The sequence below is a fragment of the Arvicola amphibius genome, chromosome 10, assembly GCF_903992535.2.
Source record: "Arvicola amphibius chromosome 10, mArvAmp1.2, whole genome shotgun sequence".
NCBI classification, from domain to species: Eukaryota; Metazoa; Chordata; class Mammalia; order Rodentia; family Cricetidae; genus Arvicola; species Arvicola amphibius.
Window position 1 is genome coordinate 110,043,666 of NC_052056.1, and position 71,516 is coordinate 110,115,181.

Consider the following 71,516-nt stretch of genomic DNA (forward strand, 5'->3'; position numbering starts at 1 on the left):
TCCCAGGGTGACCACCAGGATACAGGCACACAGCTCTGGCACCATCTTGTTGACTGGGACATCTTCATTACTCACTGTGGTGGTGAACTCAGCCATCAGAAATATCTGGCAGAAGATGTGGTGTCACCCATGGAAGTATCTAGACAACGTATCCTGGACCCTGTTGTGAAATTGCTGCTCTAGTCTGGATAGCACTTCGCAGCCAGCTGCTTCTCTATTTTGCTCAGCATGACTGGAGTGGAAGTGAGGTGTAAGGAGGGGTGCAGGGTGAGATGTGTGTGTGGTGAGGGGTATGCATTGTTTCTGAGCTCAGGGAAGGACCGTCAGGGATGAGAAAGCAATGCCTGCCAAACACCAGGACTCAGCCAAGGAGCTCTTACCCTAGTGTCTGTGACAGACACCTGATATAATCTCAATATATATACAATGAATTTTAAAATATTTATTTATTATGTATACAATATTCTGTCTGTGTGTATGCCTGCACGCCAGAAGAGGGCACCAGACCCCATTACAGATGGTTGTGAGCCACCATGTGGTTGCTGGGAATTGAACTCAGGACCTTTGGAAGAGCAGGCAATGCTCTTAACCACTGAGCCATCTCTCCAGCCCCCATGTTTCAGTTTTAAGTAGAGGCTGATAACCTTCTTCTTTTAGTTAAGTTACATATTCCTAATTTTGACACTGGGGACTGACCCGTGTCAGTCTTGACCTGGCCTACACCTTACTCTCCCCGCCCCTTTCTTTAAATCTGAATTTAAATACCGACATGATTTTAGACCTACAGGTTTGATGTCATTTTGAGGAGCCTACATAAGACCTACGCCCATAGTATAGATGACTCAACGTTATCTGCTGGGTTAGAAGGAAGCCTTGAAAAGTCACTGCAGCAGAGGTGTAACTCAGTGGTCTGACGTTTGCCTAGCCTTAAGAAGGTCTTGGGTTCCGTTCCCCACACTGATTTCAGACTACCACTATTTTAATTGACACCTACTAGCAGCTGTACACTCAGACTATATTAATAAATTAATAAATCAACTAACGAGGTTGATTCATTCGGCTGTCAAGAGGTAGAGATGGCGCGGGGTGGGGGGGGGGGAAGGGAGGGATGCACAGGCTGCAGAGACCAAGCCTATGCAAGAGCAGTTTCTGTACCCAGCACCCACGTGATGACTCACAACCACCCATAACTCCAGTTCTATGGGATCTGATGCCGCCTTCTACCTCCAAGGGTACTGCATGCATATGGGTAGGCAAGCCGCTCATACATATCAAATAGAAATAAATTAAGTCTTAAAAAAGAAAATGCATCCAACAGACCACCTGGCATATGACGGGGATTCTGAAGTGGCAAACTAAGCTTGAGGATTTTATTTGCTTACCATTTTAATTAATTGTTGATTTTTTTTTACTAATTCGTTTTTGACAATTTCATACGTGTATTATTTATTATTCTTTATATTTTTGATGCTGGGTCTCCCTATGTAGTTCTGGTTGGTCTGTAGACTTGCTGTGTAGACCAGGCTAGCCTTGAACTCACAGAGACCCACTTTTCTCTGTCTTTCGCGCTGGGGGGGGGGCGGCTATTACAGGTGTGTGCCACTACACCCAGCAACTGATCATTTATTTTTTTGAGACAAGGACTCAAGTGGTCCAGGAAGGCCTTGCTTGAACTCACTACATAGCTGAGGATGACCTTACAATACCAGGGTTTATGAAGTGCTGGGATGGAACCCAGGACCGCCTACACACTACAGAAGCATGTTGCCAACTAAGCCATATGTCCAGCCCCCACCCTGACCTTTAAAAACATAGACGGTGTAGGCCCGTGCTCTATGCTCGATGGAGACTAGAGAGCCAAGTACACAGACAAACACTGCATAGTCTTGACTGGCGTAAACCGGAGTTCAAGCTCCTGGCATGGTATCTACAGTAAAGAGGGAGACCCGGGCTCTATACAGGTAGGCACCTGGAGAAGAGGCAGCAGCCAGAGGAATTTAGCTGTACTCAGTGGTGTCCCCCTCCCCCAACGCTTACAATGGAATTGCTATGGAAACAGCATTCATGTACCAGAATCTGTTTCTTGACTAAATTTTGTTCGAATTCTTTGTTTCTTGAATGCTTTGTATGAAGTGAGGCTTACCCGATTTTAGAGCTTTGCCCAAAATTCCATAGACGGGGTGGGGGTGGGGTGGGGTGGGGCGGTAGGCAGAAAAGGTTCCTAGCCTTAGACCGCCAATCAAAACAAATTACAGGCTTTCTAATGTAGCAATTTATAAAGTTATCTCATTAATTTTCTGCCGGTATAAGATAGGAAGGGGCCGTCCACTGCTAACACTACGCAGGTGCTCCTCACATGCTGGCTGCTGCTTCTCTCTTCGGACATCACCCACCCACCCCTTAAAAAATTCCCACTGTTGATATCCCACTGTCAAGCAGGATTGGCTCCCCTTCCTCTCATCGTCCCTCACCCGCCACTACTATTCATTCAAAGAGTTAAGAAATTTATATCTTTTTATCTAGTCTTTTCTTAGGGAGTTTGGCCCAGATGATTTCACCCCAGAAAAACATCAAGTTGCTTGGGGGTTGCCTTCCAACCCATCCATACACAGTTTCCCAGACGTAGCCTCCGTTTTCTATTTCAGCAGTGGGGCTGGTTGTCCTTTAGAGCTGTGGGTCAGTCGCTCGGAAGGATGCTTGAGGTCACTGATGCCGCAGGGCAAAAGCATCGCGCTTTTCCCTCAAGACACGCTCCTCAGCTAGGGCAGTGGCTGCGTACCCGCGCTAGGACCCAGCAGCAGGCGGGACGCGGCTCCCGTCTCGCTCCGCCCCCGACGCGCACTGGGTGGAGCCGTCGGCCTCGAAGCCCGCTCCCTCGAGGGAGGGCGGGGCAGCATGGGCGTGGCACAGCGGCGGTGGGCGTGACGGCGCCGGAGTGGGCGGGGCTGCACGACGCCGGCAGGTCGGCCGGGCGGAAGGGCCTTGCGCGGTGCTAGCTCCCCAGCGCGCTGGGCGGGGTGTGCGGCGAGCAGCTTCCCGGGCAGGCGCGGGCCCCGAGGCGGCGGCTGCGCCGTGCGCCGGGGCGGAGCCGGGGGCGGGCGGGCCGGCGGGCGGGGGCTGGGCCGGAGGAAGCCTGAGCGCCCGCGGCGACGACGGCAGCGGCGGCCCAGCAGCCTAGAAGCGTGGGTCCACGGCGGCTCCGGGTGCGGCCGCGGGCTGCGGAGCGAGCGGGTGGCCCGGCTCCCCGCGTCCCCCGCCCGCCGCTACTGTCTGGAAGATGGCGCCGGGCGGATGGAAATCCTAATGACAGTCTCCAAATTCGCCTCCATCTGTACCATGGTAGGTGCGGCGGCAGCGCGGCCCGGGCGGCGGGTCCCCGCCTTCGAGGCGCCGCCCGCGGGCCTGCTCCTGAGCGAGCAGAGGGCCGCGGGGCCGAGCGGCCGCGGGAAGGGCGTGCTGGACGCAGCAGGCGGGGCCGGGACCGACCGGGACTCGGAGCTGGGGACGGGGAACTCGGAGTCTGAGGACCGGGGATTTGGGAGCTGTGGCTGGGTGCTAGGGCCTGGGGACTTAGGGACGGGGGTTGGGATAAGGGCTGCGGACTGGCTCTAGGGATTTGGGGATTAGGGGTGGGGACTGGGGATTGGGGGCTGGAACCGGGGACTTTAACTGGGGACTGGAGATGGGGACCAAGGGCTGGGGACTGGGTCCGAGGACTGCAGACTGTGGGTAGGGTCGGGAACTGAGTACTGGGATCTGGTACCGGGAAGCCAGGGGACTGGGCCAGGAGACGGGACACTGCAGCCGCTGCGTTTCCGTGGGGCCGAGCGCGGGGTAGGGCGGGGGTCTGCGGCAGGAAGGAAGGGTCTCGGTCCTGCGGGAGGACGGAAGTCCTGGCAGAGTTACTCCTCCGGCTAGGTGGAGTCCCGGGGCCCCGGCTCGGGAAGGGGGCGTGTGACGGTGGAAACTTTTAAGAGTGCTGTTGAAATGTTCTCTATTTTCTACTCGCCGGGGAAAAACGAACTCTTGCGGTTTCCAACCTGTGTTCGTCCAGATGGCAGCCTTGTCGCTGAGATTCCGAGTTCATCTTGAAAAGCTGCATTCCCTTTCCTGTCATTTGTTTACTTTAATAGAGCAGACGCCGCTGTGTAGGGTTGAAGTACACAGACCCCCGAATAAAGCGAAACGTGGGTGGGGTCCAAACGTTTTTGTGCATTGCCAAAAGCACCACGGTTTCCCACATGATGTGACAAATTTATTAGCTTCTTTCTGAACTTCTACGTAGAAGTGGCGATTTATATATAAATCACCAAAAAAGTTATTTGCAATGTGGACCTGGAGTTACATTACCAAAGATTTGAACCATTCAGTTCCGTTTTTATGTCCTGGATTTCATCTAGGAGATCCCCAGACTTTCCACTTGAAAGTGATCTGTGTTTTTCTTTAAGGACTAGAGAATCAGGTAGGAAAAGTGGATTCGCTACTGTATTTTGTGGAAGAGTATTAAAAAATGGATGGAATCCGTGGCCTTAAAAATCCACAGCATCAAAAAAGTCATAGCAAGGTGGACTCATTGAAGAATCCATTTTCCCCCATGGGTAATTGTTTTTTCCTGGTCTTCAGAAGGGTACTAAATCAACAATTTCTGGGATTGGTTGTACTAATTACTTTTCGACCTGCCACATGGGATGATCGAATCTTTACAGTGATAAATTTTTACCAGATTGCTGAGCTACAACACACCTTTTGGGGTCATAGTTCATTGTCAAAGTCTAGGGCTTCAGGAGTGGTGTGATTCCAGTAGACTGCTCATTCACATAGCTGTGTCAGGTATACATCTAGCCCCTGCTGACTAGCACTGAGGTACAGATATGATCCTGACAGCCCCTGGCAGGATTTCATAGACATGCTTCTACGTCCAGGACTCTGGATACAGAAAGATCACAGGTTCCAGGCAGGTGGAGTTATACACAGTGAGACCCTGTCTCGAAAGAAAACACAACACAAGACAGCCCCTAGTTTCATGGTGTTTACATTCTATTTGAGGAAGACAATTCTCGTTTATATAATAATATAGTGTAGCTGGGCAGTGATGGTGCACACCTTTAGTCCCAGCACTGGGAAGGCAGAGGCAGGTGATGAGTTCAAGGCTAGCCTGGTCTACAGAGGGAGTTCCAGGACAGCCAGAGAAACCCTGTCTTGGAAAAAACACAATAAATAAGTAAATAAATAAACAATAAATAAAATAAAAATAGTGTAATCAAATAAGAGCAACAAAGGACAGACCTGCCAGGGTTCTGTAGCGAGCGAGATTGATGTCAGGGATGTCCACTCCAAGCTCACTTAGGGCTTCTGCCCAGGGGCACTAATTGCACGTGGTGTGTGTATGTGTTTCGGCAAATATATAGACATCCATTTCTGGCCTGAGTGGGATTGTTCCAAAGGTGCTATTAAGATAGGGCGTGTCTTGTTCGTACTTGAACAAATTCTACTTCTCTCCCTGAGTAGGTCCTGGGTGTGTCAGAGTGATTTGCACTCTTGAGTGTGGGGGGTGGGTTGCTGTCCATCTTCTGAGAATTATGAAAGTGAAAATCAGGAATGGCAAAGGCCCTGTAGGTTCTATTTTGCTTGGAATGAGAACTGTCTGTCATCCATCGAGTATGTTAACTGTCTCTTACGTAGTTGTCTGACCTGAGCACCACTCTGCCCAATTGCCTCATACAGTTAGTTGTACAGCGTTTTTGTGATCTCAGAAGTACTGTGCTGTATATGTCCCTTGCCCCCCAATCTTTTATTAGATTATGAATTTGTTTATTTATTTATTTTCCTTCTTTGCTGGTGTTTTGAAACAGGGTCTTCCATAGGTCATACTGTGTTTGAATTTGGTGCGTAGTGATATCTAGTCTTGAACTCCTGATTCTCCTGCCTCTACCTCCTAGCCCCTGAGTGCTTGAAAGTTAAGACCTTACCTGCCATTTGATCAGGAGCATTAGCTTCTGTGTATAATGGAAAATGTCCTTCATTTACTCACAGGAAGAGAGTTTGAAGTAGAGGTAAGGCTGGGTGTGGAACAGCGGAGAGAAGGGGCCTGGATTTAGGATTGGATGCCTCAGAGAGTCAGCAGCTCTGAAAACATTTAGAGAAACACTTAGGGTGAATTGAAATTTTATTCTGTAAATATGGAAGTTTACATAATTTATTCACTTGTCAAAATAAGGTGCAGAATAAAACTGCAGTAGCTTAATTGGGTGAAGTAAATTAAAAATAAGTCTCTTCAGCTATGTCACAGTTTAGATCCCTGCATTTCTGCCTTCATGTGAAAATGGGTTTCTCTTGGTGCTGTAGCCTGGCTCAGAGAGTGCCTTTAGACACACTGAAGGTGCTCTGGAGAGACCCGCTTATCTGTCCACTGTTAGTGCTCCTGCAGGTTCATGTGGTGCTCTTAATGCAATTTCTGTTTCACTGCCTGGTACAGCTCATGAGATGGCTTTAGTTCTATACTTACTAATTGGCAAACAATAGGGAAAGTGGCTGGACATACGCGGAGGGGCTCTGGGTGGAAGTCAGCAGCATCTTGTGGCTAATCCTGGTGTTTGGGCATGTCTGCTGGAGATCCGTGCTGCCCACTGGGAGTTCATAGAGAGAGCGCTGCCGCTGGCCACAGTCTGGTTGTGAGTCCCAGTTGGGAAAGATTCGGGAGGGGAATTGGTTATAGCAGAAGTGAGGAGGTGAATGGTTTCTCATGAGATGGCACTGGTTTGGCTGCTTGCCTAGCTCAGTCACCAGGGAGGTGTGTGTGACTGTGTGTGTGTCTGTATGTTAGACCATTAGAACATGGTGTGAAGGAAGTCAAAGCCACAAAGTAGGTGCTAGGTCAGTTTGTTAGGTTGTGCTTCTCTGAAAATACCCGTGCCTAGAACTGGATTCTGAAGTGAAAACTTTAAGCCCCTTCCTGGTGCAGTCTCAGATAAAGCTGACTAATTTGCTGCCTTTGGACTGCCAGGTAAGTGTGTGAGTATGTGGGCATGCAGCTTACCACCCTTTCAGAAAAGGAGGAGGCATGGAGCTCAAAGCCTATGCTTTCTTTAAAGGAATGTGGAGAGAGAAAGGGATCCTTGCTTTGCCTTCCAGTCCTCTCCTTTCCCCCTCTCTCCCAGTCTCCCCTCCCTTCTGTGTTTGGAGACAGATTTTCATATGGCTCAGACTAACCTCTTGTTTGCTACACAGCAGAGGGTAACCTTGAACTCTGTTTTTCTGCCTCCTTCCCCCCATTGCTGAGATTATATGGGTGCACTGTCATTCTCGCCTTTAATTCCTGCTTGAGGTCAGCAAGATTGATGCTTTGATTTTATAAGTATGGTGAGAAGTGGATCACATAAACATGTAGTGTGAAATGGCAGAAGTATGTTTAGGGCCGTGTAAGAAACTCTTAAATGCTCTGCCCTGATCCCAAGTCAAAATTCACTTAATGGTGTGTCTGTGTGCGTCTTGGCATGTGGAGCAGAGGATAGAACTTGGGTGCTACATCTACTTGTTTTTGAGAGTGTGTCTTCATTAGCCGGGAGCTTTCTAATGAAGTAGGTGTTTGATTTTGGAATTAATTTTGGGTGATTGTTTATTCATAAACCCTTGACTCTTGCCCAGTTTGTCACAGCTGTCCCAGATTCAGTTGTAGGATCATAGACTGGAGACCCAGGTGAAAAAGCCGAGCCTGCTGCCCCTTGCTGTAGTCTCAGTAAACCTGTTTTCTGCCCTCTTCCCCAAGCTAGGCTCTAGGTAGCAGTTCAGTTGTCCCATCAGTGGCCGTCATGTTGGTTTCAGAATTTGCTCAATAAGCATGGAGGGTTGAATGCTCTAATAGAATAATTTGACGAGGTTGACTGAGCTATGGGGGCAGATAATTAGGTGGCAGATAATCATATGTTTATGATAGAGCAGTGGTTCTCAGCCTTCCTAGTAGTGCTGTGACCCTTTAATACAGTTCCTCGTGTGGTGACCCCCAACCATAAAATTATCTCGTTGCTACTTCATAACTGTAATTTTGCTGCTGTTATAAATTGTATTGTAAATGTCTGATAGCCCCGTGTGGTCACCACTCAGGTTGAGAACTGCTGTGTTAGAGGGTTAAGTGATACAGTTACTAGACATGAAGTTGAGTATAAGATACCAGCTTTTGCTAATCTTGCACACTTACGTAGATAGAGGTTCCATGTGAACCTGCAGTACAACAGTGCAGTGTCGGATACATAAGGGGGTACATAAGGTGGCCCGGCCGCACACCCTGTGGCCTTCTGGTGGGCTCCTTTCACCCAGCTCTCGCTAACACTTTTGTAGGAGATCCTGAGTTGGTTATCACTGCCCTGTCTTGATCCACTGGCTAACTTCTGCAACTCAATCACTGCACGCCAACTTTTACTCTAGCCTTCTCTCTCTCTCTCTCTCTCTCTCTCTCTCTCTCTCTCTCATCCTCATCCTCCTCCGATCCTCTCTCATTCTCTCACTACCTCGCTACATGCGATCTCGGTTCTGATCCTTCTCTGCTCCTCTCCTCTCTCTCTCTCTTTCTTTTTCTTTCTTTCTATTCTAGGCTTTCAACCATACTACTGCAGATCCTGGTCCCTGACCACATTCCTTTTTCCCTGCCTGTAAAGTCATGTTACTCTCCCTCTTCTGCACATTACCGCCTCAGGAAAGACTGCACGTCATGTAATTCCAGAAACCTTGACTCCCCCCCACCCCAGATTTAAACACTTGTTTTGAGGGTGGTGGTGTCTTTCAGTAGTCACTTCAGAAACCTCTTTTTCATTTTTCCAGGTAGGGTTTCTCTGTGTACCACTGACTGTCCTAAATTGACCCTGTAGACCAGGCTGTTCTCGGACTCATAGAGATCTGTCTGCCTCTGCCTCTGGAGGGCTGGGATTAATTGTGTGTGCCACCACCCAGGCCACTTCCAGAAACTTATAGACTGTTTTATTATGTATTCTGCAGCATGCTCTAGTAAAAGAGACCTGTTGAGCCAGAAGGTAAATTCTAGATTTTGACATTTAGATGTTTGTGAGAGAGTGTTCTTACAACTCTGAGCTGCTTTTTTGTTGTTGTTGTTGTTTGTTTTTGTATTTATCATCTGTGGATGTAAGGATTGAGTCAGACATTTATTTATTTAGGTTTTGTTTTTCGAGACAGGGTTTCTCTGTGTCCGGGCTGTCCTGGAACTCACTCTGTAGACCAGGCTGGCCTCGAACTCACTGAGATCTACTTGCCTCTGCCTTCTTAGTGCTGGGATTAAAGGCATGTGCCACAACCACCCAACTCAGACATTTCTTTTAATTAAAGAAAATGACTATTAGTGTGTGTACATGATGAGTAAGTAAGCATGTATGCCCTGGTGAGCATGTAGCTGTCAAAAGGACAGCATTGTGGAGTTGATTCTCCCTCCCATATATAGGTGGGTTCTGGAAATTGAATTTAAGATTGTCAGGCCAGGTGACAGGCACCTTCACTTAGGGTGCCATCTTGCTACCCAGATTAGACAATTTTTGGTAACCGTTGTATTGTTACTTTTAGATCTGAAATTGAGGGCTCTGGTCCCTTGGGAATTTGTAAAAGGCTCGTAATGCTCACTTTGGGAGCTCATAATAATTTTACTTACTTATCTATTTATTTATCTATCTATCTATTTATCTATTTATTTATTTATACTTCCTAGTGTTGTAAAATTTATGCAAAATCACAGTCCAGAGTAAACATGTTTTTTCTTTCTTTCAAAGTCTTCACTGTAGATTGGTGATCACAGTACTTCAGTCACCCACAGACAAATCCATATAGCTGCTTACTGCCCCCCCCCCATTTTGGGATTTGAACTCAGGACCTCGTATGTGATAGGCATGCACTCTACCACTAAATTACATCCTTGACACTTTGTTCTGGTTTTGGTTTGAGATAGGGTCTTGGTGTGTAGCCTACGGTGGCTTCTAGCTTGTGATCACTGTGTCGGCTCCTGAGAGCTGGAAGTAGGGGTGCACAGTTGTGTGCCCTCACACTTGGTTCACTCAATTTGGACACCCTTTGCCTATACTATTGGAAAGAAAAGCTTGCATTTGAACTGGTTCCCTTAGTTGAGGGTCTGCATCTATTTCCTGACTGTGAGTGTGTCTTTAGACAGTGACTTCTCGGGCTAAGACAAACTGCCGCTCAGAGGGCTCTGCACAGTACCTGGCGCACTGCTCATACTGTTCCTGCCACTTCTCCTGTTGCCCTGGTGAACCCTGTAGCCCAGCGAGCACTTGGCCAGAGTCGGAATTAATCAGTCCATCATTTGTTTATTAGCAGAGGTGCCTTTGAGGAAACACTTACCTATATCTAAATTAAATCGTAACATTAAAGCTAAGAATGAAATTGATCATCTTCTGCTTTGAATAGTTTATAGCAACTACTCTGTCTCATCTGGCCACAGCAGTGACTATCCAATTTGTGAGGAGACAGACCGATGCTTGCTTCTCACCATGTTGAGGGTTGAACCCAGTGTTTTGTACATGCTAAGCTCATGCTAAACATATGTTCTACCTCCCAGCAACAGCCAGCCCTACTTATTGAACACCACCCTTGTCATTATCAGAAGAGGCATGTGTGCTGCAGTCAGCCTTGGACTTCCTCCGGCATGTTCTGTTACTAGATGCAGGCCATGGCTTATACTGAGCTGCCTCATTACCTATCCTTGTCTTCCTCGAGCCCTGTTCTGCTGGTTTGTGTTGCACCTGTTCTTAGGCACGTCTTGGGTTGAAGAGTATTTAAATACCTATATGTTACCTTGAGGTATTGGGAGAAACATAGTTAAGTACTAGATGTGAGTATGGGCCACTCATTTAAGCACTCAGAATCAATGTTATGTGAAATCCTTGAAAGATCTCATTGTTTAATATGCATAGAAATGAAAATGAAATTTATGCCCTGGCCATGCTGAAGCATGCATCGGCAGCCTGTGTGTGTGTGTGTGTGTGTGTGTGTGTATGGCAATTCTGTTGAACTTGTCTGTATTGGGTTTCATGGTCTAAGTTGATGAGAATGACTGACCTTGAGAGGGCACCAGATCTCATTACAGATGGTTGTGAGCCACCATGTGGTTGCTGGGAATTGAACTCAGGACCTTTGAAAGAGAGTAAGCAGTGCTCTTAACCGCTGAGCCATCTCTCCAGCCCTTAACATATATAGAATTTGTGTAAATGAAGGTAGGAGTGATCTAAAGTGTTTGTTTTGGAAGAAAATCATCAAGGCGTGGCTTCACATAGAACCCTGGCGAGAAGAACGAAATGGGATGTGATGTCTTAGGCCTGAGACTGAGGCAGGAGAATCATGAGCTTTACCAAGAGGCCAACTTGGGCCACGTATTGAGACCCTGTCTTAGGGGAAAAACCAGACTGCTGATGGTGCAGTGTGAGACAGAGAGCCGTGTGTCTGAGGAGGTGCAAAACACTTTATTTTAAATGTGGAGTTGGTACTTTGACTTGGTTCTTTGGCTAATACAATGAGCAGTTAATCTCTCTCTCTCTCTCTCTCTCTCTCTCTCTCTCTCTCTCTCTCGCTCTCGCTCTCGCTCTCGCTCTCTCTCTCGCTCTCGCTCTCCCTCCCTCCCTCCCTCCCTCCTTCCCTCCCTCCTTCCCTCCCTCCTTTGGAGCCTTTCCTGGAACTCACTCTGTATACCAGGCTGGCCTTGAACTCAACAGAGATCCACTAGCCTCTGCCTGCCTCCTGAGTGCTGGGATTAAAGGCATTGGCCATCACTGCCTAGCAACCTCTTTTTTTTTTTCCCCAAGTGTGTTCTCAAGTGTTCCTGGCTGACCTAGAATTTAGTATGGTAGCTGAGGATGATCTTTGGACGACAACTTCTTCTTCTTCTTCTTCTTCTTCTTCTTCTTCTTCTTCTTCTTCTTCTTCTTCTTCTTCTTCTTCTTCTTCTTCTTCTTCTTCCTCGTCCTCCTCCTCCTCCTCCTCCTTTTTTTCTTTCCTCCTCCTCCTCCCTCCTCCTCCTCTTTTTTTTTTTTTTTTTTTTAAAAGTTTGTGCTTTTGGCGGGCGGTGGTGGCGCACGCCTTTAATCCCAGAACTCGGAAGGTAGAGGCAGGCGGATCTCTGAGTTCGAGGCCATCCTGGTCTACAAGAGCTAGTTCCAGGACAGGCTCTACAAACTACAGGGAAACCCTGTCTCGAAAAAACAACAAAAAAGTTTGTTCTTTTGTGTGCATAGACACACACATGTCAAAGTGCACATATGTGACACAGTGGAGGTCCAAGGGCAGCCTTTCAAATTTTTTCTCATGGGATCTGGGGATTGAAGTTAGGTTGTCAGACTTGGTGGCAAGTGTCTTAACTCATTGAGTCATGTTGCTGGTGTTTTTCTGAACTTCTGATCCTCTTATGTATATCTTGAGTGCTAGAACTACAGGCTCGGACACCTTGCTGGCTTTATGTGGTACTAGGAATTGAACCCAAGACTTCGTGAATGCGAGGCAAGCATTTTAGTAATTGAACTGCGTCTCCAGCCCAGGAATAGTTAATCTCTGATGTCAGCAGATTCCCTATACCGGTAACTTTTGTTTTATTTTTCGAGGCAGGGTTTCTCTGTATAACAGCCCTGGCTGTACTGGAACTCGTTCTGTAGACCAGGCTGGCCTGGAACTCACAGAGATCTGCCAGTCTTTGCCTCTGGAGTGCTGGGATTAAAGGAGTGTGCCACTCACCCAGACTACTAATATGTACAGTATTGGTCTACCCGGGCCTTCCATGGAATGATTCTTGAATAATTCTTCTGAGTTAGAAAGTGCCTGTGTGTGTTAGGAATGCGGTGAGGAGTCCAGGGGCAAGGAGAGGATGGAGCGATGGCTTGTGTGGAGCAGAAGTCTGCTGAGAACTGGAGACTTTAGAATGAGCATCCTTCTGCTTTGTGGGTGATGATCTTAGCCCATCATCTCTGTTATGACTTGGAAGACATTTCTTTTTTCTAGAATTTTAAAATGTTTTACACACACACACACACACACACACACACACACACACACACACTGTTTGTCTGTGCACCACATGTGTGCAGCACAGATGGGGACCAGAAGAAAACATCAGATCCCCCTGGAACTAGAGTTACAAAAGACTGTGGTCTGTATGGGCACCAGGAACGGAACAGGTCCTTTAGAAGAGCAACAAGTGCTCATAGCCATTGAGCTGTTTCTCCAGCCCCAACGCTTTGCTTTTGTGTTTTCCTTTGCTGACATTGCAAGGATTTGTTGTTGTTTTATTTGCTTTATGAAGATGAGCATGGTCCCTGGGCAAAGCTGCTACACAAGTTTGTGATGTGCTCATATATCATAGATGGAATAATGTGAAGTAGAGTTGAGTACTTTCCATGCTAGACTGGCGTGTGATATGTTAGTGGATGAGCACGGGGGCCTCAGACAGATTACAGTGAACTGACGACCGTCAGACCATGCACCCTGCAGTTGTTCGTTTCTTTCTTTAATTTTATTTTTTAGATAAGGTCTCTCTACATAGTCCTCACTGTCCTTCCTCTCACTCATTATGTAGACCAGACTAGCCTCATCAGTGATCCGACTGCCTCTGCCTCTCGAGTGCTGGAATTAAAGATGTTGTGCCACCACATCCAGCAATTTCTATTTTTTAAAACAAAAATTTTGAGGTTATATATTTCTTAAGCCTGTTTAAAAAGGCAACCAAATTCTTAAATATGTAATTCAGAAAGGTGAGCTAACTGTATACTTTTAAGTTTTTAAGACTATTAGGGAGCATTTGTTTCTATATGTGATGTCTACAATAAACTGAAACATGGTGTGCACATTAATCTCCACTGGCTCCTGTAACAGAGCACAGTAGGAGCTCACAACAGCATGTCCATCCATGTGCTCACTGCAGCCCATTTCTGACTCTGATGTGGAGACCAGAAGTTTGAAGTGGGTCAGTACCCAGGTTCTTTGTGAGGGTCTGGGGATTGCATGTTTTCTCTGCCTTCTGTTCTCATAGGCTGCCCTTGTTCCTTGGCCTCAGCCTCCCCCCGTGTCTTTTTTTTTTTTTAAATATTTATTTATTTATTTATTTATTTATTATGTATACAACACTCTGTCTGTGCGTATGTCTGAAGGCCAGAAGAGGGCACCAGACCTCACCAAAGATGGTTATGAGCCACCATGTGGTTGCTGGGAACCGAACCCAGGACCTTTGGAAGAGCAGGCAGTGCTCTTAACCGCTGAGCCATCTCTCCAGCCCCTCCCCCCGTGTCTTAAGGTCAGCAGTGTTTGGTCGCTTTTACATCCCTCAGATACCAACTTCCTGTCACTCACTTAGACTTTACCAGGCCCTGTACTACACTTTGGGGGTGGGGGGAGCACTGGGGATGGTGTTCATCTGGACAATCCAGGATAATCTCCAAACCAAGGCCGTTTGATTTTAGCAACCTTAAGCCCTTATGTAACCTTAATTTCCCCTTGCCCTGTAACATATCTTGTTTGCATGTTAGAGGGGATTAGAGCATGGACACGGGTGGGGGAGTCTTTTCTGCTACCATAGTCTGTGTACCGAGGACTTTAGAACGGCCTAGCGCCTGCTTGCCTTTATAAGCAGAGCAGAGGAGATTACTTGAGTCCTGATAGCACACTTAGTCACAGCAGAGCAGTCTTTAACTGAAGGGAGCCGTCAGGAAATCAGAAGCTCAGATTTTTTTTCCTTCTTCTTCTTTGAAATAGGGTTTCACTCTGAAGCCCTGGCTGTCCTGGAACTCAGAGATCACCTATCTCTGCCTCCTGAGTCCAGGAATTAAAGGTGTGTGTCAGCACTGCCCAGCTGAAGTTGGGATATTTTTTTAATTAAAGATTTTATTTTTTTGTGTATGTATTTGAATGTGTGCAGATACCCACAGAGAGCCAAAGAGGGTGTTACATTCCCTGGGATCGGAGGTATCCTATGTGGGTGATGAACCACTTAGCCATCTCCTAGCCCTCAATAAAAGAATTATAGGACAAATCAGTGTGAACAGAGAGTTGGAAATTATTAAGAAAATGTTTCGGGGCTGGAGAGATGGCTCAGTGGTTAAGAGCATTGCCTGCTCTTCCAAAGGTCCTGAGTTCAATTCCCAGCAACCACATGGTGGCTCACAAACATCTGTAATGAGGTCTGGTGCCCTCTTCTGGCCTGCAGGCATACACACAAACAGAATATTGCATACATAATAAATAAATAAATAAATAAATAAATAAATAAATAATTTTTTTAAAAAAAGAAAATGTTTCGATACAGACTGAATATATGTCTTAAGGGAAGAGAAAATCTCATTTAAATGTTTTAGCCATAGGTGTATATATGAAGTTGGCGCCTTTCACTGTTCCAAGCAAGGTGTCCACTCTTGTCAGCCCCACTTTTAGAATTTATGCAACTTTCTCTTTTTTTATAATTGTGTACTTATGTGCATCTGTACCTTGTTGTGTACACAATTAAATATATATTGAAGACTAAAGCTGGATTTGAGTTTGGACACAATAAACTTTAAACACATTGGATGTAGGACCTTGGGGAACGTTGGATTAGTTGGTGTCCATATTCTTAAAACAGCTCCTCTCTGCTAATGGGGTGTTGAACCCTATAAACCCAGGTCCTTCCTCCTTCACCGTACAGGTGCTCTCCCACCACGTTACGCCTCCTACCTTCTTTGGGGGCAGGGATTATTTATTTTATATTAAGGACAGGATCTTGTATGTAGCCCATGTTGGCGTAGAAGTATATATGCCGCTGAGGAGGGGCCTTGAATGCCTGATCCTTCTGTGTCGCCTCCCAAGTTAGGATCACAAATGTAAGTGCCAAGGCCCGCTCCAGCCCTCTTCTGCCTGGTTTATTTTGAGAAGGGTCTGACTGAGTTAGCAAGGCTGACCTTGAATTTGCCATTCTTCTCCCTCAGCCTCCACTAGCTGGGGTTACAAGCCTTTGTCACCAGGCTCAACCCTGAAAACATTCAAGTACCTTTACGCACCATACAGTTGTCTTACAGGATACAGTCCAAGGACTTAGCATAGTGACAGTCGTGCAGTTATTGTCAGCTGTAGAGCATTTCTTCATCTCAGAAGACTTCCTACCCATGAGCAGCAGTCCTTCCACACTGTCCTTCCCCACTCTTCCCTTCCAGCCTCAGGCAATTGTCCTTTGCATATTTTTTATATGCATGCTGTTGCTGGCTCTTTGCACTTACATAATTTTCAGGACTCATCTATGTTATAAAGTGTACCAATATTTTATCACTTTAAAATTTATTTATTTTTATGTGCATTAGTGTTTGGCCTACATTTGTGTCTATATCAGGGTATGAGGGTGTCAGATCAATTATAAGCTGCCATGGGGGTGCTGGGAATTGAACCTAGGTCCTCTGAGAGAACAGCTAGTGTTCTTAACCGCCAAGCCATTTCTGCAGCCCCAGTTTTTACTGTCTCTTATCTGTTGCTCATTGATGGACATTGATGGGTTTGAGTTGTTTGTGCCTTTTGGTGGATAAATGCTGCTATGAAGTAAGGAGAGCAAGTTTTTGTGTGGCTAAGCATTTTCCCTTCTCTTGGGCATCTGCTTAAAATTGCTGGGTCAGGGACCATGAGAAGGTTCAGCGCACGTGCACGCACGTATGCATACACACACACACACACACACACACACACACACACACACACACAAACACAGAGTGGGATGGAGAAGGCAGGCTATTTCCTACCTAATAGCTTTAGCACTCTCGCTGAAAACAAGTTAACCAGAGATGTATGAATATGGGGGTTTATTTCTGGGACCTTGGCTTTTGTTTCGGGTGTTTTTTGTTTTTGTTTTTCGAGACAGGGTTTCTCTGTATAACCCTGGCTGTCCTAGAACTAGTTCTTGTAGACCAGGATGGCCTTGAACTCACAGAGATCTGCCTGCCTCTTACTTTCTCTGTATAACCCTGGCTGTCCTAGAACTAGTTCTTGTAGACCAGGATGGCCTTGAACTCACAGAGATCTGCCTGCCTCTTACTTCCTAGTGCTGGGAGTAGAGGCGTGCACCACCACCACCCAACTTGTTTTGTGTTTTTGAGGTAGTGTCAACCTGTCCTCAAACTTGTTATATAGAGGATGACCTCACAAATGCTGGGTGCCAGGTATGCACCTCCACTCCAGCCGAAACCTCAGCTCTCATGCGTTGAACTGTCCTGACCTGTCCGTGGGACCTTCCTCTAGTGCCACACTGTTTGGATTATGGGTGCTTAGTAGTGAGTTTGAAATCAGGAAGTAAGAGTTCTCAAACTTTGTTCTTTCCATGATCCTTTTAACTATTCTGGGTCTCATAATTCTGCATGAGTTTTAGAACCAGCTCATCAGTGTCTAAACAGCTGGAATTCTGGTAAGAATTATATGGAATCTGTTAATTTGTAGAGTACTGTCATTTTAACAGGGTCTTTCAGGCAGTAAGTGGGGTAGTTTTCTTCTGTTCCCCTCAATAGCCTTTCATTGCTTTTGAGTAACTTTGAGAGTTTGGAGAGTACAGGTCACTTTTTTTTTGTAGTCATCTAATGTTTTTTATTGCTTCTCTGTCTATTATAACAAACATCTAGTGTTATAAAATAGTTGTTAGAAAGGACTTTGGGGCAGCTAGCCCTTTGTGACAAATAAGTATTGAACATGCTTCACAGTGATGAGCAGTTTCTAAGTGAACCCAGCCTTGTATGTAATTTAGAGTAAGTTCTGTGGGAGCTGGTCTGTGCTAGGTTATTAATTTGCCTTTCCTTCTGAAAAGCTACCCATCAGGATTGGCAGATTAGAAGAAAATGGGCATGCAGGAGGCCATCAGTTAACCAGTCGATTACCAAAGATTCTTTTCTTGTAGCTTATTTTTTTTTTCTGTAGAAAGTGTGTAAATTCAGTTCCTTGGCCCAGAGGCTTTTATCTGCATTGTTGCTTGAGTTTGATGGAAAGATCCATTGAGGGCTACCTCTATCAGAAGGCGGCAGTTAACCTGCTGTCCATGAGGACAGCCACTCTGAAGGGAGGGGAGTTGCAGGATTTATTTACTATAATTACCATGAACTCTGGGATTGGTCTGGCAGAGAGTAAGGCATGAAGCCAAAGCAGAAGAGGGGCCAGAGAGGTGAAGCTGCAGGCAGCAGGGACTGTGTGCTTTTAAATGGCTACAGAGCAGTGTACACAACTGTTGGATTCTAGGGTGAGTTGTTTTCTGGTACACAAGATGGCTGGACCGTCCCCGCGCCATCTCCACCATAAACTAGTGCAGTTACGTATAGAAGTCCTCAAGCAGAGGGACTTTGACCCATGGAGCAGCTGCCTCTGCCATCAACTTTTCCAGACTATTCAGGGCCTACTAGGGGCCAGTGCACAACTGTCCAAGTTCCCCCATCTCCTGCTTAATAACTCCATTGTGTGTGTGAGACACACACACACACAGAGACAGAGAGACACACAGAGAGAGACAGAGAGAGAGAGAGAGAGAGAGAGAGAGAGAGAGAGAGAGAGAGAGAGAGAGAGAGAGAGAGGGGAGAGAGGAGAGGGAGCGCGCTGGTATGTAAGTGCTTGTGTGTATGGAGGCCAAAGGACAACCTCTACTGTAATTCATCAGGCACCGTCCACCGTTTCTTTTTTGGGGAGGGTCTTTACTGATTTGGAACTACAAGAAGTAGGCTGTCAGTGTCCACTTCCCCATTACCCAGTCTGGCATTATAAACACACAGCACATTCTACCGCGCTGCGTCTTTATTTTATTTATTTGTCTTTTTTGAGACAGTCTCTTTCTAGTCCTGGCTGCCCTGGAACTTGCTATGTTGAGGCTGGCCTCAAACTTACAGATTCATCTGCCTCTGCAGATCCCCTGTCTTCCCCTCCCCCTTGCAGTGTTAAAGTGTTAAAGATTTACACCACACCACCCTACCAGACTTTAATTTTATTTTTACACATGCTTTCTGTGACTTTTAGCTCAGGTCCCCACGATTGTTTAGTAACCATTGATTGAGCTATATTTCTACAGCCCACAGCTCCACTTCTTAACCTCCTGTAACCTATTGCGACCTCTTCTTTTTCCATGTTTTTTTTTTTTTTTTTTTTTTTTTTTTTTTGAGACAGGGTTTCTCTGTGGCTTTGAAGCCTGCCCTGGAACTAGCTCTTGTAGACCAGGCTGGCCTCAAACTCGCAGAGATCCACCTGCCTCTGCCTCCCAAGTGCTGGAATTAAAGGCGTGTGCCACCACCGCCCGGCTTCTTTTTCCATGTTTAACATGGCTGTTAAGCGGTTGGACTGGATGTCAGACTGAGGACTCTGGGTTTGAGTGTTTCCTGTGGTCTTTTAATTTTCTTCTCTGCCCTTTGATTTACTGTAAAGTGGAAGTAGGTGCAGAGGTCCAGCACATTCTGGGAAGAATGCTCGATGACTCATTGTGGGAGAGAATGGGAGTGTCACTACTGCCAACCAGGTGGAAACCGGAGCATCTTCTCTTTCAGATAGCCAGCCGTCAAGGGGCTTGCCACTTGGCTTTGTTCCACAGGGCACGGAAAGAAGAAACACAGTAATTGGTTATTGAGTAAACAGCAAGCTACGAACCTGAATAAGTGCTCTAGCATGATATTAAAAAATGAGTAGGCAGACTGGTAAAGGGAACTCAGCCACAGCATCTGTGGGCGAGAAGTGCCCATCAGTTGCCCACAGTAAGACTGGAAACTGGGCACTTGTGGCGAAGCTCCTCATGGAACACGTCCACCAGTCAGTATGGAAGGAGGAGAGTGGAATTGGGCCTGGGCCATTCCACAAAATCAGTGAAAGACTGAAACTGCCCTGGCCATGTGCTGAGAAGCAATGCAGGATCTTGTGCATGCTAGTCACATTCATTTTTCATGCACAGTTTCTTCCAGGTTGTGAATGGAGCCTCCTTCACAGTGGCAGCTGTGTTCATCTAAGCTGAGGTTTTTAGGAAAGTTGCAGGTGTTGTATGAGAACTTCCTGGACATCCTGTACTTAGGTTACTGTTTTTACATTTTGCTAAATCTGTTTTGCAAATATTATGTTTGCACATATACCCAGTTTCTTTGGACCATTTGGTAATGTCTTTTTCATAGCCATTCCCAGCAGTTTTGGTCTCAGTTGACCTTGACATTATGAGCAGGAACAAGCCAGCCATTCCGTGTGCTGTTCCTCAGTTGGCTTTGGCTGATGTTTTGTCATGATTAGATTTGGATTGTACTCTTTTTCCAAGTAGGAATACTGGTTCGTCAGGTTTTTCTACTACGAAGTTATTACTGTGTTTTACTTTGTAATTAATTTCTAGGGAGATACTTTTGAGATGAAGGTAAATATATTGTTCCTCATCAAATTTTACTTACTAGATTTAGGGCTTTTCGTGTTTAGTTAGCAGTTCATTTTAGGAAATAGGGTTCCCGTCATTCATTCATTCATTCATTCATTCATTCATTCATGTATTTAAAGCAGCTTGGACTTTGCCTGTACAAACTGTGATCCATGTCAGCATTGATGATAAAGGCTCAGATTGTCCCTTATAGGCAGCAGGCTTCAAAGGGCACTTTGCGCATTGTGCTGTTCTGTATTTCTCTTGTAATTGCCCACTCCCACTTCAGGCCTTGGACTCTGCAGCCCCTTTCAATGGAGAATGGTGCTTAGAGACTGAGATGCTTCCTGGGGGTGTGCTCCTTCCTCCTTCTTCTCTCCCCTTCCCCTCCCTCCCTCCCTGTGAGTTCATCATAATTTCAAGTCACATTAGCATTAGTGACTGTTTTAGAAGACTTGTTGTGGTCTTCTGCAAGTCAGCAATACTCCGTTGTTTTGGCTGGATAGTCACCACCTCCTTTCTTAGAGCAGATGAACATTTTGAAATTTGAAAAGCTGTGTTTCAAGTAAAAATGTCTCGATTCATTATATCAAAATAATTTTTATTACATAGTGAAAAAAGAATAATAAAAATTTGTTAGAACTTAACTAACAGAATACTGGTTTTGTTAAATATAAAATTAGGATCTTTAAAGAGGTCGTTTGGAGGATTAATTTTCAAAATTTTAAGGTGGTGTATATAAAGTTCGTTTGTGTTTAAAAAGAGGGCCTCAGATCCCCTGGAGCTGCAGTTTTAGGCAGTAGCCACCTGATGTGAGTTCTGGGAACTGAACCTGGGTACTCTGCAAGAGCAGTAAGCCCTCTTTGTTGTTGTTTGCTTTGTTTTTTGTTTTCTTCTGAGACAGAATTTTCTCTTATTTTAACAGTCCTGGCTGTCCTGGAACTCGCTCTGTACACTAGACTGGCCTCGAACTCACTGAGATCCACCTGCCTCTGCCTCCTGAGTGCTGGGATTAAAGGCGTGGACCACCACCGCCCAACAGAGCAGTAAGCACTCTTAACTGCTGAGTCATATCTACACCATCCCCCTTATATTTCTAATATATAATAGATTTTCTATTATAGATGATTATTATGCTTATAGGCATAACAAGCATAAAATACATGTGTAATATACTTGGTGATTATGGTAGTTTGAATTTAATTGGCCCCCATAATCTCATAGGAAGTGACACTATTAGGAGGTGTGACTTTGTTGAAGGTGGATATGGCCTTGTTGGAAGAAATGTGTCGTATAGGGTCAGGGTTTGAGGTTTCTTATGCTTAGGATACTGCCCAGTGTCTCAGTGGTCTTCAGATCAAGATGTCTGCCCGCCTGTATGCTGCCATGCTCCTTGTCATGATGATAATGGACTGAACCTCTGAAGATGTAAGTGAGCCACCCCAATTAAATGTTTCATTTATAAGAGTTGCTGAGGTCATGGTGTCTCTTCACAGAAATAGAAACCCAAACTTAGACAGTGATGTAGATTTAAGATCTCATAGTCTAGAACTTAATAAAATCATACTACTTGACAATGAAAATTTCACATAAACATATACCTCAGTGAGTTTGAGACTAAATGGACCTGTGTGACTAAGTCTCCTCACTTCAGACATCGGACTTAGAGGATGTGATCTGGGTCTGACCTGAAAGACTCCTCCTCCTCGAGGACAAGCTTTCATAGTACTGGAGGTGCTCTGCAGGCTTCCAAGGGAAGGAAGCAGCGAGTAGTGCCACCCAACTGGAATCCTATGAACCACAACACCGTCCAGCACGGCAGAGTGCAACAGTGGAATACACATCTTAGGGGAACTAAATGTAGCCAACACCCTGTGGCTAGTGACATAATGAACCCACCTCTACCTTACTAAACCACAGATACATGTAGCTCTTACACCTCATCAGAGGATCTTTACATTGGTAGAGACATCACAAAACCCACAACTGGTCAAAATGCAGAGAAAACTTATCAAGGGGTCCATAGCTCCATCTGCAGCACAGTTCTTGCCACTAAGGCCCAAGGATCATCACTAAAGCAGATGTGGGAAGACCGTAAGAGCCAGAGGACCAGGCACTCTTGAGGGTGTGTCTCCAAAATGACATGGAAGCTTCAACACTGCGGCTGCCTAAACAAGATCAAAACAAGTACACCACTAATCAATAGATTTTCCAACATGGAATGGCACCTCTCATGGGGTTCACCCTTAGGTAAAAGGGACAGAAAACTAATGACTACTGAGAGGAGAAGTTGTCTTCTCAGGGATGAGCCCCTAATTGGTTATCCAGTACCAGTTGATTAGCCCTGAAATGGTATACACACCAGTAACATTATATGGACTAAGCGAGTTATATTTATATATTTATGCATATGTATGGCCATGAGTTTGAGAGAGCAGGGGGGGTAGGGTTAGCTAGCATGCGGTCAGCCCCTCATGATTCCATCTTTTGCTGCCTTAGAAGGTTGAAGGTGAATCTTAGTTCTCTTAGCTGTGAGTTGTATAGGCAGACTTTGCTCTGAGCTTCTGAGTCATTAGTTGGAAGGTTGTACCTTCAGTACACATTTGATGGGAACTTTGAATTTGTAGTAGCTCTTTAGGTTTTGGAGTTCATATTGTATACCTATTGTTTTGTTGTTCATTTTATTAATGAACTATAAAAGGACCCAAATGTCACTTGTTGCTTCTTTGTCACACCATGTGGTGGTATGTATTCTACTGTTGGATGAGAATGAAAACATGGAGAGCTAGGAATTTAAATTTACAATCGTTTGACCATTAATTTAGTCACAGATTAAGGTCTTCTGAGTTTACTGATGGGATTTACATGTTCAGTATTCCCATGTACTGCTCTGATGCTGATAGAAGAGGAAGCAAACCACTTCAAGTGTCCTTTGAGAAGATAGCCATTCTTAAAAACTTGGAAGACTTGCAGGAAGGCTTCCCTGTGGGGTAGGAGGTTTTTGGGGTGTGATGGACAGTAGGTGGGAGGGTGAGATAAACGTGTATACACCATATGGGAAACAATTAGGCGCCTTCTTCCTGCATGTAACCACCATTCATAAGGCCTTGGTAGCAGCAGAGGCAGTAATTGTCATCATAGAGCTTGGTGATGGCTTGTACAGTGTTTGATCTCCCCAGAGACAGCAATGTTTACCGATGTAGGCTTTGCTCCATGTGTATGCTTTACCCAGGATTGCTTTGTGCTAAGTGAGTCCTCATCCTGGGATGGTTTATATTCTCCACGATGCCTACTGGGACACTGGGCACGTGCTCTCTTCTTTCTTTACATGTTTCCAGAGAAGTGATGATTAGAGTTCTTTACTCTGCTTTGTGGCTTTGTAAATATGGAACTTAACGTTCATACTTGAGCTGTGTCTATGCTACAACACCATTTAGGATTCTGTGTGGCATGCTGTGGGCTTGCAGTGCATTCATAGATCTAGTCTCTTCCTTACCGGGGAGGAAACCAAGACCACATGGCTGCTCCCAGTGATGCTGTGGTTCATGTGAGAACTAGGTCAGGAGTGCAGCCTCAGGATGGGAGCTGTCGTTCTGCCAGTCCACTGCCAGCCTGCCTGAGGGCTATATGGCAGGGCCTCATTTCCCAACCAAGAAGCTATAGTAAAGTTCCCCAAAGGGAAGACACTGGCCTGGCTTATGTACTCTCCAGATGCACCAGAGCACAGTCTACTGTCTTCACAGACTGGAATAGTCAGTGTTAGAGCACAGGCTTTTCTTTTCCCTCCCTCCCTCCCCCCCCCTTCCTCCCTCCCTCCCTCCCTTCCTTCCTTCCTTCCTTCCTTTTTTTCATAATTGTTTTTAATCATATGTGCATTAGTGTTTTGCCTGTATTGTACTGTGTGAGGGTGTTGAATCCCCTGGAGCTAGAGTTACAGACAGTTGTAAGATGCCTTATGGGTGTTGGGAATTTGAACTTAGGTCTTCTGGAATGAGCAACCAGTGCTCTTAACCACTAAGTCATCTTTTCGGCCCCATGTTTTGTTTTCTTTTTCTCTTTATTTATTTTTCCCTGAGACAGGGTCTCAGTATTTAGCTGTGGCTGACCTGTATCTCGTTATGTAGGCCAGATTCATGGAGGTCTCCCCACCTCTGCCTCCTGAGTGCTGAGATTAAAGGTGTGCACCACTACATACAACACTTTGTTTGTTTTTTGAGACGGGTTTTTTTTGTGTGTGTGGCTTTGGAGCCTGTCCTGGAACGCGCTCTGTAGACCAGGCTGGCCTCAAAATCACATAGATCGGCCTGCCTCTGACTGCCAAGTGCTGGGATTAAACGTGTGTACCACCACTGCCCAGCTGAGATTTTAATTTCAAAGAACATAATATTTATACTAAAGTAAGTTAATTATTTTTATGAAAACATTGCAGTGTGTCAGCCTGCTTTCGTGTGATTTTGTATTTCTCATAACAGTAGAGGAAGGCTTATTGACTGTGTGTTTCCTTCCCTGTGTCAGAGAGGGAAACTGTAAAATGGTATCCTTGCTTTGCCAGCAATGTTTAACCTGTTACTACTTTCTTATTGTCAGAGTGACAGGCCCAGGTGTCTCTGCAGTTTTGGTGATCTGTCCATATGGGAAGTCTTCATCTTTGCAAGAATTTATCCTGGGTAGTCGAGAGGCATACCTGGCACTTGTGGCCTGCAAATTCTTAATATCTATGTATCTTAATTATTTATACCTAATATACTTTAATACCTTAATATTTATAATAACTATATCAGCTTGTGATGCTGACTCTTCCCTGTCTTTTGTTCTGGACTTGGTTGTCGGTAGACTGTCCTACATTGTACCATTCATGTGCTAACGAAGTGTCACAATCTGATATACCTCCCAGTGGAGGTATATGTATTTGTTATATCTCCCAGGTGGAGAAGTATCCCTTCATCACTTGATGTTGTGGCCCAGGCCAGACTCTGGCCCATAGCTTCACAGCTCGATGGTAGCCTAGGAAGCCTGGTCTCTATAGCCCTTAGATAGTGGAGTCATCCTTTCATGGGATCTTTTTTGTAAAACATTTCTAATTTTAATGAAACTTGAGTTTGAGTTGGTTGCATGGTGACAGGAAATGGATTAAAGCTGTGACACAGTACCAGCCTTGCTTAGTTCTTAGACATCACGGGTGCTATTGTAACTGCTAGTGTTCCCAGAGTCCTTTCTAAGAGCCTGGTTGACCTTTAGGGTCTTGGGCTCATGGCAAGGGGCTGCTCATTGTTGGCAGCTTTCTCTCTGTGCCACTCCAGGCACTTCTGCCCCTTGCAGCTTTGTGATCTCTTGAGGTTGGTGCTTTGTTGCCTCTTACTCTTTATACTTTCTAGCCCGTGTTGGTAATTTTTGACTCTGAACTTCAATTTCTTAGCGTTTTGTTTGTTTGAACTTCTTGGTGGGTGAATTGAATCCACCTTCCACAAGTGTGTTGGCAGTTTTGCCATTTGTGGGGTAGGGGAGCACTGCTCATTTAGGGCGTCATTGAACTTCATGTCCTGTGTGGGTTTGCTGCTGCTGCTGTTACATTGCACAGACACAGATTAGAGCCATGGGTTTTCATGAGGGTTAGCTTGTGGTTATGAATTGTTGGAAGGGATTTGTTTCTTCTTCCTGTTATCCCAATGGCAAGCACAAGTCAGGTACATTTCCTTGTTGTCTTCCTGTAGAACTGGATTATGTCTTGGCCAAAAGTAGACTGAAAAGGAAGAGGTGAAGAAATAGGATCAAGAACTGGGAGTTTGCTCAGCAGTTCAGGGTGCATGCTGTTCTTGCAGAGGACCTGAGGCTACTTCAGCATGTCGGCCAGCTCACACACACTTGTAACTCCAGCTCCTGGGGATCTGGCTTCGCATGCATAAATACCTAAACTCAACACACATACACATAATTAAAAGTAGTAAAAAGAAATTATTAAGAAAATAATAAATATCATCAGATAAGTCCTAGCTCTCAGGGGGCTGGAACACTGGGGCCCAGCAACCAGACTGGCCTGTGTTCTTTGAAGAAGAAAATGAAAGAGTAGCGGTAAACACAGTGTTGGTGGGTGAGGAGGTGGTGGGCAGGACAAGGACAGAGCAGGGCAGCCGCGCACCATGCTGACATTGGGTGTTGAGTAAAGGGAGAAAGATGTGAATGGGAGGAGTGGATGCTCTGTCTGTTGGAGTCTGGCTCTGTTTAGTATTTCTGATCCTGGAAGTTGTCTCCTGTTGGAGTTCCTTTGCCAGCAGGGTCACTGCTGCTTACCCCTTGCACATCTGGCCATTACTTCTGGGTCTTCCTCTCAGACAGTGGGTTATAGATACCGGTCCAGTCCTGGGTAGCCTTTCACAGATGGTTCCCCCATCCTTTAGGAGTCCCTTTGCGCATGTGGGCTAGCCCTGTACCATGAGAGCCTGCCTTCTATAGGATTTGAGCTCCAGGGTGACTGCCATCAGATTCTGCCCTGTGAGAAGTCAGCAGTTCTCTTTGGTTGCTTAGGAGGAAGGGGTGTGCTAGGAGCATGCTTCCTGACTGGTTTCTGTAATCTGGGATTTAGTTACGTGAGTAAAAGCTGTTCATCTTCAAATATCATTCTTTGTTCTTTATTGCTGTGATAATGAGTTTGGTCTTTTAAAGGATGTATCTGCCTATGTGATTGGACATTGTAGAAATATTGTGAATCATGAGATTTGTGGTTTTCATTTTACAGGGCGCCAATGCCTCGGCATTAGAGAAAGAGATTGGTCCAGAACAGTTTCCGGTCAACGAGCACTATTTTGGATTAGTCAATGTAAGTATCAAAGACACCCAGCCTTAGAGAGTCACATGACACTTTGAGACATTGGTTGAGTGCTCTTCCTCATTCGTTAAAGAAAACCCATTCGTTTGTGCCGTTAGAATGCCATGCTGGGACACTATATTTAGGAATTTAAATTCTCTGTAGCTGCCTGAGATCTGAAGACTTTGAGGGTAGTTTCAAAATTACCAGCTTCATTTTCCCAATTCTGGCAAAATTTTTTCATAGTGAAAGTTTGACTTAAAACTAGACGAGTGATTGCTTGATCCTGTGCCAGTCGTAGCATGCATGTGCAGGCATCAGTACAGTCATGCATATGCCTCTGTCGGGCTGCTGTTGTGCATCCATCCTTAAAGCTCAGCAAGAACTTTGGAGTTTAGCCAAATGTGTTTTTTACACAACTGAAACTCAACAAAATAAAAAACATGCTATTATTTTCCTAATTCTAACTGTCATGGGTATTTCAGTCTTGGTGGTGGATAAGTGCATAAAAATACATTTGATAGGAGAAGCGTGAAGTCCACAGTGATGTTCAGCAGCCCCGCCTGGAATGGCTGACTGCTCTGTCTCTAGAAGTTCATGGGGTTGTATTGTCTTCAGGTCTGGTTAATTTTGAGGTGTGACTCCCCCCCCCCCCTTTCAAAGGATATCTGGAACCCGTGGGCCAGTGTAATTTTGAACAGTGTTTATGCTTCTCTTGAAGCTCCTTGGCGGTCAGGTCAGGGTGAACACGGGGATAAGCTAAGGAGAGCCCATTGAATTAATTGGATGGATGGAAATAGAGCTTGTGATATTCATGCCTCATTTTTACAAATCGTGCCACTTCTGAGGGGCATTGGGACCCAAGGGTTATGGTGGCCGTGGTCTTGGACTCGCAGAGTCATGGCTCTTCCTGTGGTTTACACTTTAACACACTTCCAGCTCTTAGTTTTCAGCTCGCTCTGCTTCTCTCTTGTTAGCTTGCCACTTTTTCATTTTTAGAATCATCACACTACTTACTCATAGGTGTCCCTTAAATATCAAGATTGGTTCAATTCTCTTGAGTGTACGCCCACACTTGGGGTGTACAACTGTCCTTTCCTAAAGCATGAATTTCTGTCTGTTCTGTCTTAATGTATGTGATTAAGTCTGTATTAAAACTCCAACTTTGCTTAAAAACAGCAAAACAAACCAGCATTGACCTTGGGGGTGGTGATGTGGAGGATGACTTGGTTAACTCAGAGGTCAGTATTTTAAGTCATTTCCCCTGTCCCTGTAACATATGTGTCAAGTAGGTAGTACTGTAAACAATACCGCATCCTGGGAGCTGTTTTAGAACTTTTGGAATGGGTGGGATGTAGCTGGGTGGCTGAGCACTATGCAGTGTGCTCAAGACCCTAGATTCTATGCTCCCGAATTGCAAGGGGGTAGGGGGCGGGGAGGAAGACACTTCAGGGTTTTGTTTAAAGGAAAGGCATGCAGCCTTTAAGTAGCTGCATTTCCAGGCTTAATTGCTTTTACAAAAGTATATACTGGAAGAATTGCTACCAGGCCTACCTTATGTGGTGGGGGGGTCCCTTTTGGGCTATGAATGTTAAGGTCACCAACAAGCACTTGTCTGTGGGAGTTAAGCGCTTTGTTTACAAATCAATGAGATAACTACAGTTTAATTAGCCTAGCGTTGTTAATGACAACCTGGTTACAGGTTTTGTTTTTCTTTTAATCTGTTGTAAAATTTTTCCTAACGAAATTCTTTGAAAACCTTGTTTGGGCTTTGATCGTGAGGTAGGTGCATCTGTGGTGTTCGCAGGTGAGGGACTTGCAGAGAGTGTCTTGGTGGTGAAGGATGCTCTGAGCAGAGCCGACCTGACCATAGAGAGCTGTTCCTTCACTGCTTTGTGTGAGCCTGCCCACCTTTGAATGCTTGGCCGTGTAGTTCTCACATCACTCTTCAGTACACACAAGTAGGTTAGACTCGAGGACTCCATTGTGAAGCTCCTGTGAATCATTATTAGCAAAATTGTGCTTGCTGGGGCTGAAGAGACAGCTATGAGGTTAAGAGCACTGGCTGCTCTTGCAGAGGAGCTGGGTTTGGTTCCCAGCACTGCCATGGTTGCTCACAACCATATGTAACTCCAGTCCCAGGAGATCATACTTCCTCTTCTGGCCTCCCTGGGTACTGCATGGATGTGGTGCCTAGACAGGTGTAGGCAAAGCATCCATACATGTAAAATAAAAATAAATAAAATCCCAAAACGTTTTTTATTTATTATGTATACAATATTCTGTCTGTGTGTATGCCTGCACGCCAGAAGAGGGCACCAGACCCCATTACAGATGGTTGTGAGCCACCATGTGGTTGCTGGGAATTGGACTCAGGACCTTTGGAAGAGCAGGCAATGCTCTTAACCACTGAGCCATCTCTCCAGCCCCCCCAAAATGTTTTTAAAGATTATTGTCTCTTCCTAGATCTTATATCAGGCTCTTTAAACTAAGTTGTTTGGAACAAGGCCTGGTGTGAAGAAGAGAGACCACAATGGACTTGATTAGGTCAAGGTGTGTTCTGTCTCTTTTCTTATATAGTGATCTCTCTCTCTCTCTCTCTCTCTCTCTCTCTCTCTCTCTCTCTCTCTCTCTCTCTCTCTCTCCCCCTCCCTCTTCCCCCTCCCCCCTCTCCCTCTCGTGTGTGTGTGTGTGTGTGTGTGTGTGTGTGTGTATCTTTGGTTATCCTGGAACTCACTCTATAGACCAGGCTGGCCTCAGACTCACCTAGATCCGCCTGCCTCTGCCTGGGATTGATTTGATTTCATTCTTGTCCTGCTTCTCTCCACCTGGCAGAAACAGCCTACTTGAAGGTTATACTTCACAGATGCTAGAGATTTTCTGGTCAAAGAAACATGGCCCTGAGATCCTAGCTAGATTGGTGAGGTGTCCTGTCTACTCACAGATGCGAAGAGACAGGTGTGTGTGATGAGCACTGGACAGTGTGTGGATAGGGGTGTTGGCTCACACAGGAAAGAAGCACGGGCCAGTAGAGTAAGAGTGAGCAACTGTGTCTGCAAAACTCAGTAACAACTTTTGGACCCCTTGGGGGAGTTGAGAGGTTGGGGGGGGGGTCACTTAAACCAGAGCTGGCTGGTAGAAGAAGGTAATTTCCTTAGTGGCCAGGGAGATGGCTGAACAGATACAATGCTAGCTTGCCATACATGCACAGGCCTGCACACGCATAAACAGTATTATAGATTTTATTTTATTTTATTTTGGTTTTTCAAGATAGGGTTTCTCTGTAGTTTTGGAGCCTGTCCTGGAACTAGCTCTTGTAGACCAGGCTGGTCTCGAACTCACAGAGATCCGCCTACCTCTGCCTCCTCGGTGCTGGGATTAAAGGCGTGCGCCACCACTGCCTGTCCATATTATAAATTTTAAAAAGTATTTTTGGGGCTGGAGAGTTTGGCTTTTGACACCCATGTCAGTTGACTCTCAGCCACCTGTAGCTCCAGTTCCAGAGGATCTGACTTCCTGTTCTAATAGATACCACACAGACATAAAAATAAAAGTTTTTAAGTTTTTAAAAACTTGTATTTCTTTTAACAAAAAGCTTTTAAATCAGGAGTGGCGTCACACACCTTTAATCCCAGCGCTTGGGAGGCAGAGGCAGGCAGATCTCTGAATTTCAGGCCAACCTGGTCTACAGAAAAAGTTCCAGGACAGCCAGAGCTGCATAGTGAGACTCTGTCTCAACCCCCTCCCCCAAAGCAGGGGAGTTATTAATTATTATGAAGATTGACTGTTAACTGATTATTAGGAAAGAATTCTGACTCTTGAGTTTTCCTCAATGGAACTGATTAAAGTTAAATAGAAGAAAGCCATCCAGTGGCCAGACTTAGGACTGGGTGCATGTTACCTGCTGCTGTGTACTCAGAAGAGGGCCAGGCTGTCTTGGTCCCAGTGGGAATCTGCACTAGATAGTTTTATGTCAACTTGACACCAGCTAAAGTCATCTGAGAGGAAGAGCCTTAGTTAAGGAATTGTTGTAAGATTGGACTGTAAGCAAGTCTATAGGACATTTTTTAAATTAGTGATTAATGGGGAAGGACTCAGCCCATTATGGGTGGGGTGTCCCTGGGCTGGTGGTTCTGGGTTCTATAGAAAGCAGGGTGAACAAGCCATGAGGAGCAAGCAGCCAGTAACCAGAAATCCTACATGGCCTCTGCATCAGCTCCTGCCTCCAGGTTCCTGCCTTGTTTGGGTTCCTGCCCCAACTTCCATCAGTGATGAACTACGATATGGAAGCATAAGACTAAAGCCTTTTCTCCCCAAGTTGTTTTTGGTCGTGGTGTTTCATTAAGTAATGGTAACCCTGACTAAGAGCTATCGCACAGTTTCCTCTATACATGTACATGTTACAGATACCCTCTGGTTTCTCAGCCTGTGCTGTTTGCAGCTTTGAGTTTTACAGGCAGTAAGTCCTCTTTGTCTTCACTTTTCTGATGGAACTGTGTTTTGCTTTTCTCGCATTTCTGTGGAAGTTGTTAAACTCCTGCTGCATGTCCTTTGATAAGGACATCCAAATGCTGGGTATTGTCCAAATCATGGATGTTGTGTCTTTAGTTGCCAGCACCAGACTGTGCTGATGGTTAGATTTCTATGGTTGTGGTATAGATTCTGCTTTCCAGATGAAGTGATGCTGGATCACTAATATGGATCTTAGTGTTGTGTTTCTGCAGGTGCTCTTTCTCTGGATAGGCGGGCTGTTGAGTGACCACAGCCTAGACTCCAGCAGCTATCCTGGGAAGTCTTCATTCACAGCACCTTTCTGAAACAGTGCATGAAGATGGGCAGTCACACGTTCTCAAAGGCTTTCATGTCTTTTTCTCAGATTTCTTCAAAAAAGATCCTAATTGTGCTGTGTATCTTAGTGGATCATCAGGTTTCTGTTTGCTTAGTTCCTTGGAATAAGAACATGCAAACAGGAGGTTTCCTGTGGCCAGGCTTAAGCTTTCTAATTCTGGAACAGCAGGCTTTGCCTGGTTCTGCCTCGCGGCCATTACTCTACACAGATTCTGCATTTGCTTTCAATTTGACACAGGATGATCCCATTTACCTCAGAGAAGAGAGAGGGAGGATTATTCGACACCACCTATTCACTTTGTAAGGCAGTGTCTCCTGGGTGCTCTTTGACGGGAGGAAATAGAAGTTGAGTAACACACAGAAGCATATGCCCGTGAGTTCATTGCTGAGGACCGACTGACTGTAGCCTTCTCTGTGGACCTCAGCCTTGGTTGTTAGTTTCTCCACAACCAACATTCCCAGCCAGCTTGATTTTTAGCTTTTGTTCAGCATTTGTGCTTAGTACATAGCACTTGAGAGATCTTGATAGAAAATCTTACTTTAGCATATTTCTTGGAAGAGTTTTGGTGAAGGTTTTTGTTGTTGTTATTGGATTTGAGACAGAGTTTCTCTATGTAGCCCTGGTTGTCCTGGGACTTGGCTCTGTAGACCAGGCTGGCCTTGAATTCACAGAAATCCTCCAGCTTCTGCCTCCGGAATGCTGGGATTAAAGATGTGTGGCACCACTCCCAGCTTGTGAATTATATTTTTAAAAGCATGATGTATAGAATACTTAGTATACAACTATTGTTAGTAATCATGGGAATTTAGAACAGAAGATTGTGTGGTCCTCTGCCTCACCTAGGCTCTTTCTCCACAGCTGCACTCTTTATTTAACGGTGCCGCTCTTTCCTCTTGTAGTTTGGGAATACCTGCTACTGCAACTCAGTTCTTCAAGCACTTTATTTCTGTCGTCCGTTTCGGGAAAAAGTCCTGGCATACAAGAGCCAGCCCAGAAAAAAGGAGAATCTTCTCACGTGCCTGGCAGACCTCTTCCACAGCATAGCCACCCAGAAGAAGAAGGTTGGCGTGATCCCGCCCAAGAAATTCATCACACGGTTGCGAAAGGAAAATGGTAATTCTTCTGTTTCCCTGTGCTATTGCTCCTGTGTCCTCGGAAGGTAAAGTAGGTAAAGTATAGCATGCTGTAACTCAGGTGTTTTTGAACGTGGTTGCTTTGTGCCTCCCACTGGGTTAGCTGTTTTGTTAGTGACTGATGGAAGCAAGCTGAGGAGAAAGGACTCCTTAGGATTTACATGTAGTCCCAGAGGGCAGTGTAATCCATGCTGTTGGGAAAGCACAGGAGCAGGAGGGGCTGCCCAGCAGGGAAATCCTAGTTCAGCCCTACACAGGAAGCAGAGAGAGAGAGCACAGGAAGTGGGGCCAGGTTGTAAAAGTTTACATCTTCCCCAGTGTCTACTTCCTATAGGAAGGCTCCACTTCCTGATGGTTCCATAACCTTCTGTGCAGCATTAGCAGTGGGACCCAAGTATTCAAACACATGAGCCTGTGGGGAGGCAGAGATGTGGGGCTCCTGTGTTCAAGGGGGTGTGGCTCCAGCTCTAGTGATGGATGGGGGTGTGATCATTGTTGGAGTAGGCTACTCAGGTAAAATCCATGTGCCATGGAGTGAGAAACCCTTTCTCTTTTGTGCCCTCAGGTTTTTTTTTTTTTTTTTTGTTGTTGTTGTTTTTTTTTTTTTTTTTTTGGTTGTTGTTGGTTTTTTTTGGGTTTTTTTTTTTTGCCTGGAATCTCAGCACTCAGGAGGCCGAGACATAGACACAGCTAGTCTGTGGCCAGCCTGGACAACATAAGATCCTGTTCCCCACTCTTACTCTCTCCTAAAACAAAGCAAAAGAAAACACATATTTTCCATGCAATGTGATTCTTTGGTTGCACATAACTTTCCAATGTTAATTCATTTACCTTTTAAAAACATGTTAGAGAGTACATTGCTCTTTGGGGAAAGATTCTGTTTGTATAACCCACACCATTTATTAAATAAGATTGATTCTATCACTTCTCTTACGTTGGTCATAAAACAAAAATCACAGAAGTTGAGACCATTTGCCTTAGGATTGGTAAATGTTAATTTAGTCTCATTTCTAAAAATAACTACTGGGAAGCCCCACCTCTTTCTTATTTGAGATACTTTTCATTTAATTTTACAAGACATTGCCTTGAGATGTGCTGCAGTTGCCTGAGGTTACAGAGTTCCTGGGAGGTGCCGAGCTGGTGTCTGGCTTCCTTGTCTCGAGGTGCTGCTGCCTCAGAGGCATAAGTGACAGTTGGAAAACCTGTGGGATCCAGGCTTCTGTTCACTGTGGATATTTCAATCCGTGGAGAAGTGATTGAATTGTTGAGTTTGATCTATCAAATCGATACTCTCAGAAGTATAATTGAAGAGGTCTTTTGAGATTGGTGGTTGAACATAATAATGTGTAATTGAACCTTTACACTGTTCGTTGAGTGAGCTGACGTGAGCCTAGTAAAAGCCATCCTCTGTCATGAGGGGACCTCCATGCTGAGTGGCACAGCTGAAGCCTCTTCTTAAAGCTGGTAGGCGTTCTGAAGAAGTATACCTTTTCCTCACAAATACAAACATTTGAGTCCTGGGCGCAGACCACATTTCCCTGTCATGAGAGCTGTTTACTTGTTTAGATTCCAGATGTGCTTGGAGTTTTCTGTTTTTAAGAAACTCAGGCCAGGAGGTGATGGTGCACACTTTTAATCCCAGCACTTGGGAGGCAGATACAGGTGGATCTCTGTGAGTTCGAGGCCAGCCTGGTCTGCAGAGTGAGTTCCAGGACAGCAGGGCTACACAGTCAAACCTTGTCTCCAAAAAAAGAAGAAGAAAAAACCCAAAAAACTTTGATCAATCTTTTGGAATATGGATTAAGCTAATGGGATTTTAGTCCTCATCTCTGTATTGATGGTCACCTTTGGAAGTGTATCTGGTGGGAAGCTTTTGTGCATGGTAATGAACCATGTTTTCTTGGTAACTGTTTTAGAGATGCCTACCATGCTTCTGTGTTTACACAGAGCCCATGTTATTTTCCATGTATAGAGTACTATGCTTTTATTGGATTTTAAAATTGATTGCCTTTCCTTTTTAAGTGCATGATGACTTGTTTTTCTTAAATGTTGATTGACACATGCTGGACACAGGTCAAGCTCAGTGTGCACATGCACATACACACTCTTTCCTTCTGCAGAGTTTATGCCAGCCACTCAGCTGTGGCCCAGGTGCTGAAGTTAGTGTTTCGAACATCCTATGCAGTTATATACTTGAAGGCTTTTTTAATGTTTATTTGCCAAAACCTGAGGCATGTTTATAGTGTTTTTTTTAATAGTTGGACATTTTCTAAAGTTTTTTGTATTTAGGCAGAGTAAATTCATAAAGGAGCAGACCCACAAAGTGCTTGTTTCAGTGAGAGGGATGCAGAATAAATATTTACAATAAATGTGATTTCTTGTAAGTTTCTTTGTTTTTCAACTTCAGAAATAAATTTAGTAGAAGAGAGTTCTCATTACTTGATATTGGTGACATCTGTAAATATGTTTTCGAATCCATTAGTGTTTGCCTCAAGCTTGTGTTTCTCCTTGAGATTTGCATGTGGGAGCACACAGATCAAAGCGAGTTGACTGCACTATCTATTGCATGCATTCCTTCTGATGGTTTATGGAAGTCTTTGGAAAACATGTCACTCATCTCAGTATTGCACTGACTCAGCCTCCTCATGCTCTGTCAGAAGCATCTGCATTTTCAGCACACACTCACCCAGATCTGTTCACACTGCTGCTTTACATTGCTAATTGTTTTGGTATCTGGGGAGAGAACATACATTAACTTCTATTCATTAGTAAGTCTGGTTTTTTACATTTTAACTCGTGATACCTACCCAAGCATAAGGGCTCCTCAAATGTAGTGTGACTGCTTCAGCTCCACAGTTGCCCTGTCTTTGATGACAGATTGGACACTAGGTCATTGTTGGCATTAGTTATTTTTTTTTATTTTTTTTTGGCATTAGTTATTATTACATACTGATTTTCTGGTGTTCACTAGTTCTGTGGAGGTCCTGGGAATCTAGAAAAGAGCCTCTGAGGGTTTGACCATTCACAGGGGAGGACAGGTACCAGCAACTGTCTATGCAATGTGGCTTTGCTAAGAGGAGAAAGGAAGCCTGAGTGGCCTTGTTGGTCTAGCTGTAGGTGTTGGGAAGACCCCTGAGCAAGGGCAATTAGAGACTTGACTTGTAGAAGCCTAGAGTAAATGTGATAGAAGAAGACAAACAAACAAGCAAAAGAAATACAAGCTACAGATACACTAGAGGATGGCCAGGAAATTCACTTGGCAAGAGTATAGTACCATGATGACTATTAGATACAGGACAGGACCCAGAGCTTGGGGAGCTATCAGAAGCTATGATTCTCATTAGGGGAAAATCCCTATGGATGGGCATGGGCTGGCATGGGCAGCATGTGAAAGGCGGGGTGAGAGTTGGGAGGAGTCAGAGGCTGCTGCATTCCTCGAGGAAGATGAGCTCCCCTGGCTGTTGCTACTTTCTATAGGCTCACCATTATTTACTACTGTGGAGGAAGCGCAGCACAGGTCTGTAGTGATAGGACTGTGTTAGCTGGTGCTTACTGTCAGCTGAACAATTTGTGGGCACTGAGGCCTTACCAGTAGTCTCATGAACTTTAGCAATATATGCTCTGAATAACATGTTTATGTGTATGTGTATGTAAAATGTATTTCAAGTTGTTATGAGCCATATCTCCTTTTTACATATCCTCGTATCTGATAGAGCACCTACTTTTTGTTCTTTGTTCATTCATTCATTCATTCATTCAAAAAATGTTAAGCGCATCCAGGATGCTGCAGCAGTGTGCCAGCAGTGCAGCTGTGACTGAGCCAAGGGTCTTGGTTCTTAGGAACCTACATAGGAAAGGCTCTTTCTCAGATGCTGTGGGGTGATCTCAAAGTTGTGTGTGCCTATAAAAGCATCAGTACATGGAGTCAAGCCTGGGTGTCCTTGAAGGAGCAGATGGCAGCTGTTTACAAATGACACGATTAGAAAGACCGAGGAAGTTTCTCAGTATTTACTTCATCCAGTTTGTTCACACCAAGACCACCACAGAATGTTTTATGAACGCTCTAGCTGCTTCAGTATTTGGAAGAAAACAGCCATTGGAAGCAGTATTGTTCTTTTGAGTTAATGTTGCAGCTTCCTGGGGACTGTAGTAGCTTCTTTTCATATATTATTTAATAATGAAATTGTCTGTCTCTCCCCTTAGACTGTCAGTTCCATGAAGCAGGGAACCCATTTGTTTTTCCTCACCATTGTCCTCCCAGCACATAATCCAGTTCCTGGCACATAGTAGGTGCTTACTAAATACTTGTTGAATGAGCAAATGAATGAATGAACTTGTTTAATTTACTGAAGCAATTTTGAAGTCCATTTTTGTCATTGTGATATTAGTAGAGTGGAACACCACCCATAAGAAAACCAAATGTCTCATCTGGGCGTTGTTGGCGCACGCCTTTAATCCCAGAACTCGGGAGTGAGAGGCAGGTGGATCTCTGTGAGTTCGAGGCCAACCTGGTCTATAAGTGCTAGTTCCAGGACAGGCACCAAAACGACCGAGAAACCCTGTCTCGAAAAATAAATAAATAAATAAATAAAATAAAAACCCCAGTGTTTCAATATGAAACACAGTATAGCCCTGCAGCCCTCCCTGGCCCTCTCTGCCTGCTCATGTGCTGCTATTGTGTAATTCTACAGGTACCTTTAGCGCTGTAAGTAGTTGTCTTTCAGGCTTTGCCAGATTCTGGCATACTGCACATAGCATTACTAAAAACACATTACAGCGGAAGTCTAGAGAGGTCGATGTGTGTCATTCTTAAAAGTTCAAGATATTTACGGTATTTCAGTGAATCTGAAGTCACTGTTACGTGGATTACCCCTTTCCTCCTCCCCCAAAAGATTTTAATTAAAAACTCATTTGCCTTTTTTACAATAAACAGCAGTTATTTTGAAAGAACATGTGTATATGTGAAAGTGGTCTTTAAGGGGGAAATTACAGTTATAGAGGTGGCATTGATCCAGCATGTGCTGCCCACTACAGTGAATTAATCATCCCTAGCTCGTAACTAGGTTCCCCGCTATTCTTAGAAAACCTTCCCGACTCCTTTCCTTTCCCGTCAACCCCTGCTTTGTTACTCCTATCTGTGGCTTCTCCTCTGACGCCTAGACTGACCTTGAACTCTGTAGCTCCTGTTGGCATCAGACTTTCTGTGCTTCAGCCTCTTGAGTATATGGCCCTCACAGTCTTTTTCTGACTTTCCTGAGTTCTTTTATCAGTTCTCTGGTTCCTAAACTAGTGAGCAAGTGAAAAGTTTCTTGTTTTGTTTTGTCATTTTTTTTTAAAAAGAAAACCAGTTTCACCCATGGTAGTGACCTATAGACACTGAGTTATTAAGCTCCTGTGGATGTTGGGGTGGTCCATGAATCAAGCCATTCGTGGGCTGGGAGAAGTTGGAATATAGTGTCAGTTAAAGGGTCAGGGCTCTCCGTATGAGTAGATCTTGATGCTTTTCCTTTGGTGGTGGATTCTGATATTCAAGCAAGAGTAGTAAGTTAAAGAGGCAGCTGCAGGCTGGAAAGTGTCACGGGTAGGTGAGATGTAGCTCCTTTAAACGGCAGGGAGGGTGGACAGTGAAGGGAGCTCCGGCATTAGGACATGGTGCATCAGTAGAGGATGGGGACTCGGAGAGAGAGAGAGGGCGAAGCCATTGGTGCTTTCCGGGACGGAGGATTGACCTGCACCGGGAGGAAAGGTTAAAGATGATTGACCTTCATTATCTCAGCTTCACTTTTGAGCTTGCCCGGATGGAGTTGTCCTGAGTTCTAGTGGGTTTGTAGCATGACCGGCAGCTGCACTCTCTGTAGGGGCAGGGTGCAGTGCCCTGCTGGGCAGGAGTGGGACGTGGACCACAGTGTTTTGGATCTTCTGTCCCTGATGGGCAAATTCCAGCTTGCAAGTATAGCGAAGGATCAAGTGGGTCTGAAGTCAGTTTGGGCTCAGGCATGTGGCACATTGGGACTTGGGCAGGTTTTTTGTTGTTGTTGTTTTTGTTTTGTTCTCTGTGCAACTTTGGCTGTCCTAGAGCTTGCTTTGTAGACTAGGCTGGCCTTGAACTCAGAGATCCATCTGCCTCTGCCTCCTGAGTGCCCCAGCACTAAAGGCATGCACCACCACATCCAGCTAGATACAACTGGTTCATAGCAGAGCTTTCTGTGTGCACTTAATCATGTCCAAATGGAAAGCTCAGGTTGGGTTTGATGGCGCCTAAATGGGATCCATTACACGTCTAGCTCCTTTCTTACTGAGTGTCTCAGAAATGTAGCCATGCTCGTTGACAAGGACCTGTTTCCCCATGACCATAGCAGAGCCATACCATGATTTAAATAAGCCACCCATTCTTTTCATAAACATTTAGCATATTTTTAGACTTCTGCTGTTATAAATGAGCAGCCATGCCTGGCCTTGCTCCACTGTATGGTGTGGATTCGCATGGTTGTTGCGAGAGCTGGACTGCGTTCTGTTATAACCACCACCCAAACTGCTCTTCAGAACACACTGTGCCCTTCCACAGCCCTGGCATCATTGCTAGAGAATGCCTCTTTCCATTCAAACCAACTAAGTCATGTTTTTATTTTGCCAGAGTAATGGGCAAAGTTGTGATTGCTGTGCTTTAATTTTTGTCTGCCAATTACTTGTTGAGTATTGTTTGGGTTTCTGAATTTTCAGTCTGCATCACCTGTTCATCCTCCTTGCCTGTTTTCTTCTACCTTTGCAAAGGAGACTTTGGAGCTGCTTTTACTCTTCTTCTAGGGCACTCAGATATTGGTATGTAGATGTGCACTCTGCCTTTGCTGTCCCTTTGCTTGTGTTCCCTGACTTTATCATCGACAGGAACCCTGAGAGCCAGAGCTGTGTTCTCAGCTCTCAGAATCTTCACAACAGCCTCATGAGGTGGGCGCCTTAGCACCCTGGAGTTAAGTGAGGGCCGTGGCACAGAGGTAAAGGACAGGTGCCTTCGGCGATCACGTATTTGGAGGTGGTGCCAAGGTGCTGTCAGATAGTCTCACTCCAACAGCTGCACTTGCCACTGGTGCTTTGTAAAGACCTTGGCTTTGGGAATGATCCTAATGCATGACTGCGTTCATCAGTAGCTCTTTAAAAACATCACTTAGATTGTTTATTAGACATTCCCTACATTTTCCCCCCCAAATATGTATTATTGTTTTTCCTTTGTGTGTGTTTGTATGTGTGTGTACTTGAGGGTATGTGTGTGTTTGCGAGCATGTGTATATATGTGTGTTGAGATGTTAGGAAGCAACCTAGGGTCTCATGACAAGTACTGTACTATTGAACTATATTCTCAGCCCTGTTAGCTTTAAAAGAAACATTTGTGGTCTTTTTGTTCTTATTTTGGTTTTTTCAAGGCAGGGTTTCTCCGTAGCTATGGAACCTGTCCTGGAACTTGCTCTGTAGACAAGGCTGGCCTTGATCTCACAGTGATCTACCTGTCTCTGCCTCCCAAGTGCTGGGATTAAAGATGTGTGCCACCACTGCCCAATTGTGGTCTTTCTTAAAGAGTATTGAGGATGTAAAAATAAAAGTCCCCTAAGTAGAGTTCTTTTCCATTAGTAGGGCCTACTTTGTATATTGCCTGGGGGGAACGTGTTTGGTTTGATGGGGGGGGGGCTCTTTTTTTCCTGGCAGAAGACTTTACCTTCTCCAGTCCTTGTAAAATAAGGCCCCCAGGCAATATGCAAAGCAAGGCCTGAGGCTATTGACTGCAAAGACCTCTTCTGTGCTCAGAGGATACAAGGAGCAGGTGCCAAGCCCAGCGCTGCTGTTAACACTGTCAGTGTTTGGCTCCAGGGGACATTCATGGAGCTCTAACATCTCTCAGAAAGGACTTTAGTGATCAAGTGGCCTAGGTGGATAATTCTTGATGTCACGTCCATGTAGTCAGTTAGTTACCTCAATAGTTTTACATGTTGAATATTTATTCAGGGGGTTGGGGAAAGGGAGAAGGGGGGCAGAGAGGGGGAGAGAGAGAGAGAGAGAGAGAGAGAGAGAGAGAGAGAGAGAGAGAGAGAGAGAGAGAGAGAGAGAGAGAAAGAGGAGAGAGAGAAAGAGGAGAGAGAGAGAGAAGAGAAAGGAGAGAGAGGGAGGGAGGGACAGGAAGAGCCTCGCAGGAGTTTTGAAAACCTCAACCCTCTTCTACTGAATTAGACTCTGATGGCCTGGTAATTCCCTTTAATAAACTGGTCTCAGCGTAGGTTCAGCCTGGTAGTAAGTGTGCCGCACTCCTGAGGACAAGCTTGCCTTTGGTGAAGTGTTTGTGGGGAACAGAGACGATGACGCTCAGCTGCTTCTTGTCTCCCGCGCTCGTGGATCTGTTAGTGCTGCTTTTAAAAAGCCTTCGTCTTTATTTTCCTCTAATTCAGTCATAAGTTTTAGATGTGGAAGTTGTCTATTTCCTTGTAAAGTATAAATAATTAGTGTGTACTTCTAGTTCTGATAAAATGTCAGATGCAGTCATTTCTTTATTTTCAGAGCTGTTTGATAACTACATGCAACAAGATGCCCATGAATTCCTAAATTACCTACTCAATACAATTGCTGATATTCTACAAGAAGAGAGAAAACAGGAAAAGCAAAATGGCCGCGTACGGAACGGCGATGTGGACACTGAGGACAACAACAGCACACCAGACCCGACATGGGTCCATGAGATTTTTCAGGGAACATTAACTAATGAAACCAGGTGTCTTACTTGTGAAACTGTAAGTCCATTGGAATGCTTGGTATGGAAAATGGTGTGATTTGTTACATTCAGGTTTTTCTTTGAGAACAAGGGTGTGGGAGATGAACTTGAAATTGGAAATCTGAGGCGAGAAATGTGTGTTCCAGGCACTTGTCAATCTAAAAGCATCCGCCTATACTTTATGTTGCTATGTCCGGTGGTGGGTGCTTTCATAGTGCAAGGGTGCTCACTGTAGTTCGAATATCTTGATTTTGTTTTTAGAATCATGTTATTGAAACTTTTCGTTAAGTAAGATTATAGGGGACGTACGGGTCATGGACACATAGTCATGAGTCTTAACCACAGGAACCTGCTCTGAGTCAAGCTTGGTTAGGTAATTTCATCACCATGGGACATTCTAGGGTATACTCACACAAACCTTACACAGTCTAGATGGTCTGTCAGACCCTCCGTGTTGAGTCTGAATAGCATCAGAAGACATGTTCAACACGAGAGTGTGAGGTGCTGCCACTTAACAGCGGTCTTCTCCAGGGAATACTTGCTGAAGATCACTAAAGGAATGTAAAAGGAAATCACAACCCAGAACATCCAGTGAAGTGAACATAGAAAGCTTACAGCGTTTAACGGTGATGTGCCGTGCTTCTGTGTGAGTAGCAGCACAGTAAGCTTACTGATGCCTTTGTCTCCAGTGCCTGAGTTAATGCACTGCTCACACGATGAGATGGCTACAGGGCAGCGGGGTGATGGGGACTTTTCAGTCCCCTAATAGTCTCACAGGGCCACTGTCTTCTTTGTGGGCTGTTACCTACAGCAGTGTGGCACGTGACTGAGTTCATTTATTTCCCCGCTTCTACAGTTGCACATAGTGTTGTTGGGATAGAACAGTACTGTGTACCCTCAAGGAGAGGCGAAACTTTGGGTGGACACTTGGTAAAGATGAAGCTTCAGTTGGCTGCCAAGAATCAGATCTACATTAGGAAATAAATAAACTCCTTTCGTGAGTAACTCTTAGTGATGGATCTTCCTGGGTCAGGGAAGAGGTGCTGGGACAACGGTCTGTTCAGAGGTTTTGCGCCTAGAGAAAGGCCGCCGTGGTGTGAGTCTCTTCATTGCCTGAAGCAGCAGTTCCTTGGAGGACAGTGTTTGATTCTAGGTATTACAGCAGCATTTCCATTGGAATAGTGGGTATGGTCAGGGAATTGGACAGGTTTGTTTGTTTATTATAATAGACTTTGATCTGTTAGACATCAACATATATGTATGCATATGTATGTGGCACATATATGTATATACATACACATTTCAGTCTTCATTGAAACAAAATAGTTACTTGTTGAGAAATGTAGTGATAGGTAAGATTCATCCTGGGAGACTTGTGTAGCGCTCTGCCAGGCCTTGAAGCCAGGTTTGTATCAGAAGGGGGAGGATAGAGAAGAAATAGTTTAAAGAGAAAGTGGTAACAGCCATCCTGTTTAGTGTTTGACTATTATTCATGTAACTCTTTTTCTACCAATAAGTTCTTCTGTGGCCTGAAGTATATATTGTAGAGAATGTCCTTAAGCCTAAACCATCAGTATGCATATTCACAGCAAGTAATCATGTTCCTACCTTTGTCAAAGTAATCTAGTGGGGTGAAATCTGGGTTCAGTCCAGAGTGTGTACATGTACATTGTTTCTTTTGGTATCACACACATTAAGAACCAGCACTGCCAGAGAGAAGGTGAATAGAGGGTGGTAGACTAAGCTGGAAGTCTGACCCTCAAGATGCCCAGCAGGAACAAAGACTGCCCAGTAATATCCAGACAGCATTAGAGTAGAGGCAAGGATGGCTTCCACGGGTCCTATCATGAGTACATATGCAGTGGATCCAGTGGCGGGTGTTGGAGGGGAGCCAGCAGACACAGGAGCTAGTTGGGGCAGGCTGCAGCTTTACATCTGTTCTCGGAAAGTTACTCTTGGTTGTATTCCTTGTCTTGTCTTTTTCTGTTTTTCTCCTTAAATGTGGATGTATCCTGAGTTTCATTGCATGTTGGTTGTTATTGTGCATCGGGGACATTGTGTTTCGTGTTCATTATCACATGTCCCAGTGAGTCCCCTCTGGATGTATCTCCTGACTGGAGCATCTATATAATGCAGCTGGGCATGTTCAGAAGTGAAATTGTGCCTCACCGGGAGACAGCCTGTGTTTCTCAGAATGTGTGATACAGTGTGCCCACACATCACCGCTCTGGGAAGCTGAGAAATTCTTTTCTTCCTGGCCTCAGCCAGTGAGATCCTCAGGGACCTTTGATGTCTTTTCATGCGGGAGATGTAACAGGTGGTCATTGGTTCAGTGCCTTTTAGGTACTGCTCTTCAAGTGTTGTCTGCTGAGCATAAGGAGGAAGAATGCTTAGTCTGTTAGTAGATACGTTTAAGCTGGCATCTGAAAACCCTGGTTCTTGGCAATTGAAATAACTCCTATATTTACAGATAAGCAGCAAAGATGAAGATTTTTTAGACCTTTCTGTTGACGTGGAACAAAACACATCAATTACTCACTGCTTAAGGTTTGTGTAGAATTATTTCTTTGGCAATTTACTATTTACTTTTGGCATAGACTATGAAGTGAATTTTTTCAAGCATCCCTAACGTAAGTCATTTTGCACTTTTCGCAGAGGTTTTAGTAACACAGAGACTCTGTGCAGTGAATATAAATACTACTGTGAAGAATGCCGGAGCAAGCAGGAAGCACACAAACGGTAATTTCGTGTCTTCTGAGTTAAAACAGAAACCAAAGTGTTAGATGATATTGTTAATAGGGTGCCTGTGCGTGTGTGTCCGTGTGTGTGCAGTGGCACCAAGCATGGATGTCAGAAGAGTGTGTTCAGGGATTGTCCACTATCTAGGGACTGAACTTAGGTTTCAGGCTTGCATAGCAAGCACTTTTACCCGCTGAACTATTTGCCAGCCTCTTTTGAAATTATTTTAGTGATTCTTTGGCCATAGATGTTGGGGGTAGCCTTTTCTATCTGAAATGATCTGTAGAAGTGTCCATTGACTGCTCATTCTTAGTTGTGTTTGTGTGCTCTTAGCATGTATGGATGTGTGTGTATGCAGGGGCAGAGGACGACACTGGACATTGGATTTTCTGCTCCATTGCTCCGATGTGGGATGTCCTTCTGTATATTGTGTTGCTTTGTACCTCAGACCATGCCCTAGTAGTCTATAGGCTAAATAAATTCCCTCAACAGCTCTCTGCCTTGTTTTCCCTCTGGCAGGGTCTGTTACTGAACCTGAGTTCAGTTGAGTTTACTGTTTTGTGACTAGCCATCCAGCTAGCAAGCCCAGGTGATACTCCTACCTCTGTGCTTCCCCCTCCCCCCGTGTGTGTTGCAGGGTCTCACTGTGTAGTCCTGGCTGCGTTAAACTCCCTGTGTAGATCATGCTTGTCTGAAACTCAGAGATCCGCCTGTCTCTGCCTCCTAAGTGCTGAGATTAAAGGTGTGCACCACCATACCTGTCTTTGAGTTTTGTTCTTTTTTAAACATGTGACTACTGGGAATCCAAACCCAGGTTCTCATGCTTGCATAGCAAGCATTGTTATCTGCTGAGCCGTCTCTCCGGTCCCATAGTCTTAGTGTTAGTGTTAGCAGTTAAGGCCCAGTGAGAACTGCTAGCTGGGCGATGCCTGGTCTGCAACCATATATTACTTCTATGATTCATGGCTCCAGGTTTTGGCTTAGATGTCTTGAAAAGGAGTCCTGAGGTTACGTGTCTTGTTAAGGGTTATACAACTGTAGTGTGTCCTAGGTGTTTGAGTGTTCCTGTGCTCGGTGATTTCCTAGGGGTTGGTACTTGGTATATAGTCATGCTCACAGCTAAGATTATCATGGAAAAGATATAGAGCAAAGGGCACAGCCAGGCAGGCTTCCAAGAGGTCCTGTTCCAGTGACACAGGACACTGAATTTCCCCTGTCTGATGACATCATGGGAAGCTCTTTGCGGGCTCCATGCCCGGGATTCCTATTGTGTGCTTGTCGTATAGGCATTCTCCGCTGCCTTGCTCTAGATTCCAGGCTCTCAGAAGGGAAGCAGGTGTTCAGAATAAATGATCCTGGGCAAGCAGTTGGGCACAGGGGTAACTGACATGTGTGGGGTTGGAGGTGTTCCTTAGACCCAAATTCCCAAGTGCTGCTCACTGTACTGCTCCTAGAGCCAGGCTTCCTGAGGGTGGGCTGGCCATGCTGGGGTCTGCACACAACACTGCTGTTGCCCCTGCCCCTGAACTCTCGGTTAAGATGGTTCCTAGAATTCTCTATGGAAGCTACATTTTCCTGTTGTAATTTTTAGGTACTTAGTGTAGAGCTATGTAAGATTGCAAATACTTCATTCTTCATTAACCTTCCATTTGAAAAGCTTCAGGTGCACTCAGACCTGATGGAGGAGTGTCTCTGTGTTAATTTCATTGGTTAATAAAGAAACTCGGCCCTTTAATAGGACAGAAAATTAGGTAGGCGGAGTAAACTGAACAGAATGCTGGGTAAAAGGCAGTGAGGCAGACGCTTCAGGCAGTCGTCATGCTTCTCCTCTCCAAGACAGACGCAGGTTAAGATCTCTCCTGGTAAGCGACCACCTTGTGGTGCTACACAGATTACTAAATATGGGTTAATCAAGATGTGAGTAAGAGGCTGAAACTAATGGGCCAGGCAGTGTTTAAAAGAATACAGTTTCCGTGTAATTATTTTGGGTAAAGCTAGCAGGGTGGCGGAATGCAGCCCCGCCGCTCCATCTACACAGACCTCCCTGTTTGAGTGGGTTATAGTCTACCACTGTTCTGTTTTCGTGTTCCGGTTATTTGTAGCTCAGCCGGTGGCAAGCGGTTCCTTGATGGCTCCTGTGCCCCATTGCTTCATTACATTCTGAGTGCGACTGAACTTCTTGCACTTACCTGGAAACTAGCCATTTCTGTGAAGGGCTGTGTTCCTGTTCAGGGGCTCTGTGGACATGTGTCTTGCTGTTCAGATGTCACTATTCCTGAGCTGAGCAGAGGATGTGTGGACATGCAGAAGTCTGTGCCTGCACCTGTCCATACTAAAAACTGAATTTGCTGGTGGCCCAGCATGGGCTTCATTGCTGTGTCTCTTTGTTAACATTTGTAATTCTCTTTCTGATAGTGAAGATTGGCTCTGGTCATTTTTTTTTTTTTTTTTTTGGTTGGCAGCCCTGTAAGTAATCAGTCTCTTTCCCAGCCTGACCCTTCATCCTCATGCTGATACCCTCAGTCTGCAGCGCCTTCCCTCCTCCTGTGCTCACACAAACTGCTTTTTTTTTTTGACCCTATATAATAGTCCAACTGATTGCTCATAAAAAGAAGAAAAATAAGCCAAGATTGGGGCATGGAGCAGTACTAGGGGTCAAAGCCAACATGTAATGATTGAAGATAATAAATGTGAACTTTTATAAGGATTACCGAACAAGGATTGAGGCAACCTTGGGAGAAATAGTGTTGAAGAAGAAAACAAATATTAGAATGTTTCACAATTAAAAGCCAAACTCTTTAATCCCAGATTATTTTATCCCCTTCTAGAATATGTCATTATTAAACCTGGTGATTTTTATACAGTGCAAACACCCTGAATTAGTCTTTAATACTGTTGTGGGAGTTGCCATGGGGAGATAACATTCGTATCCAACTCAGGTCCTGAAGACATACCAAAGAAATTTCACCATCTAACTTGGTGTAGCTCTGAGTTTGTTGAGGTGACTCTGTGGGGCGTGTCTGACAATATAGGAAAACTAAGTCCCCAATCCCCCTGCTCAGCATGCAGGCAGCCCCCATGAAGAGTCTTCTCTTTGCCTGTGTAATTACAGTTCTCAGGGGAGGGTATCAGTGGGATTAATGGCAAGAGATTTGATTAGATTTAAGGTTTACTGCTTGTTGGACGCCATATCTGACCTGTCACTGAGCCCAAGAGCCTCAGTCTAGGCCGTGGCCTAGGAAACTCCTCCCCTTAACACTCTGCTCAATGGGCGTAGTACTGTAGACCACTGTAATGTAAGTGGGCCCAGGTACATATTTGCCACTCAGAGTAGGAATCAAAACAACACATTTTTGCCAATGAGAAATAGGTTTGTTTATTCCTGTAGTGTAAAAAAAATCTGTGTTTAACATCGATTGAACTCTGGAAAGTGTTTTCTGTACCCTGCTCCTTGTGGAAGTGTCTTCTCTGAACAGTGTTGTCAAGATGCCTGGAAAAGTGTTGTGTGTTGTTCTGCTTTGTGGTGGAAGAGATCTGAGCCCTGTCTGTCGAATGCCGGCTGCAGCAGTGCCCTTTGCTGAGCATTGCCTCAGTCACAGTGGTTTTGCTAGAGTGGCTCCTGGTGCCATAGACCATCAGTGACAGACCTTGGACAGTTGACCTTGGGGTGTGCTCTGAAGTTGCCAGTGGCCACACTCCACTTGTCCCTCAGGCCACAGTCAGAACAAGTGGGTCATTGTTGCCTAGAAGGAGAGAGGACAGTGCCTGTCCTGCAGCTGTTAAGAGGATCAGGCACTCTCAGCTGGTCATTGTCAGCTTCTGACGGCCACGGTGCTCTTCACCTTGAAGGCCCTCCACTCCCTGTGAAGCCTCTTCACCCAGCACTTCACTGTGCGCTCCTTAGCAGTTCCTGAGCCAGATGAGCTGCTCACGTTGTCAGCAGTCTCTGCTGCCTTATGACCTGGTTTGTACCCAAATAAGAAAACCTCACATTTGCCTTTTGTTTAACATCAGTTCTATAGAAGAAAATAAATGTAAGTAACTAATCCATTAGCAAAAAAGCATGGAGTGAGAAGTGTGCTTGAAATGTTGTGTGCGGAAGCATATTTATTAAGAATGTATCTCAGTATCAACGTCATATTTCAACAGGGCCAAAAATGTAATTCCTTTTGCACCAACTTAATTCTTTTAATTCACAGTGAGTGTTTTCTGAAATCCTGTCTTCATATTTATTTTTTAGGATGAAAGTTAAGAAACTACCCATGATTCTGGCTCTACACCTGAAAAGATTTAAGTATATGGACCAGCTTCATCGATATACAAAGCTTTCTTACCGGGTAGTTTTTCCTTTAGAACTTCGTCTATTTAACACTTCAGGAGATGCAACCAACCCTGACAGAATGTACGACCTTGTCGCTGTCGTGGTTCACTGCGGAAGGTAATAGTGACTAGGGCATAGTCCTAGTAGAACAGAGCATGCTCAAAGTGTTGACAGTGACTGGGCAGGGCTAGGGATGACACCTAAGACTTTTTGAATTAATTTTATGTCGGTGAGTGTTTTCCCTGCGTGTCCATTTGTGTACCGTGTGTGTGCCTGGTGCCCTTGGAGGCCTGAAGACATCAGATCCACTAGAACTAGAGTTACATCTGGGTGCTGGGAACTGAACCCTGGTCCTCTGCAAGAGCAGCAAGTGCTCTTTACCACAAACAGTGTCTCCAGCCCCGCCCTGACTCTTCTAGACAGAGTTTTGCTGCCAGCCCAGGACGGCCTGAAATTTCAGTCCTCCTGCCTCAGTCTCCTGAGTCTGGAATTACACTCTGTGCTACCACACCTGGCTGGAAGCTAGGATCCTTCATCTTTTTCAAGATCAGTTTGCTTTAAAATCAGTTTCTGACATAGACATTTTATCACTCTTCTTTAGAACCTTTATGTTTTAAATTTATGCCTTTGTTTTTATTCTTGTTTACCTATTAGTCTAAGGGCCTATGTCACAGCCTCTAGAACGTGACAGTCTTATTGGTTTCCTTTACCTGTTTGGTTTGGGTCTTGAAATGATGCCTGAAGAGATTTTCAAGATAAACTGTCCCTGCATGTGCTTAGGTATGTTTCGTGTCTGTGGCTGTGAGAAGCATTTAAGTGGCTTTGGGAATTGCCTTCAGAAGTTCTGATTTTACCTCTGTGTGCATTTATCATTTCCAACTGGCCAGATCACGCCCAGTCCCACTCTAGTCCTCTTTTCCTGCACTCTGCGTGGATACATGCTTGGATCCCTTCTTTGCGGGTCAGGGGACAGTGTTGTGATTTGGGGACTGGACCCAGAGCCTTATACATGCCGAGTGTATGCTGTACCCTGAGCTACATGCCCAGATCTATGAATGTGCTTAGCATTCCTCCAGAGTATGGGAGTTAATCACCAGCACCCATCTCCGGAGGCTCACAAGGGCCTCTGACCAGCTCCAGGGGATCTGAAGCACTCTTCAGGCCTATTGAGGGCATCTGTATTCGTGTGCACCAACACACACGTGCACACACATTTTTTTTTAACTTTGAAATTTAGGACAAGAAGGTAATAATGAATATAACATTTTTAAAAAGTTAACTTTTCTTCTTTTTTTCTTTTGTTTTAGTGGTCCCAATCGAGGCCATTATATTGCAATAGTTAAGAGTCATGATTTTTGGTTGTTGTTTGATGACGACATTGTAGAAGTAAGTAGCTTCTTCGCTTCTTTGGAGTTGTGCATTTTCCCTTCACAGCTGCTCACTCATGTGACCGATGGTAGGTATTAGTCAGTTGTTCAGGGCTTTAGATTGCAGCCTGAGCTATAGTTTTCCCCTGTTGTGCAAGCCTGTGCTTGAGTTACCAACCAGCCTTATACAGCCCAGAATAACAAAGGAAAACGTACAGTCCTATTGTGTTGTTTGGTAAAACTGTTTCTTTTTCTTAGAAGGTATTGAGTGCAGAAGTTAACACTTGTATTAGTTAGATTGTTACTATGTAAAACACCAACACCAAGGCATCTTATAGAAGAGTGAGGTTTGGTTTCTTGAGACAGGGTGTGTGTGTGTGTAGCCTTGACTGTCCTGGAACTCACTCTGTAGACCAGGCTAGCCTTGATCTCACAGTGTGCTTCTTGCCTCTGCCTCTTTTGAGTGCTGGGATTAAGGGTGTGTGCTGCCACCACCCGGCAAAAGAAAGAGTTTAATTGAGTTTATTATGGTTTCAGATGGTTAGAGTCCATGATGGAGGCAGTAAGAGTTCACATCTCGATCTGCATGCAGAGTACAGTGGGAATGAGGAGAGTCTTTTAAAATGGCAAAGCCCCATTGGGCGGTGGTGCCACATGCCTCAAGAGGCAGAGGCAGGCGGATCTCTTGAGTTCGAGACCAGCCTGGTCTACAAGAGCTAGTTCCAGGACAGGTTCCAAAGCTACAGAGAAACCTTGTCCTACAAAACAAAACAAACAAATAAATAAAATTGCAAAGCCCACCCCCCAATAATACACTTCCTCCAACAAGGACACACCTCCTAATCCTTCCCAAACTGTTCCACCAGAGACCAAGCATTCAAACATGCATGCGAGTTCATGGGGGCCATTCTCATTCAACCCGCCACACCTGTTACGAGCTTTCCTTTGTGACGGTGTACACACTCAGATGTGTGCTTGCAGCCACCAGCCGGGTGCAGTGTGGTGGGTTTTCAGCACCCAGCAGGCTCCCCATCCTCTTTGGCCAGCACAGCACTCCATCTTTCTGTCCTCCATCTCTTGGCACTTGCTGTTTAGACTTTTGCTGTGATGATTAATTTTTGTTCTGATTCACAGTGACTCTAGGCCTGGCTCTTGTTCTTACTCTACTGTGAGATTCATCCCCACAGTCCCCACTGAGCCATGTGGCGCCTGTTCACTGCTTTGTGATTTTCTGCTGGTGGGTATAGCAGCCGAGACATGGCCTTTTGTAGGTTATGGACTGTTATGAGCAGAAATGCTTAGATCCTCCTTGTCCTGGTCCTTGATTGACAGACACTCTCATTGCTCTTGACTCTATGTTAGGCTAGACTGCTGGAGCGTGCCATTTTTACACATCCAAAATAGTTGACAAGTAATGTGTTTCAAATGGCTCGACTGACATGGGGAAGGTGAGGTGCCCGCTCAAGGTAGCTGTTGTGTTCAAGTTGGAGCTATTGCGAAAGGTGTTCCCAGCGTGACTGTAACACTTCTCAGCATGTGGCTGAACACTGTTTGCCCGTCCTTAGCGACCTTGGATACTGTTGTTTGTTGTAGTTTAAAGCATGGTCGTCATAGCTGAATGTGCTAATGTTTTTGTTCTGCCTCACAGAAAATAGATGCACAAGCTATTGAAGAATTCTACGGGTTGACGTCTGATATCTCCAAGAACTCGGAGTCTGGGTACATCCTTTTCTATCAGTCTCGAGACTGAAGGGAGCCAAGGTGGAGAGAAGCGGCTGCATGCTTCTCTGGTGGTTTCGGAAAGGATCAAGCTGATGTTCAAGAAGAGAGAGATGCAGGACGCTCAGGGCAGTAGCACACTTTGCATACAATAAAGCAAAGACTGTGGATTAACATGCCCTTCCGATCACAGTAGTTGAATTGTTTGCTCAGGAATCATGCTGTCTGTGCAGTTCCACACCAGGAGGTGAGATCAGAGATACCAGCTCCTCTTGTAAAGCAGCTGCCGGCTGCCTGCCGACACACATTTTCTCTATAACAGCACCAATGATGATTTGAGTTCCTCGGGAGGGCAGTGGAAGAATTAGAATGTGCTCGGTTGCTGGAGCATGCCTCACTGTGCGCGCACGGGATGCTTACACTGTGGATGGGAGCAGCTGAGTGGTCTTTTCAGACGTACCTTTTGGAAAGTACCTTTGGGCCCAACACTCACAGTTGCCTTCCTGACACCCAGAACTAGCAACACGGAGCCCAGTGTCAGGAAGTCAAGGATACTCTGCTTCTCTGAAGAAGCGTGTGATAATGTACAGTGTATGTACACAGAGGGGACGTGGGTCAGAGTGGCTTCTTGGTTCCCCCAGGGGAAAGACTGGCGTTGTAATGATCATTTTCCTTATTTATTTTATTTAGCTGGTGGAGTCCGAGCATTATATGAAGTGCCGGTGATTCTGTCAGCAAATCCTAGCACATTTTCCCAGTGTGTCAGAGGAGGTAGTTCTGTAGTCTGTCTCTGTAAGGTGAACTGAAGAGTCTAGTAATCACTAAGATAATCATGACATGATCGCAGTGGGTGGGTAGATACTGTCAGGAGGGCTCTCCCTGGCTGAATAGTTGCTCTTTGTCATAGTTTGTCACTTGCTTTTTTAAGGTTTTTTTTTTTTTCCAATGAAGTAGAAATTCCCTGTTGCTAGAATGATAAAGGAAACCCCAGTGTGATGTCGGCACACTGTCGGCCAGAACCCCAAAACTGCTCGCAGTTGTTAGTCTCTTTAGCCTTGGGAAGGACTGCTGGACCCATTAGTACCTCAGCAGCCAGGGAGCAGCTAGAGCCCTTTGGAAGATTACACTTTGGTGACAGAGACCAGTAATCTGGAGGAGCAGCCCCTCCCCCTCCTGACCTGCCGCAGCCATTAGAATGGTGTTCAGGAGCTTGTGACACGGTGCAGGGAGTCTCCGTGGACGGCTGAGCATCAAGTGGTATGGCAGGGCTCAATGTAACTTGCAGAAAGCAATGAAAGATTATGGTCCAAGTCCCAGCAGCCCAGAACTGGGTGGTCCATCACAGTGCACTCTGCATGCCGTGGTGGTGGCCTGTTGATAAGCCCCTAATTTTCTGAAGTTATTTTACTAAAACTGTTGACTGAGAAGCAAACAGCAAAAAGAAATGTTTTTGTGCTGCTATTAACATTTATTTTCTGTACCTTTTAGCTCAGGAAATGACCTCATCTATTCATCCCATAAGCCGATTTATAACAGGGTCACTTAGCTAATTGGGCTTCATAGACAGATGTGTTGGGAGAAAAAGATGATCTTTTGACAAACTCATTTTATAGTTTCTGAAGCCTTACCTGGCTGGGGTTTGTGATCTGCCAGCACCGCACAGAGAGCACAGCCAGGAGCGTGAGGGAGTCAGAGCCGTGAGAGCAGGTACACATCAAGGGCTTCAAACAAATTGTGTGGGAATTCAGAACTGCGTTTTTTGCAGCTTCGTGTTCAAAGAAAAGGCATAAAGTATGGCTGAGTCCTCAAGGCTGCCCCTTGCAGCACTGAAGTACTGTGCTGTTGGCTTGTACACAGTGTTTTGAATTTAAAAACGTATACAGAAGAAAGCCTAGTTCCGCTTGGCAGCAAGTCCTAGCCAGGGTGCTGAGCTGGCAGTCAGCACTCCCCCGCTCAGGTCCGCTCTGGACAGTCTGCAGGGGAAGGACTGCTGACTGTTGCCTCTGCTCCTTTTCACTCTTAGTGAGAGGGAGCTAAGGAAAACATTTTGATTTTATCAGAAACTCAATAAACTTTAAAAAAAATCCAGGGTTTGGGTTGGGGACTGGGAATATCAGGTGTAGTAAGTGGAAAAGGTGACCCGGCCAGCTCGTGTTTCCAGGTGATCTTTGCCTGTGATTATGATAAGGCCAGGTGCAAGTTGCGAACAAGCCTAGTTGCTGTGTAATTATGTACATGTTTGCTGGGGCAGCTGTCCCAAATTTTGTATATTAGAACAAAAGTTTCTATGAATTATCGTAACTAAGAGTAAATATTCTAAGTTAAACCCCACTTCTGAGTCACGTGATTTCTGTCATAGGAATTTGACCTTTAGAAGGTCACTTAGGACAGGAGCCACACGGCTTAGGAGGGGGCAAGGAAATGTGTGCTGTGGTGGCCTCAGGGCCTCAGCCATCAGCGTAGGGTTTTTCTTTCCTTGATGGCCGTAGGAAGACCTCACTTTCATGTACGCCTGATACTTTCTGTAAAGATTCTTTCCATTAAAAATTCTCCTCGTGAGGGGTGTGGCTGGGAGCTGGGAGGCAAGGTGCTGGAGTCCTGGCTCGCCAGTGAACTTAACTGTGTGACCTCGGGCCAGTCACTGACCTCTCTGTGCTTCAGTCCCTCCCGTAAATGGGAGTAATACCTACCTCACAGGGTTGTTGTGGGGATTAATTAGAGATAATGTCTGTAAAGCACTTAAGGTTCTTTAAGAAGGCGCTATATAAATACAAAATAATATCTATTAAAGTTGGCTTATTTGTGATTGTTGGCTTTTAAGTATATATTTTTTCTTTTTGCCCAAAGTGTATTTGGAATTAGAAGCATACACTTTAGGACTTGTGTTAGTCCTTTTGTGTGAGTTAGAGCTTTTGTTACTCAAAGTTCCTCGGAGACCACATGTGTATGAACAGTGGTTTGTGTGCTCTCAGATCTGAACAACGTCTGCTGTGTTTTCTGGCACCGTGACGACATACTAAGACTTGTGGTTCCGGGGGCTCAGTTCGTGGTCAGTTGGCTCCATGAGTTGGAGCTGTGGCAGACGGACTACCTGGCCCACAGAGCTGGGGCCGCACCTGAAAGCCATATCCAGCCCTCACTCGCCACTGTTGACCCTGCCTCTGAACAGCCCCACCCAGCCTTCCCCATGAACCTCAGGGAACTCCGGGTCCAGACCTGCCTTTGTGCAAAGACGTGCCTTTTGAGAGGAGTCCCTAGTTTTTACTCAGAATCAGGCGGTAAGAGGGACGTTGCAGAGGTCAGTGTCTGCCTGTCCCTCCTGGCAACACAGAAGTAGCTTCTGTAACATCTGCTCATGCGCTCTGGCTCTTGTCTGACCCTGCACTTCCCTTGTGGTGTCTGACCACGCTAGAGTGATGCTGTCATCAGAACGGGTCAGGAAGTTGTCCCCGTTAGACTCTTTGGATGAGTTCAGAATAGCAAAAGCTGTTTTTTGTTTGTTTGCTTTTAACCAGTAACTAGTACTTGTAAGTCATCCTTAAGGAATTGGAAGGCACACACAGTCTTGTTATTAAAGCACTCACTGAGGAGCCAGCCAGTGGCAGTGCACGCTTTTAATCCTCACACTCGGGAGCAGAGGTAGGTGGATCTCTTGTGAATCAGAGGCCAGCCTGCTCTACAGAGTGAGTTCCAGGACAGCCAGAGCTACACAGAGAAACCTTGTCTCAAAAAAACAACAAAAGAACTGTCTTAATGTCAAGAAAATAATCCTCTTTCTCTGGTTAGACGAGCCATTCCTAAATCTGAGTAATTGTAGAATATTCTAGTTTCAGAAATAAGTTCTGAGAGATTTTCCTTCACTGAGCAGAGATAAAGAACCCCACCCCCAGTGGAGCTAAGCAGATTCTGGGCTTCCTGACTTCAGCATATTTGGGGCTCTGCATCTTGTGTCTGTGAGCCACTGCCAGTCTAGCGTTGACCTGATGTGAGAGTTATCTACTACTCTCTCAGCCTGGACAGAGGAAGCTTACAGAGTGGAACATACATAACACCTGAAAGTTGCCAGTGGGTTGTGCTGGAGTTGAGCTGGGACCACATTGGGAAGTGGGGAGAGCATGGGCCTGCATTTCTGGCACTGCCGTTTCTGCAGTGGGAGGAGCTGACAGTGGGAAATGAAATGTCAAGCCAACACCATTGGAAGCTTTTTCTTTTTGTGTTTTGAGACAGGGTTTTTCTGTGTAGCCTGGCTGTCCTGGAATTCATTCTGTAACCAGACTGGCCTTGAACGCACAGAGATCCACCTGCCTCTGCCTCCTTCCATTAGAAGCTTTCTAAGTGGGATTCTTAGAGCCAGCTACAGTGCTGTGCTAGAGTCTCATGCACCTTCCCAGATGTGGCAGCCCACTAGAAGCACACTGTAGGTCGCAGGTAATTGGCCCCATATTTTCTGTTCCCGTGTCCACATTTCCTTATTCTGTCCTTGGCTCTTCACACCAGATGAGGGTGGGTTGCTCAAGTTTGCCATTGGAAAGTTGCCTCTGCTTCCTCCTCTTCCTAAGAAGAGAGGAGGGTGAGCTGAATACACTAGGGCCAAAATTCCAATGAGATTTTCTGTTTGAGCAGTCAGGCTGGTCTCAAAATCAAATCAGTGGCATTGGACACGTCCACTCCACATCCACAGAACACTTCACTCGAAGGATGTTTAGGTTTGGAGGGTTGAAGAAATGTTACAGCCACTGTGATGAAAGACTTCCATTTAAAACACCTGTAACCCCAGCATTCGGGAAGTGGATGCCAGAGGGTCATGGGTTCAAAGCCATCATCAGCTACAAAGGAAATTTGAGGCCATTCTGAGCCACGTGAGACTCTCCAAAATGAAGGATCAGAAGCATGCCCTGCTATGTGATAGTGTTATTTTTAATACTCCCTGTAAAGTCCTGAACGCACATTGGGTCACTTGTAAACAGTATTGAAGAAAAATAAAACCATCTTACTATGTTCCTAAAAACTTACACTACTCTTGTTGTGTTAGTTCCTATTCTATTACTATGAAAACACCGTGACCCAAGGCGACTTAAGAAAGAAAATACTGACTTGAGCTGAGAAATTGGTTTCTAGAGGGTTGGTGTCCGTGAGGGTGGAGTAACGGTGGCGGAGACAGCACACTGAACTTGAGGAAACTCAAAGCCTACCCACCAGTGATGTACTCTCTAACCCTTCCCAAACAGTTTTACCAACTGGGGACCAAGTATTTAAACATAGGAGTCTATGGGGACCATTCTCTTTCAAACCGCTATACCCACCAAAAAGAAGAAAGGCCTGTTTTAAATGCAGTATGAACATCGTGGTGTTGATTTGTATGCACAATAGACTTTCTATTCTCCATGCTAAACTAGTAGAGCTAATTACATATTACATTCGTTTAACTTGACGTTACGCAGAGTGAGATGGTTTATGACCTGTGCCAAAGTGAGTGGGTGGAAAGCCGCTCCTGGACTGCAGTCAGGAGACGGCATGGGGCGACTGTGATGGACTCGGAGATGTGGCTGGGCTGAAGGACAGGGACAGGAGTGCCAGGGACAATTCCTATTTCTCCAGTTTCCCAATGGGGTGATGGGAGAGACAGAATGCAGGGAGAGGACCATGTCTGCGGCTCGAGTTTGGTTACAAGTATTTGCTTCTAATAAACTGACCTTGCCTGGCATTTCCAGCGGCCTGGAGTTCATGACGACATGTCATTAGCTAGACCCACCGAGCTTGGACTGCACAGTTAGCCTCTGCCCCCCCCCCCCCGTTTCACAAGAGCAAAGCTGTCCCGTTAGGACTTGAGGTGAGGTAGAGTTGAAACGGGCTGGTATGCTCCGTAAAAAGACGGTTTGGTGTCCTCCCTTGAAGGGTGTCGCAAAGACTACCGATTCTGGTTTGTGTCGAGTTGACAAAACCTAACGAGCACACTATGGCTTTCTGATACTCTTGATAAGCAGTACAGTTGAAAAAAGTTTGCGGTTAAACTGGTTTGAAAACTGGCCTGTTTCCTGTGGATTCATGGGAGCTGGAGAACATGGTTCAGAGGGTAAAAGCACTGACTGCTCTTCCAGAGGACCCAGGTTCAATTCCCAGCCTCCACGTGGCAGCTTATAGCTATCTCCAGTTCCTGGCACCCTCAAAAAGACATACATGCAGACAAAACACCAATGCAAATAAGTAAAATCTTAAAAAACAAAACACCCCCCCCCAAAAAAAAAAGCTGGCCATATTCCCTATGGGCCTGTCTCTTTGGACATTGTTGGACACATATCACACTTTCCCCGCCCCCCTCATTTTCTCACTAAATATTTATGAGCCTCCTACGAAGACCAAAGCACAGTTGATTGTCCTGCTCGTTGTTGCTGTCCATCCAGAACTGCCTGAAAACAGCAGACTGTCTCAGACTTGGAAGGTCGGTGTCAGCATGGGGCAGCCATCTGTGTCTCTATGAGACCTCTTAATTGACCATGTCCCCTGCACTGCTGACCATCAGCCTTGACTACTGAAAGCTATAATTCTTCAGTTTGCAGAAAGATGCTGTGTTATTCTGGGTTCTCTAGGGAACAGCTTAAAGAACGAATATATGTATTCATTGAACCTGGGTCCTCTGTAGGAGCACTGTTGAGCCCTATTTATTTTTTTAGCTATGTGTTTTTAGGGGCTGGAGTACCTACAGTGCATACATACACACATATACACACACATTCATATATGTGTGTGTGTGTGTGTGTGTGTGTGTGTGTGTGCTAATGAATCATATATTTATTAGAATGACATGCAGGCTTTGGCTCAGCTTATCTAACAATGGCTGTCTACCAGTAGAAGGTCCTAAGAATGCAGAAGTTGTTCCGTCTACAGGGCTGGATGTCTTTGCTGGTCTTCAATATACACTTGAATCCCAAAGAAGTAGGCTCTAATGCCAGTGAAGGAATGGGTGTGCTAGTGAAAGCAAGAACAGGCAGGCAAAGAGAGAGCTGGCTTCTTTCTTCCATGTCCTTTAGGCTGCCAGTAGAAGGTGTGGCCCAGATTAAAGGTGGATCTTCCCACCTCAAAGATCTGGATTAGAAGTGAGTTTTCCCACTTCAAATGATTTAATTAAAAAAAAAAAATCCTCCACAGGTGTGTTCAGCCATTTGGGTTTGTTGCTTCCAGATGTCATCACGTTGACAACCAAGGAGAGCCATCACGGGTGTTTAACCTCATCAGCTACGTGTTTCTCAGAGTACTGGGTAGTGCCACGATTAACTAACTCAGCCACGCTCTTCGGTTTTCCAGCAGTAGTTACAGAATTCAAACAGTTTGGCTGTTACTGACAAGTCTCTCAGTCTGAAAATAAGATGGAGAAAGTCTCCCCAGAAGCCCTCTCAGGATGAAGTCACTTAGCAGTTAAAGGGAGTCTGCTCATTTGATATTTTATGTGCCTAATTTCCATGTCTTGGATGCAAGTCTTGTCAGACGTGGGCATTGCAGCGAGTCTTCAAAGTCAAGGTCAGAAAGAGTTTAATAGGTGGAGCTACTATTTTCCCGAGGATTAAACTAAGCAGAGAATGGAATTATTATTACATAATCAATTGCATTGGCTACTTGATTAAAAACACAAATGCGATTTAGCCCGGAATTATCCTCCGGTTTGCTGTTCTCCAAAATGAGATTACAATAATAAGGGAGCAAAGCCTTCGGAACACCAGCAGCTACTGTGACACCGTGGTTCCCTGGGGGAGTGGACGTCTGACAAGGATTTTGTGTTCGTGAGATATTAGGAGAAAGTGCTGATAACTCTAAGGCTGAGTCTTGGCTCCTATGCCCACTGAAGGTCGTCTGAAGACAATACGGCATGAGCACAAAGCTTGGAGTTTTTGGAATCAGATGCTGACTTCTCCGTCTAAACAGCTGGGTAAAAGTTGACCACATTCCTTACCCTTATCAAGTCTGTTTCAAATAGACCTGAAAGAGACATAACAGGAGCTGCGTGACCAGATCAATTTTAGATTCGTGAGACACTGTACAGAAAAGGTGTGACTAATGCCTGCAATCCCAGTGCTTGAGTGACTGAGGCAGGAGCATTGCCTTGAGTATGAGGCCAGGCTGGGCTACAAAGTGAGACCCTGTCTCAGAATGAAACACTGAGACATCCATACGTGCTGAACACATCTTCAGCCTCAGTATATGGATAGCCAACAGTGAAGGCACTTGGTGTAACACAGGTCAGGGGACAGTTGGGACTCATTCCAGAGTAGGAGGTCGCTGGGAAGGGAAGCACATAGAACCAGTGGTTCTCAATCCCAAACACTTGAGAGAATCTTTTGGGGAGCTTTAGAAAAAGCCAGTGCCCCAGCCTTGCTTTCAAGCTCTGTCTTTAGCTCACCCGCTTTGACGATGGGTATCCTTGTCTTAAGGCACTGACGGTATTCAGTGCAGGGGGCAGGGGCCAAAGAGGACTGCACTGGTCCCTCAGCAGACGCTTACCGGCCAATGTCTGGGTGGACTCAAGATGTTGCCTTGCCAAGGTCTGGTTACACGTGGATGGTTGTGAGCTCCATTGTGGGTGCTGGGAACTGAACTTGGGTCCTCTGCAAGAGCAGCCAGAGCTCTTAACTACTTAGATCTGTTTGTTTTTTTAATTTTAGTGTATATGATGCTGGGCGGTGGTGGCGCATGCCTTTAATCCCAGCACCCGGGAGACGAAGGCAGGTGGATCTCTGTGAGTTTGAGGTCAAAAACAAAGTGAGTTCCAGGACAGCTAGGACTGTTAACACAGAGAAACCCTACCTCAATAAATAAATAAATAATAAATAAATAATAAAAAATAAAAGTAAAAATAAATAAACAAAATCCCACGTATGTGTGGGGCGTGTGCACGTGAATGCAGTCCCTGCAGAGGTCAGAGCCTCCGGCGCTGGAGTCACGGAGGGATGTGAACACTAGATGTGCTAGGGGCAAAGACCTGGGATGGCTGCCATCACGGAATCTCAGTGCCAGAGTGGGGTGCGTTTGAGAGTCACAGATGTGTTGGTGAGCTGTCTGCTGGAAGAACAGTTGTAAGCCCCGGCTGTCTTTGGTAAAGAGGGATACGTAGAGTACCTGAGAATATATGAGAATGTTTCAGAAACCTTTGTAATGAAAAGCCAGGTTCTCCACCACTTCCTGTTATAGCCCAGTCTGCATCCTGGTGGGAGTGTGTCCCAACCACCTTTCTCCAAAAGCACCTGCAGAGTCATTGGTCTCGGGACACTTTCTAAAGCCACCCTGGTCCTTAAGGGCAGAGAACGCTGAACAGTTACACTAACTTCCTGTGGAAAGTAGCAAGACTGACCGTGAGGGGTCCTGTCCTGCAAAGATCTGCAAGAGGGGGAAGCAATTCCGTGCTGTGGGGGCCTCACTGTACGGACCATTTCCTCCAAGGTCAAGAATGCATCGAGCTTTGCAGATGTTCTGCTGAAATGTGATCTAAGGGAGCATGCCCAAGCCTAGATGTCAGATCTTCAGTCTACTCCCATGCTGTGGTGCAGACATTGAAATAGGAAGGTCGAGCTGGACGATGGTGGAGCACACCTCCACACATACACATAATTTAAGAAACAAAAAAGAGTAATGGGCTGCTTTTCCATAGGACCTGGGTTCGGTTCCCAGTACCCACCTGGTAGCTCACAACCACCTATAAACTCAAGTTCCAGAAGTTTCAATGCCCTCTTCTGGCCTCTGAGAGCACTGCATGCATGTGATGTACTCACAGGGCAAACACCTCCACACATAAAAATAAAACTTACAGGAAAAAAAAGAGAGAAACGGTCTTTATGGACCTGAATTGGCTCATTGGCTATGCCCCTCTGTGTCTGGTATCTTAGGGATGGGCACAAAATCGCAAAAGACACACTACAGAGTGTGTGGATGGCAGAGGGACCCAGGCTGGACTGTGAAGTGGACAGAGACTGGGATCCCTTCCGTGAGATGCCTGCTTGTAGTCGGGGCAGAAAGGAGGAGGACATGGAGTGCGGATTTCCTGCAGGGCTGGGTGGGGCTGGCATAACCTGCTGTCATGTCGTTCCATGCGGAATGCCGAGCATGCTCCAGGCATACGTGGGACTGGGACTCACCCCTGTGTGTCCCTTCCTCCTGCTGCACTTGGGTGTTTTGGAGCGATGGCTCCCAGCTCTGTTCAGCTTCACACCCTGCCAGCATTTGCATCACCGCTTCAGTCCTCCAGCTACGAAAACCAGCCGTCTGCTCCCACGGACAGCTATTCTGTTATTTATAGTTTAATCCCGTTGCCTTTTGTACAATTTCAGTTTTTAAAATTTTGTTAAGAGTGGTTTTTTTTTTTTTTTTATGGCCCACGTGTAGTCTATCTGGATGTTTCATGGCGCTTAAAATAAGCATCAGCTGCTGTTCTTCTAGGCGCTGCTCCCTGTCAAGTGGATGCGGTTGGTTGATGCTGTTGTTTAGTTCATGTATATCCCTCTTTGCTGTAGAGATTTGCGTTGGTATGGATCTTGTTTTTTTGGTACAAATTTAAAGTCAATATTGTTATATGTATATTTTTTCTCTTGGTTAAGGTATAGTGTTAGTACAGCTCATTTAAAAGTGTAATGTATAATTAAGAAATATAGGTTAATAGATAATCATCTGTAATAGTCAAGCTTATAGTCATGTTAAGCTTTCTAGATATAGAGAGATACATTTCAGTTAGATAGGTATTCTTCAAATCTTTCAGATACCTTCAAAATATGGCATCTAAATGTTTAAGAGCTTAGGACCAGTCTACTTCAAGAGGAAGATGGGCCTCAAAGAGGCTCCTTATGGAATTTGTTAGCCATTTGGGTAAGAAACTGACCTTGCCTAGACTGCTTGATGATACGCTATGTGAACTGGACATGCAGAACCCACAGAGAAATGACTGCTGAACTTGCCGAAAGGTGAGACTGTCCTTTGGGGTTCCTGATTCATAAGAGTCTGTCAGACATTTTACAAAACACACACACAAAAGTGACTGACAAAATGCCAATATAGGCAAAACTGTCTTTAAAATTTCCTGTTTCATGAAAACGTTTGCTGGATACTATGGGCCTATAGGCTCAAGATGGGTGCTCTAACAATACAGAAAACTTTGGGTGATTGTCCAGGCAGCAAGCTGTCTCTGTCAATTCTAGAGTTATGGAAGTTTCTTAAAAGGCACTTTCTGTTTACTTAAGTAATATTATATCTTTCTGGAGTGTTTGATAGATTTAAAAATATATAGTTATAATTTTCCTTATAAAAAGATAAAATAAATATACATGTTATAACTAATTCTTGCTTGATACCTGTTTTTTGTGTAATTTTACTATGTTAAAGTCTTCCTTTTTATTTAAACAGAAAGGGGAAGTGATGTGGGATTCCCCTCTGTATGCTGTGAATACCATTGGTTAAAAAACTGTTTTAGGCCTGTGCAGGGTAGAATAGAAGTGGATAGGGAAAACTAAACTGAATGCTGGGAGAAAGAAGGTGGAGTCAAGAGAAACTGTGTAGCCCTGGTAAGCCACAGCCTCATGGCGATACACAGATTAATGGAGATGGATTAATTTAAGATAGGAGGTAGCCAGAAATACACTTAAGTTCTTGGCCAAATGTAGTAGGAGGCCACTTATTCATTACCAGCTGCCCAGACTTGAAATAACCACACAAAAACTATATTAATTGAATCACTGTTTGCCCATTAGCTCTAGTTTCTTATTGGCTAAGTCTTACATACTAATTTAATCCATTTCCATTTATCTGTGTATCACTATGAGGCTGTGACTTATGGGGTAAAGTTCCCACAGCTGTCTCCAGTGGGGCTACGTGACTTCTTCTGACTCTGCCTCCTTTCTCCTAGCATTCAGTTTCATTTTCCCCACTTAGCTCTATTCTACTCTATCACAGGCTCAAGACAGTTTCTTTAACCAATGGTGTTCACAGCATACAGAGGGGAATTCCACATCACCTTCCCTTTTCTATTTAAATAAAAGGAAGGTTTTAACTTTAACATAGTAAAATTACATATAACAAGACATGCATCAAGCAAGAACTATAGTTACAAAATTTATCTTTTATCATAACTAAGGAAAACTATATTATTACTATCTATTCTTCAACTCCATCAAAGACTCCGGAAGGATGTAATATTACCTAAGTAAACAGAAAGTACATTGTAAACAACTTCCAAAACTCTAGAATTGAAAGAGACATCTTGCTGCCAGGACAGTCACCCAAAGTTCTTCTGTATCATTGGGGCATCCACCTTCAGCCTATAGGTCCATAGTATTCAGCAGACTTTTCCATAAAGCAGGAAATTTCAAAGACAGTTCCACCTATATTGGCAGTTTGTCAGTCACTTTCTTCTGTGTCCTGCAAAATGTCTGGCAGACTCTTTCATGAAGCAGAAACCCAGAAGGACAGTCTCACCTTTCGGCAAGTTCAGTAGTCATTTCTCTGTGGGTCCTGCCTGTCCAGTTCATACAGCACACCATCAAGCAGTCCAGGCAGGAACAGTTTCTTGCCCAAATGGCTAACCAACTCCATAAGGAGCCTCTTCAATTCCCATCATCCTCTTGAAGTTACTGGTGCTGCCAGGAGTAGTTGTGTCTCACTGTCATGAAAAGTCCTAAGTTCTTAAAATATTTTAAGTGCCATATTCTGTTAGTCTTTGAAAGGTTTGAAGAATGACTATCAATCTGAAATATATCTCTGTACATCTAGAAAACCCTAACTAACATGACTACAAGTTTGACTATTATAGATGACTATCTATTAACTATATTTCTTAATTATACATTACATTCTTAATGAGTTACACTAACACAATACCTTAATCAAGAGCAGAAATATATATAAAATATTTTTTTATATATATATATATATAAATTGACCTTAAATTTCTATCAATAAACCAAGATCCATACCAGTGCAAATCTCTATAGCATATCCCCCTTTAAATGTAAAGGAACATTTATAAACAATATTTGGGGATATGGGCATAGTTCTCTCCAAACTGCTTCCTGCTGTTTATTGGGCAAAGTAATTTTTGAGGGGTGTGCAAGGTGACCTTTCAAGGAGTCTTGGTCCATCAAACCACATTAGTCTGGAAGGATTCCACCGGTTCTCATCCTCTGTGGAAACAAAAGAAGATACTCTTTTCCTTAGACCCAAATTCTGAAATCAAGATACCTCTAAAATATGTGTTGGTTTAGCTTAGCAGCCCATATAATGAAATGTCTCTCTGTACTTAGCTCCTTCACAGTCAAACAATTTAAAGAAAACACAATAATATACATAATCTCTGTGTATCTATTTTGTAATATTTATTTATTTATTATATATACAATATTCTGTCTGTGTGTATGCATGCAGGCCAGAAGAGGGCACCAGTCCTCATTACAGATGGTTGTGAGCCACCATGTGGTTGCTGGGAATTGAACTCAGGACCTTTGGAAGAGCAGGCAGTGCTCTTAACCTCTGAGCCATTTCTCCAGCCCATCTCTGTGTATCTTTATGTGGCTATTTTTTTTACTCCTTTTAATCTATAACTGTCTGTACTTTGTCTCTTTAAAGACTTTGTTTTATTTTCTTTCTAAAAACCATTTACTTCCTTTTATAACTTGCTATAATCTTTTTCTTCTTTCTCCCAAGTTTACGTACATTTATCCAACACTGTGACCCACTTAGAGGTCTTTTCCATCTGGATTTGTCTTTATTGCATATCTGTAATTATTTTCTGACCAGAAGTGCTTCTTAAAATGCTAAGCATCTTTACTAAGACTAAGGCTGCTTTTCCTTTTGGCTCCGCCCACTCCAACATGGCAGGATAGAGGTCTGTTTAGTGTGAACCATGCTCACAGCCCCACTATTCAGGCACACAGCCGGTCTCTGTTGTCATTAAACAAGTTGTAGCACTCTGGTCACAAACCCATTTAAGTGCTCCGTACCCGGATCTCCTGAAAGAGTCAGAGTTCATGCCGGTAGCACGGCCCAGGAAGCCACTGTTTCAAAACTGTGTGGCTTTTGTTCTGCTACCACTGAATCAGGAAAACCTCTCTTACAGGAGCTGCGGCACACAAAATGCTGGCTACCAAATAGCTGTGCTTAAATCTGTTCTTTTGTGTCTAGAATTACTTTTTAAGCTTTCTCAGGTTTTACGTGGCTATAGTTGACCATGTTGGCACACCAATTTGTAGTAGGAGGCCACTTGTTCATTACCAGCTGCCCAGACTCGAAATAATCACTCAGAAACTGTATCAATTGAATCATGCTTGTAGTGTGAAGCTGCCAAACAATCCCACGCTGGTTAAAAATTAGAGATAATACAAAGGGTTATTTATTTGAGGGGGAAAAACTTACAGATCATCGTCCCAAACAATAGTTGCAAACAGGAAACAGAAGAACGTCTAGTCGCTGGAAAGGAAGCCGGAAGCAAGTTAGAGATCACCCGGTTCCCACTGCTTTTTTAAAGTATAAGAGACCACGTCTGAAGGAGCAGAAGGAGCTCCTGCAGTAGTGGTACAAACAATTTAGTTTCTGTGAGCAGCCAGGAACAAAACAAGCGGCCTCCTACAACACCTCTTGAGTTGCTGCTCTCTCTCTCTCTCTCTCTCTCTCTCTCTCTCTCTCTCTCTCTCTCTCTCTTTCTCTCTCTCTCCTATCTATCTCTCTCCTGCCTGCAGATTAGGATGTAAGCTTTCAGGTATTTCTCTAGTATCATGCATGCCACCATGTTCCCCACCATGATGATGATAATGGACTAAGCATCTGAAACTAAGCACGCCCCTCTTAGATGCTTGCTTTTCTCAGAACTCCCTTGGTCGTGGCTCCCTTGTGCCTCTTCACAGCAATAGAACAGTGACTAAGACATTATCCAACAGAGAGGAAGCTTCCGAATCAGTCCCAGCTTGCTCTCTCAACATTCTACAACCAAAGCATCTGGGATCTTCAGCAATAGGGCTTACTGCCTAGTTCTGGAAGGCAACCCAGGCTACTACCTGTATTATTCTGGGGACTTCAGAGACCCCCAAAATATAAGTTGTCGGTGAAGTCTACCCCCACATTTTGAGATGGGATCTTTTTCTGTTGCCCAAACTGGAGTTGTAGGACTCTAGCAGAATCACTGTATCTGGGGCAGACATTAGGGTACATAGTTTTCACTGTAGCCAGGGTAGACGTTAGAGGGAATAGTTGTTTTCTAGAAGTACTTTGACCTTGAAGAATCATTGCGGGAAACAGTAAAGAATCTTCATGAAAAACAGGGATGTTTTGTGTGATCTGTAGAATTGTTTTTCTGAAGGGGCGCTGCAGCTTTTGAATGACTTTGGTCACAAGCTGCCTCTGGTGCACCTGGGCTCTTGGGTTACCGTGTACTGCAACGGTACACAGTAAGGGACTAAAGTCATAAGGGCACACGACGCTCTCCTTTAGAAAGACATATAGGTTAGGTGGGGCGTTGGTATGAGGAAATGCTTCACCCTCAAACAGCTTTATGTAACAATCAATAAATACGCCTTTGCATGGCTGCCCAGGGCTCAGTTCATCAGAGAGGGTGGACTTTCCTGCTGCCACACAGGCCTTAAAATTTCGTCTTATAGTGACTTCTTTCTTTGACCAACCCATGCAACAAAAAACACCCCGACACACTGGCCTTGAACTTCAAGATCCTCCTACCTCAGGCTCTTGAGTCCTGAAATGACAAGCAGGAGATGCCATGCCGTTACCTCTCTAAAGGCAGGGAAAGCTGAGAGAATGGAGCCCATAAACGAGGTAGACTGAAAGTCTCATGCACTGGCCGACTTTATTCAGAGCCCAGACAATTTATACTCTGAGGGTGAAGAAAAAAAAATCCACACGAGTGAGGTTCTTCTGAGTTCCAACTGTGTACAATCACGAGCACAAACCACATGCGGCAAAAACATGATTTTCTACACAGGCATATAAAAGATTGCTACAGATTTAGTTAGACAACGTCAGCAAGCAATAATGAGTGATCTGAAGTAAACTGTCCAATCCACTATACCTGAGGAGCACGAAAACACATCCCAAGAACAATTCCAAGCTTTGAAGAAACTGAGGCCACAGGACTTTTTCTTTTCTCCCCTCTGCCTCACCCCGAGACAGGGTTTTTCTGTAGCTTTGGAGCCCGTCCTGGAACTAGCTCTTGTAGACCAGGCTGGCCTCAAATTCACAGAGATCCGCCTGCCTCTGCCTCCCGAGTGCTGGGATTAAAGGTGTGCGCCACCACCGCCCGGCTACGACTTGTTTTCTTAGAGTGTTCTCACAAGCACTCAGACTTCTCCTCTCAGGGCTCCATTCCTGGATCGTGTCTGACACCATGCCCGGCCACTTTAAAAAAAAAAGAGAGAGAAACCCACAGGCTATTGAGTCATTGTCCCCTTTGTGTGATAAATTTATTTACTGTGCTGTCGGCTGACACGGTCACTGGTGCTGGCAGCTTTAGATCACCATATGAAAGTTTAACACAGAGCCCGCTTCCTCTTCCAGGACTTCTATGCTTTGGTCTCAAGTCTGATGCCGTCAATAAAACTTTCGCGTCCAGACATCTGTGTTTTGGGAGAGAGAGCCCAGGTGTCCTCCTCAGCTTGCATCAAAGCCACATCTCTGTTCGAGAACCTTCATTCTCTTTCAGGTTGTCTCCTGTCATTCTCCTAGCCTCCTTCCCCTTCCTGTCAGTGAGGGACACTTGAAGGGGGACCTCACAGGGAAATGCAGTAAGGCTGTGGTCTCTTCTACACCAGGTTTACTTGGCAGTTAGCATCCCATCTCTGTTGATACCATCAAGTGACTAGCTTTTCGCCTTTTGCAACCGAGATGAACCGGAGAGCCATCCACAGGGACTTGTAAAAACGACAGAGCTATAAGACATGCCCAGGCCTGTGGGTGACAGCAGGAGATGGCTTTCCCAGACGCTTGTTAAACAGAGAAGAGCCAAAAAAAAAAAAAAAAAAAAAAAAAACCAGGTTGTGAGAGTTCATCGGCCAATTAAACAGAGCGTTTCTTCTCATCCCTTGTGCGGCTTTCCCAGGGCTGTAGAAGCAGCTGTGACTTCATGGATCCCGCGCCTCTCCAGATACAGGAGCCTGAGAAGGTCTGGAGGGTGGTACCCACGCTTGCGACAGCATAGTCTCCCTGGAGTGTGCCCACAGGTATCTGCGATTCCTTCTTTAAAAGACAAATGGAAACATGGGCTTCCGAGAATCACACGCTTATGCTTTCTGCCTTTTCTTTGCCTCACCGATAGAGTGTCCTCCACATTTATCCATGTTGTCAAAAATGACAGGATGTCCTGTTTGTCTCGGGCCGAATGCCTTCCACCATGTGTACACAACACCGCATCTGTCTGTGTGGCGGGAGGCTCTTAGGTGGGACTCAGTGTGTATCCAGCTTCCGCTCTCATTCATGACGTAACTTCCGGCTTCTCGCCTCTCCATCCGTGTAACAGAGGTTTCTCCAGTTGATTCGTTCCTAGAATCAGCTTTGATTACATTGCTTTTTCTCAGCCTGAGCAAGCCTCGGGGAGCAAGCCAGTAAGCAGTGTTCCTCCATGGTGTCCGCTTCAGTTCCTGCCTCCAGGATCCTGCTTCAGCTCTGACCTTGACTTGCCTCACGATAGACCGTAAACTGTAAGATTTTGGAAGAAACCTTTTTCTCCCTGGGTTGTTTCTGGTCATGATGTTTTATCACAGCAGTAGAAACCCTAACAAATACAAAACATATAGTAACTTTCAAATGGTTGGTTATTGCCCAGTCTTCTTCCCATTGCTGATCTTTGATATAATTCTCTGTGATTGACAGGGAATGGGTGCAGAATCCACTCTGTCTCCTTTAAGTTTTGACTGTTTTTTTTCTGGACTAAAATATGGTCTAACTCGGGAAATGTGTGCACTTGACTGTGATTCTATTGTCTTGGGAAGTAGTTGTTTTCAAAGGTCTTTATATCTCTGCTGATATTCTGTCTCTCTGTTCTGTCAGTTGCTAAGAAAGGAGAATTGAATTTTCCAATTAATAGCTGGTTTGGCTTTCCCCCTTGAGAACATTTTGTCAGTTTTCACTGAGTATTTGGGACTCTGTTGGTAGGTGTGTGGATGTCTTTCAGTTGCTCCATCTTCCTGATAGTTGACTGCGTTCTCTTAGTGAGTATTGCTATTCCTTTTTTCATTGCTATTAAAAAGCTTTTTGTGTATGTGGTATAGTATTTTTCTGTTTTTTTTTTTCCACATTTGCGCTGGTGGGCTCCAGGGTTACTTATTTTCCTGTGTTAGTTTTACAAGCTGCCTTTTAGGCATTTTCGTTTGCTTGTTCGTTTGAGACAGGGTTTCTCTTTGTAGCCCTGGCTGTCCTGGAACTCTGTAGATCAGGCTGGCCTCAGACTCAGAGATCTGCCTGCCTCTGCCTCCCAAGTGCTGGGATTAAAGGCATGCGCCACCAGGCTCAGTGGGAAGGAATAATATTAACATCCTGGTCCAACTTCATCTCCTAATGTTCTTACTTTAGCCGGATGTGGTGATGATGTGCGCCCGCACTCCCAGCTCTTAACATGGACCACTTAGCTAGTGACATTTCAGCCTGGCTCTAGCCTGGGCTATATAGTCAAAGAAAGAAGAAAAGAAGAAAATCATTATTCTGACTTTACCCACATCAAAGGGACACCTACATTTTACCTCAAGACAGCTAAGACTGTTTCTTCCTGAAGCTCTACTTAATGGCTGTTGACTTCAGGGACAGCATAGAGGCCCCTGGAGGAAACACCAGAGTCTATCCACACTCTCAGGAAGTAGTCACTTAGTGGTGAAGTGGAGGCTGGGGCATGGACCATGAGCAGACAAGAGGTGTGATGCGGAGGACCAGAAAGAAAAGGTCTGCAGGACAGAGTGGGGGGAGGGGAGGTTCTGTGGCCTGGGGAGGAATCTGCAAGCCCGGTGCTTCCACACTGACCCAGCTCCCATGGTGATGCAGTGTGTGTAAGTTTGTAAGGGGGAGAGAAAGACGTGCGTGTGTGTGTGTGTGTGTGTGTGTGTGTGTGTGTGGGTGGGTATTGGTAAGTCTCAAACCCTGGGATAAATGGTTAAGGTTCCTATTTAACATCACAAAGTGGACCTGGTCGCCAGGTTCTCCTAGCATCCCTCAGTTCCTACCTGTTACATGATTTGATTGGCATTTCCCACCCTCTACCCCAGTAACTCTCCAGCCCAGGGGCTGGGCTGCCTCTTCCCCCAGAGGCCCTTCTCTATATAACCCAGCCATTTTGTACCTCTGCCTTTTTGGTTGCTAAGATGCCAGTCGCTGAACTCTGAGGTCCATCCATGGAGGTCTAAAGCTGGAGGCTGACCGCAGATCTGCGTGTCTTGGAGGGAAGAGGCAGCGGGTGACACTGGCCTTCCTTGAATATAGGAAAGGCTGCCTTGGGATCCCCAGAAATGGGTAGGAGTGAGGAACGGACATGG

The 71,516-nt window shown here is 45.0% G+C and overlaps 1 protein-coding gene across 1 annotated transcript; it reads left to right on the forward strand.

Annotated features, from left to right (window-relative positions):
* Nucleotides 1–3,129: 3,129 nt before the first annotated feature.
* Usp12 (ubiquitin specific peptidase 12) lies at nt 3,130–54,835 on the forward strand. Its single transcript, XM_038345849.2, has 9 exons — nt 3,130–3,339; nt 27,081–27,161; nt 32,898–33,111; nt 41,673–41,902; nt 44,354–44,430; nt 44,539–44,622; nt 48,863–49,060; nt 50,251–50,329; nt 51,959–54,835. Exons 1-9 carry the CDS (start codon nt 3,292–3,294, stop codon nt 52,058–52,060), a joined length of 1,113 nt encoding a protein of 370 aa, XP_038201777.1. The 5' UTR covers nt 3,130–3,291; the 3' UTR covers nt 52,061–54,835.
* Nucleotides 54,836–71,516: the final 16,681 nt, after the last annotated feature.

Bases quoted from the DNA above. Each gene is read 5' to 3' on its own strand.
- Usp12 (XM_038345849.2), top strand. From the start codon at position 3,292: ATGGAAATCCTAATGACAGTCTCCAAATTCGCCTCCATCTGTACCATG. The intron at 41,903-44,353 runs GTAAGTCCATTG...CTATATTTACAG, and splicing joins GGTGTCTTACTTGTGAAACT to ATAAGCAGCAAAGATGAAGA. The intron at 50,330-51,958 runs GTAAGTAGCTTC...TCTGCCTCACAG, and splicing joins TTGATGACGACATTGTAGAA to AAAATAGATGCACAAGCTAT.